This window comes from Chiloscyllium plagiosum, chromosome 3, assembly GCF_004010195.1.
Source record: "Chiloscyllium plagiosum isolate BGI_BamShark_2017 chromosome 3, ASM401019v2, whole genome shotgun sequence".
Classification (NCBI taxonomy): domain Eukaryota; kingdom Metazoa; phylum Chordata; class Chondrichthyes; order Orectolobiformes; family Hemiscylliidae; genus Chiloscyllium; species Chiloscyllium plagiosum.
Genome location: NC_057712.1, coordinates 33,512,339 through 33,565,466, shown reverse-complemented (window position 1 = coordinate 33,565,466; position 53,128 = coordinate 33,512,339). Strand labels below are relative to the sequence as shown.

The following is a 53,128-nucleotide window of genomic DNA, read 5'->3' as shown; positions in this document are numbered from 1 at the left end:
AAGGTGGACTGTTCCACATATCCTACGAAGCGGTAGGCATAGCTGGGGCCATGCGGGTGCCCATGGCTACTCCTTTGGTTTGGAGGAAGTGGGAGGATTGGAAAGAGAAGTTGTTCAGGGTGAGGACCAGTTCAGTCAGTCGAAGGAGGGTGTCAGTGGAAGGGTACTGGTTGGTACGGTGGGAAAGGAAGAAGCGGAGGGCTTTGGGGTGGTCTTTTGGCCCAATGTGGCAGTCTCTCAGCCCGGTGTCGTAGTCTATCAACTTGGCATAGCTGTCTCTCAGTGGCCCAGCATGGTGGTCTCTCGGCCCAGTGTGGCAGTCTCTCAGTGGTCCAGCATGGTGGTCTCTTGGCCCAATGTGGCAGTCTCTCAGTGGCCCAGCATGGTGGTCTCTTGGCCCAATGTGGCAGTCCCTTAGTGGCCGAGTGTGGCAGTCTCTCAGTAGCCCAGTGTGGTGGTCTCTTGGCCTGGCATGGCTGTCTGTCAGTGGCCCAACATGGTGGTCTCTCAGCCCGGTTGGTGGTCTTTTGGCCCAATGTGGCAGTCTCTCAGTGGCCCAGTGTGGTGGTCTCTTGGCCCAGCATGGCAGTCTCTCAGTGGCCCAACGTGGTGGTCTCTTGGCCCAATGTGGCAGTCCCTCAGTGGCCCAGCGTGGCAGTCTCTCAGTGGCCCAGTGTGGTGATGTCTTGACTTGGTGTAGCAGTTTCTCAGAGCGGTGTGGCAGTCTTTTGGATTGGTGTAGCAATCTCTCAGCCTACTGTGACAGTCTCTAAGTGGCCCAGCGTGGCAGTCTCTCGGCCCAGTTTGGCAGTCTCTCGGACTAGTGTGGCGGTCTTTTGACCTGGCATGGCAGTCTCTCTGCCTGGTGGGGTGGTCTCTTAGTGGCCCGGCATGGTAGTCTTTTGGCCCAGCATGGCAGTCTCTCGGACCTTGTGTGGCAGTCTCTTGGCCTGGCATGGCTGTCTGTCAGTGGCCCAACATGGTGGTCTCTCAGCCCAGTTGGTGGTCTTTTGGCCCTATGTGGCAGTCTCTCAGCCCAGTGTCGTAGTCTATCAACTTGGCATAGCTGTCTCTCAGTGGCCCAGCATGGTGGTCTCTTGGCCCAGTGTGGCAGTCTCTCAGTGGCCCAGCATGGTGGTCTCTCGGCTCACTGTGGCAGTCTCTCAGTGGCCCAGCATGGTGGTCTCTTGGCCCAGTGTGGCAGTCTCTCAGTGGCCCAGCATGGTGGTCTCTCGGCCCAGTGTGGCAGTCTCTCAGCCCAGTGTGGCAGTCTCTTGGCCCAGTGTGGCAGTCTCTCAGTGGCCCAGCATGGTGGTCTCTTGGCCCAGTGTGGCAGTCTCTCAGTGGCCCAGCATGGTGGTCTCTCGGCCCAGTGTGGCAGTCTCTCAGCCCAGTGTGGCAGTCTCTCGGCCCAGTGTGGCAGTCTCTCAGTGGTCCAGCATGGTGGTCTTTCAGCAGTATGCGGTGATCTCTCAGCTTAACATAGCCTCAGCATGGACTTCTGGACTTGTGCTAATTCCTTGAAGTGTGGTCCCGTCATGGCTAAGCACTTGAGAAAACCGTAATGTTTGAACTTTCAGCTTTATTTCTTTATTTTCTACTTAAGAAGGTGTCACTGTACTATGATCACTACAATGTTCAACTTTTAACTTTGTTCTTTCTTTTTACCTTGTTCTGAATATTCTGTACCGAGGTAATTGTACCTAAGATGGTGCCTTGTGTGACAACATTATAACTTTTGACTGTACTCCTGTACGTTTCTACTTGAGGATACCTGACAATAAAATCAAAATCAAATCAACTGTAATGCCATTTAACATCATGCTGGATTAGTTTTATCATTGTAACATTTGTGTGATAAATTGATCAGTGCAGGAACTAAAAATTAAATTAAACTCATTGGACCAGTGAATCAAGATTATCTCCAAAGCTGTCAGCAATTGAAGTATCAAATAACCTTCAGTTTTCAGCAGTTAATGAGCTTCTATAGGTCTCAATAAATTGTATCTGAACATTCTCTTTTCCATACATTTCACTTGCTATAGATATAGTTACCAGCATGATTAGCATTGTTAACAAATACTAGCAGATCTCCTGTAGTTTTGCTCCCAGGTAGCCTGGTTTCAGTAGCCTATTTCACAAAGATGGTGTTTAAATTATCTTGAGCCTGTAAACCCAAGGCTCAAGTACTCCTCTTGAGATCATGATATAAATAGGAAACTCCTTTTAATTATGGCTGCTTGTGAATACATCAGCTCATTGAGTTGTTAATTAATAACTATTTATACTGTTGTGAACAAGTTTTCTTCCTACTTTTGAAAAGTGAGACATTCCAAAGGTCATTAAGAGTTGGGCTGACTGCAAGATTTTTTTTATATCCATCAGTTCTCCTGAAAGACTGCTCACAGTAAGTTGTAGGATGCAAGTACACAAGGATTATAATGTCAAACTGAATGTACCACAATGGTATACATTTGGTGATGTTGATCCAAAACGAAGAAATGAATGTGAAATGAATGGGATGAGAAATCATGCACAATTTGACATAATTTAAGATGCATTTATATGTTGTGCTGAAAATAAACTGAATGTGAATTAGTAATACGAGTTAATGAAAAACAGAGTACATTTTAGAAGGTCCTGCCATTTTTGTTGAGTAATATTTCTCAGAGTCAGGAAAGGTTCCCCGAGATGGGAAAAAGCAAATGCAATTTGTTTATTCAAAAAAGGAACAGGCCCAAAACCAGTCAACTCCAGACCTGTTGTCTTTCACAGGGAAAATGTCAGAAGGCTTTATGAACAAAGTTAAAGCAGAGCACTTAGGTAATTAGGCAGAGTGAACATGACCTTCTGAAAGGGAAATTATGTTGAACTAATTGAAATTATTTGAGGAAATAACGTACTGTAGATAAAGGGGAACCAGTGGATGTATTGTATTTCCAGAAGTCATCTAATTAAAGGCTGTATCATATGGTTTTGTGGATAAAACGTTAATGTACAGTATAACACATTGGCACAGATGGAGGACTGGCTGCCTAACACGAAGCAGAGAATAGTCATAAAAATGGCCATTTTCTGTTTGGCAGGATATAATGAATGGTAACAGAGGGATCAGTGGTGGGCTCTTAAACTTTTACAATTTTCACAAATGTCCTGGATGAAAGGACTGCAAGCATAATTGCTAAATTTCATGATGAAATGAAGATAGATAGAAAAGTAAGTTTTGTGGAAGATATAAGGCAGTTACAAATGGATATAGATAGGTTAAGCGAGTGGGTAAAGATCTGACAAGTGGAGTATAAAGTGGCTAAATGTGAAATGTCCATTTTGGCAGGACAAAATGGTATACAACAAGTCCACACCGACCCGCTGAACAGCAACCCACCCAGACCCGTTCCCCTACATTTACCCATTCACCTAACAGTACAGGCAATTTAGCATGGCCAATTCACCCAACCTGCACATTTTTGGACTGTGGGAGGAAACCAGACCACCCAGAGGAAACTCACACAGACACAGGGAGAATGTGCAAACTCCACACAGATAATTGCCTGAGGCAGGAATTGAACACAGGTTTCTGGCGCTGTGAGGTATCAGTGCTAACCACTGTGCCACTGTGCCGCCCAAGCAAGTAATTAGGAAAGATAACTTAACATTTATTGCCTGGGAAATTGAATATAAAATTAGGGAGACTATGCTTCACTTATAACTTTCAGGTGGTGGGATGACAACTGAAGTACTGTGTACAGTTTTGGTCTCCTTATTTGAGAAAAGGTAGAAATACATTGAAAGCAGTTCAGAGATGTTTACTAATACCTGAGATGTGAGTGTTGTCTTACTAGGAAAGGCTGGATGGACTGGGCTCAACTGCAGGTTAGAGGAGTAAGAAATGAGTTGATTGAAAAATATAAGATCCTGAGGGGGCCTTAGCAAAATGGTTGTGAGAATCTATACCTAGGGTCACCAATTCAAAATATGGGGTCAACTATAAACCTAGAACCTTGTGACTCAGATCAAGATCAAGTCACAGCTGACATTTAGGACCAACAAAATGATATATTTTTCTTCACGCAGATGACATAGGGAAACTAACTTCTCAAAATGGCAATGGAATGCACCGGCACTATATTGTTTACTAATTAAAATGTCCTAAATCGGTTGAGACATGATTCAGAGAGGTGGCAGCAAGAAAGAATGCCGTGTGCAGCCTTTGGGAATTGCTCCTTAAAAACTGACTTCAGTGTTACTGGAATAATTTACAAAGCCCAGAGCAAGCATGATCCAGTTCTCTGGCAGAGAAAGATGGGTCAGTGCGGAAAGAAGTCAGAAAATCCTGTTTTGATTCCCTGATTGGAAAAAGGAATGCACATTTTCCTCCCAATTTACTGAGTAATCTTCCAAAAAGTGTATCATTCGGAACAGACTCGGCACGGATTCCTCAGAGTGAGCAGCTTAGAGAGTCGTGCAGAAGCCATGTCCATATGTTAAGTTGCTGTATTCCATTAAGTAAAGAGTTTAAATGTTTTAGAACCTTTTTGAACAGCCATGGAGCTTTGGCATGTTGGGGAATAGAGGGGGTAAAGCAATAGAACTGAACATTAAGTGCTTCCAGGGATGGAGGGGGATGTGGTGGATAGGTTAGAGATGGAGGGGTATATAGTGGATAAAGAGACAGAATTGTTGAACTAATTGTGTCAGAGAATAGAGTGGGATGGGGTAAGGTGGAGCATGTAAGTGTGTTAGGGGATAAAGTGGGTAAAGGAGTAGGGTGGATGGGGTGAGTATGTAAGTGGATAGGGTGCAGCATTGTGCAAGAAGCTAAGGTGACTGGGTGAGGAAAGTGAGTAAGGGTGGATGGTTGATATGGTTTTAGGATGGCAGAGTGAGATGGGTCAGGATTCCCTCTCGTGCTTGGAGGTCCCCTCACAGTGATTTCCGGTTTTGGATCACTGCTGTACAGGGACCTTGGAGATCTGTGCAGTGGGGGAAAAAAAGAGGGAATATTGGTGAGAATAAAGTTGGATTGGGAGGGCAGTGAGAGCGGGGTAGGGGCTGGTCAAGTAAGGGGTTGGGGTGGATCTAGCGGTAAATGGGATAAGGAGCTAGTCAGGGTAGATTCGGTGTTGCATGGTGCTGAGTTACACGAGGATTTTTCTGTCTCTAATATATCCTGCACCACTATGCACGCAAGTAAATCAGAACTGACTGGATTTCTAACTGAAGAGTAGGAGTCTTTCTTTCAGGGAGTCCAGGGAGCAAGAGACTTGCTGACCAGAAGATCACCTTTCCTAAACAGTTCCCATCGAATCTACCCAGACAGCGCGAGATCTGCACTTTCGTCATTTCACAGGAGGATTCATGACATAAGGAATGAATGGTTGATGCTGGGCCAGAGGTGTTTGTACTTTGCAAAGCACACTTTTATCAGCGTTCGCTGAACTAGCTGGTAATTTGGTGTCTTGTATTTCCATTCAAAGAGCAAGAATCAGATTTGAAACTTGACATTTTTATAGCACTACAAATGCTTTCTCCACAACACTCTCCAATCAAGGAAATGCTTTTTAAAAACACTGCAGCCACTGTTAAAATGTCGGTAGTTTGAGTTGTATAATCCCACTAATGATTAACTGGCAAATAAAACAAAAAAAGAGTCATGTAACTCAGAAAGTATAACTCCATGAACTACGTGATTCAAGTATGGATTGCTATTCCCACCTGATTTGTTTTAAAAAAGAAAATACTTTCTTAGTTGTTGGTTTCAATGAAAAGGAAGGGTGGTTCACAGAATGAAACAGGTTTTTGCATAATCTTTGGCCCGGCGTCAGCAAGCGAGTTGACACACACACACACACACCTTGACATACAGTACATGTTAGAACTGGTTTCCACGCCCTGTACTCCGGTGCCGTACCCTGCTTACGTACTTACTAAACTGTTCAGTTTGCAGGCCGTCACTGAAAACATTTGAACCAGCGAAGATTGCAGTGGCTGTTTCAACACTGAGGAGAGAATTAGTTATCTTATAAGTAAAACTGTCAATCAGGCCGTGCTCCCGAGCTACTGGACCGAGTAAGTAGACATTTCAGCTTCTCTTTTGAGCCTGTCTTCTGGTCAACTGCTCAGAGGCCAGCACCGATTTATTACTGACCATTCCTGGGACCAAACAATTCATGCTCTGTCAAAGCAATGTAAGGGATTGAAACGCTGTTTTAAGAACCAAGGATCTAACAATGGGAACACCAGTACAAGTGGAGACATCCATGACAATGCAGCCAAGACGAAAGCAAACTCAACTCCAACTTCTGTGGAAGTGTGGAGCAAAACATTTCTCGGGTCCCTGTACATCTGCTCTGTTTAACAATACAACATTATTACAGGCAACTTGTTCGACAAACGTCGTTTGGTAACAATGGTTTTAATGTAAGGGCTTTGAACAGCGTAACCACACTTAGAGCGACATCACTAGAGCATGGGCAGCGTTATTTCATTGTGTAGTTTTTGCTAAATCTGGATCAATTTTCTCAAAAAAAAACACAGCACTTTTGTTTTTCCCCAGTTCAACCCATGGAGTTCTTCTGTGGCCACTTATATTGCAGTGATCAGTCGGAAGCTATTAGTTGGTGCACTCATTGCCCGATATGTATTCAACTCGAAGAGTTCTCTCACTGAAACTCCCAACATGTTTTGAATGGGCACTGAAACCGCAAATAGCAGTCCCTGTTTGTGTACATCTGAGAGCAGCCAAGCTTGTTACAATAGATGGCAAAAGAGAATTTGCAAATATTCAGGAATGTCAGGCAGCATCTGGGGAAAAAGCAGCATTAATTTTCGGGTTCCTGATTATTCATCAGATCTCTCGAATTTCAACCTGATATGTGAACTCTGTTTCTCTCTCTCCATAGATGCAGTCTGACCAGTTAAGTAGTTCCAGGATATTTTTGTTTTTATTTCAGATTTCAGAAATCTGCAGTATTTTCTTTATTGTTCATGAGAGGCATTTATTGACCATCCCTAATTGCCAGAAGGTGCTTAAGAGTTGAGCACATTGTTGTGGATCTGGAGTCAATGTAGACCAGACCAGGTTAATGATGGCAAATTTCCTTTCTAAAGGAAGCTAATGAACCACGTGGATTTTTACAACAATCAATGGTTGTTACGTGGATATTATTTGACTACTTTTTATTCCCCATATTTATTGTATTCAAATGTCACCATCTGCCATTGGTTTTTGTGTTAATGGTCCGTGTTAATGGTCGTGCTAACTATCTTTTTTGTCATCAATATTGAGGTGAAGCAAGACAAGGAAAAATTTTTAAATTATCTTTTAACAGCAAAACTTGTAAGATGCTTAAACTGTTTGTGGTCTGGTTTGAATTCCTGGTTGTTCAGAATTGTAATACTTGCTTTTCTTCCTCCAGCAGGTACAACATCAACCCTGGATAACATTTCATATTCCATTTTAACAACATGAACTTATCTTCCCACATCTCTTCGCTGGGCGAAGAATTCAGATCTGAGGATTATGTTGAACCTCACTACAAGGAATGGTACCGTGTAGCTATTGATACATTAGCAGATGAAGGGATTCCTGCCTATGAACAATTTCTAGCAAAGGAAGGACTGAGTGAGTTCCTGGCTGAGGAAGAGATCTGTTTAATCAAGGACAATGTTCAAAAATTAGCCCCATCCATTGCAACCTATTATCTGGATGACAGTAAGGATGGTTCATCCTCTGGCACCTACTGGCCTGTTCAATCTGATACGGATGCTCCAGATTTAGACTTGGGATGGCCTTATGTTATTAAAGGCTTGGAGACACAAACCAAAATCGACCTATACTTTCATCCGCCTCGCGATAACTCGCCTACAATCAAGGAGATTGTCAGGAAGTTAATAAAAAATGGAAAACAGGTATTGCAATAATTCGCTAGTAAATTAAATGTGGTGCCAAATTACGGCTTGCACTTTTTTTTTGGAAAGTAAGAGCTAATTGATGTGAACAATGGTGAAGATAAGGTAAGGAACCAACTTTGTCCGAAAGCATTCCAAGCTGAGCAGAAAGAGAGTCATTATGCCATTTGGACATAACCACTGTCAAAATCATGGCAATGAAACAAAGAATTGTGGACAGTGGAGGTCTGAAGCAAACACAGAAATTGTTGGAGAAACTCAGCAGGTCTGGCAGCATCTGTGGAGAGAGAAACAGTGACCCTTCAGAAGTTCTAAAGAAGGTTCACTGGACTTGAAATGTTGACTCTCGTTTTCACTCCAAAGACGCTGCCAACCTGCTGAAGTTCTTCAGCAATTTCTGTTCTTGTTTGTTTCAAAACTAGGGCATTTTGATTGAATAAATCAGGAGATTTCTAATTAGGGGTCACAGATTTCAGATCATTGACAAAAGGAAATTTATTTAGGCAGAGAGTTGATGATCTGAAATCACTACTTGATAAGGTTTTGGAAGCAGTTTCCATAGTAACTTTCAAAAGAGAATTGGGAATATTGTATATATGATGAGAGAAAAAAAAATGTGCAGGCAAGGGAAGGATTTGTGGAGTTTTAACAAAGAGCTGGAGCAGGATCAATGGATTGATTAGTCAGCTCCTCATTGTCTCTATGATTCTGACCCAAAATCAATCCAAAGAAATAGAAACAAAATTGCACAGTCTTTAGGATTTACAATATTTACAATTGGTTCCATGTGGAATTTCTTTTACAGTTAAAATTAAGTCCCCAGCATGAAAATTGAAAGATGCAGGAAACTGAAAATGCAAGGGCTCATTTGAACACACCCATTTTTGTTAGGAAATGGCAGCTGGCTGATTGTGGGGATCTTTCAGGCTATTGTTGTAACTCGTAGACTATCCACAGCAGAGGAAGTACTGGGCAAGCAGACAGGGAGGGTTTGGTGGTGGGGTTGGAGTTTGCTAGTGAGGAAATATGTTTGCAAGGCTGTTTGAGGAGTGGACTTTCCACATGGGTTATGGAAGAATAGTTCCTCCACAGTAGGTCCCACTAAGTGTAATTTTAATTCACAGACCTTGGGTTCGGCTGGCTTCCCAGTAGTTTTACCTGGCGGGACAACAGGGTGATTACCTCACTTAGGGTCAGACTAAAATTCCAGCAGGATTCTGTGTGCTTCTTGAGCCCTCCTGACTTACATTCATTCTTAAGGCTAGTCTTGAGCTTCAAATGTTCTCAATGAGTAATGTCTTGATATTAATAGCAGCTCCAATTTAACTATTAACCTCCCTCTTCCCCGACAACTAGAGGTAGGGAATAATTAATTACCTTGCTGGTTATGAGCCATAGCTACGTGATTTTCTTAATGAATTCAATATAAAATTAAAGTAACCCTATTACTTTTTATTTTATTTATACCTTGATATCGTTCCCTTAAAGGAATGTGGAGATACACAGTTTAACATAGCAATCAGAAAAATCTCTTCTGCTCCTGTTATAGTGTCAGTCATGATCATGAGGAGGAGGTCTTCAGAGAATATCAAGATCTGTGAATAAACAATGTGACTGCAGTGTGGCAAAATGAATCACTGGCCTTAGTGGTATTATCACTGGACTGTTAATCCAGAGATCCAGATAATATTCCGGGGATCTGGGTTTGAATCCTGCCAGGGCAGGTGATGGAATTTGAATTCCATAAGATATCTGGAATTAAGAATCTAATGATGACAATGTCAGTTGTCAGAAAAAACCCATCTGGCTCACTAATGTCCTTTAGGGAAAGAAACTGGCATCTTTACCTGGTCTGGCCTACATGTGACTCCAGACCTACAGCAATGTGGTTGACTCTAAACTGCCCTATGGGCAGTTAGGGATAGACAGCAACACCTGTGAATGAAAAGAGAAAAAAAAGTTTCTTCCTCAAACATTGCATTCCTCAACTACCCATTACCACCATTATCCCAGAAGGTTCTGTCACTGGACTGTAATCTAGAACCCCAGGCTAATGCTGTCGGGACATAGGATCAAATCCCATCCTGGCAACTGGTCAAATTTCAATTCAGTGAATAATTTCTGAGTTTCCCACATGTCTCAGTAATGATAACTATGAAATCATCAGGACTGTTTTGTGAAAACTCATTTAGTTCACTTATATCCTTGAGGGAAGGAAATCCACCATCTTTACCTGGTCTGACCTACATGTGACTCCTGAACCCAGTAATGTGATGATTTTTACCTTTTCTTGAGGACACTTGGAAATTGGCAGCAAATACTGCTTAGTTAGTCATGCCTACATTTCATGAATTGGAATAATGCCCAACTACCTGAAAAGTCTCCTACATCTAAGGTATGCCCCATTGTCACAGCCAACCTGTCCCATCAAGCACACACAGACACAAAACCTGTCAACCTATTACTCTATCTTAATCTTCCTTTGAACCAACATGTAATAGCAGCTTGTGCCACCTTGCCATCTGCCTTCCTCACAATGCCTGTGTCACCTATCAATTCCTTTCAAAAATACAGAAATTCCAATGAGCAATAAGAAAGAGAAAGAGAAACACACACATCAGATGTGGTCAAAAGAAGCATCATAGGTACATATTGAGACAGAGGGAACACAACTATTAGTATTTGTATAACAACTTCAGTATAATGAGATGCCCAGATAATATCCTTTCACTTTCCATGGATGATGATAATGGAAAACGTTATTGAATAAATTGCCCAACCTTAAAGAGTTGGAAGCCTGTGTTCCTGAAGACAAAGTCCAGATTTTTGTTAGGAGGGAAAGTAATGTAGTTGTCACTGATGGAAGTAGGGCTGATTGTCTCCAGAAGAGGCCCTAATCCCCTCTAACACCCATGAATCTCAATAGGAGCTGTGAGTGGAAATGACAGTAAATTGAAATCCCACAGTTCCCCTGACTGGGAGGTAGAGACGTACACCTCGATTGGTGCAAATAAGAGGTGATATTGCTCCATTATTGCATTACTGGCCAAATTCATGTTGTATTTTTAAGTTACTGAATGCAGACCTTTAGCATTATTATCATTTATTTCCCTCATACTGTAATCTAGATCTAGGTTAAAATACCTCAGAACCTGGTGTTTTCTTGCCACAAATGCCACCAGAGGGGATTTAAAGCATTTGACTATCAGCACCATAGGATCTTTTAGATATTATACATCGCCTGTTTTTCTTTTTGGATAATCACATGATGATGATGATGCCTTTTTTGCCTGGATATGTAAATATAACCATCACAGAGGCCAGGCGTGACTGTGGTTACCGTTGTGGTTGTCTTTCAAGGTATGTGAGCTTGTTGCCTCTCGCAAATTACCGTTGAGAAAGTGGTGGTGAGCCACTTTCTTGAACTATGTGATGTAGGTATACCACAGTGCTTTCCAGCATGGTGCTCCAGGTTTTGACTCAGTGACAGTGATGTAACATTGATAGGATGGTGGTAGCTTGAAGAGGAGCTGCAGACAATGCTCCACCCATGAAGGTGATGTATGTGTTCTCCTTGGTGGTAGAGCTCAGGGTTTGGAAGATGTTCTGAAAGGAACATTGGTGAGTTGCTGCAGTGCATTTTGTAAGTGGCACACATTGCCATTGTTTATGAGTGATGGAGGCAGTTTGAAGTAGTGAATGGATTATTGACCAAGCGGGCTACCTTGCCATGGATGGTGTCAAACTGCTCAAGTCTTATTGGAGTTGCATTCATCCAGACAAATGGTGAGTATTCCAACATCCTCTTGACTTGTCCCTTGTAGATGATGGACTGGATTTGGGGAGTTACTCACAGCAGGACCCCAAGCCTCTGACCTGCTTTGTAGCTGCAGTATTTAAGTGGCTGGGCATGAGGATTGAAAATAGTTAGTCCTTGAAAAGAAAGTACAGTCAGTTCTGCTATAACATGTGTTTCTTCAATGTGAATTGGCTTTTATGCATATGGAATTTTGGATAAGTTCTTTCATGTATTTTAAAAGAATGTATTGTTCCCAAAGTGATACAATGGCAAGTCAGCTCCAAGGGCTAATTGACTTAACATTGTTCGTTGAAAATTTCAAACAGGTCATTGCGATTGTTATGGACATCTTTACTGATGTGGATATCTTCAAGGAGGTGCTGGAGGCTGCTGCCAGAGGAGTTCCAGTCTACATAGTGCTCGATGACTCCAATTTCAAACACTTTACCATGATGTGTGAGAAACAAGGAGTTCAGCTTCAGAGGCTCATGGTAAGGTTTTTTTTGCTTTTCAGACCCCTGGGCTTTTCTCATCTGAACTGAGTATACACTGGGGTAGAAGTCTGTATTCCCTATCTTTGGCTGCAAATGTGATAAAAGTAGGTGCAAAGCGTGCTTAAAGTAGGACACACAAAGCTGACAAAAAATGTGGGAATTGGGTCCTCTGCTAAATAATCTGTGCAAACTATGGGTCAAACTTTGCACTTCCCACGGGCTGTTTGCCTGATGCCTGAATAAATTTTGTGACAACTGCTGCCTTATCAGCAGGGGCAAATCCAGGGAGTGTGGACTAGCAGGAGAAGGCAATTTTAATGGCTGTGATGAGAGAGAGACTGACCCAATGTTCGGCTACTCATTTCGGTGTGGAGCAGGTTAGTGATTTGGGAAGTGATTTACATATATCATGCATTGTAGTCTTAGAACTCTGCAAAGTGAACAAAAAGATGTTTGGATTTAGATGATGAATGATCCGGGCTACTTTGCTTAGCTGGTGCTAAGCTGCTTGACATTTTTTTCCACCAGATTCTTGACTTGGGTTTTATAAGGACCAAGAGGTTATTCATTTAGCACAGAAACGCAGTCCTACTTTTGGTATCCATGATAGATATTTGGATAGCCCAATTGGGGTTGAGTCAACTACGTAGCTCAGTAATGGCAGTGGTAAGGACATTGAATATAAATAGAAGTTGGTTTTGCACCCTTGTTGGAGAGGTTCATTTCCTGGCACTAGAAGCACACATGTTACTTTCCAGTTATCAGCTGAAGCCTAAAGATTGTTCAAGTCTTGCTACATATGGAGTGATGTCCTGTGGCTGAGATAACTGGCCTTCACCATTCACAATTATCTTCTTTTGTGTCAAGTATTAATTCTAACCAGTGAGAGTATTCCCCCAATTCTCAAAGACTTAGTTTTAGTAAAACTCCTCAGTGCTTCAGTTGATTAAAGTCTGCCTTGATGTTAAGAGCAGTCCTACTACCTCATTTCTTGAGAATTCATCTTTTGTGAGCAAGTTTGAACCCCAAGGTTTTAGGGAGGTCTGGAGATTGAGTGGTGTTAAACAAATTAAATGTAAGTGAGCAGCATATAAGAAAGTAACTGTTACTTTATCTGTCAACTACACCCTCCATTAGTTCAGATAATTAAGCATCGACTGATGAACAGAAATTGAATTTTTCCTGCTTTTTGTAAACAGTTTATGTCTGGGAATTTTTGCATATTGTCTGGTCACTGTTGGGCAGTGTTGTACCAGCACTGGAACTGTTTGGCAGCTCATTCCAGGTTAAAAGCCTGCAGCCCAAAAGCTGAGGCTGATTGGATTTGCAATGTTCAATATACCTTGGTGAACCTTGACGTTACGTAGAATGAGTCAAATTAGCTGAAATCTGACATCTTTGATTGTGGGGACTGCTGGGGAGGCCAAGAAAGAATATTCCGTTATGCTTCTGTCTAACGATGTTTGCAAATGCTTCATCTTCATCTTGTGAATTCCATCAGTAAGGAGGGCATATTTAGAGAGCCAAAGCAAAAACAGAAATTGCTGGAGAAACTCAGTAGATACGGCAGCAGATGTGTGAGGGAAAAGGCAGCGTTAACATACTAGACTTGAAATGTTAACTCTGAATTCTTCCCACAGATGCTAATGGGCCTGCTGAGTTTCTCCAACAACTTCTGTTTTTGTTTCAGATCTCCAGCATCTGCACATCTTTGTTTTACTTGTAATATTTAGAGAGCCTTCTCCTCCCATTTGCTTTTTAACAGTTATTGATTCATGACTGGAGTTGACATGGCTATAGAGCTTTGATCTGATCCATTGATTGTGGAATCAGTGAGCTCTGATTATAATGTGCTGTCTTTTCTTATTAACATGCATGTAGTTCCATATGTCATGTTTTATTCTGCTCAGACGAGCCATGGAAGTGCAGGGAAGGGATATAGATTGAATAATAGTTGTGGAAAAAGCAGACTAGACTCCAAACTTCAATTTGACTTTCAGTGTTTTTGTTAGGTTTTAAATGACAGCATTTATTCAGAATAGAAACAACACTTTCAAGCACCTTTATCATGGATAAGTGAGCAAATTTGTTCCACTGCTCAAATACAATGCATCATATATAGAGAGCAACTGAACAACACCTTCTCTACTGATTGAAATTTGGATTAGTCTGCTAAATATACCTTTCTTCAAATTAAAAGGTGGGGATAATAAGAGCAATCTTAAGTTATGTCTAATCCATTAAATCACAGACTCTGCTCAATTAATCTATGTAAAACACAGCACGACTATTCTAGGAAGATATATAGCAGCAAATCATATGATTTCTGTTTCAAATACTGCAGCTTAGGAGATGGCATTACAAGTAATGAAATTGGTATCAGCCATGGAGAAATTATATCATCAGGGTAATGAACACTGGGCATTTGCTTTCGCCCGGAGTTAATGTTAGCATTTTGTCTGCTGGTTGGTTGGCCGAGGTTTAAGCAGTTTTTAAAGTGTTTTTCCTTTATTTTTTCATGGGATGTGAGCATGGTTGGCAAAGCCAGCATTTGATGCTCATCTCTAATTCCACATGAACCAAGGGGCTTACTAGACCATTTCAGAGTTAGCCACAATGCTATGAATCTGAGGCAGGCTCGACCAGGTAAGGACATTCCATAAAGGACATTGATGAACCTGTTGAGTTTTGGTGACATTCTGGTGATTTCATGGTGGTTACTGCTGCTTGTTCAAGATTTGTTCAAGCATTATTTGATTAATTGAACATAAATGCCCCAACCACTATGGGCATTTGGACTTGAATTTCTGAATTGCTAATGCACTGACATAATCACAATGTTATTGTATATGCAAAAGAAATTCAAATCTAACGTGCACCACTGATGCTGAGCGGTAGGATTATACCACATCCAGATAAAATGGCAAACCACCAACTTATTCTCCAAACTGGTGGGCACATTATGAAGGCTTATTTTCAGTCAGTGATGATGGGCAATATCAACATGGGCGCTATCTCTGCGGAGATGGGTAGTGATCCTTCATTATCCTCCTGGTGGGTGTCTGTACCATTGGAAAATTGGCAAGATGGTGGGAAGACATTGGCTCCCATTTCTTTATCAAAGGGCTAGGACAATTTAGCTCCATGTTGCTAACTGGCAGAGGTCCTCTTAGCAGCTCTGTGTGATAGCATCCCAAATGTAAGTTGCTGCTTTGTAACTGTAATCTACTGGTGATCTTTAGCTTCTATCTTAATCTCTGGAAAGATCATTTTGTTTGCTGAGAATGATCATCTGTACCCTTACTGGTGTGTTGCTGAAAGATGTTCAGGTAACGTTGCCTTTGTGGCTGGAGGGTGAGGGGAAGCAGCAAGAAAAACAGCAAAAAGGACACAGGAACAGTGACCCCAGGAGGGAGGAGGATGGTGCTGGATGATAGTCCAGGAATATGTAATCCAACGTAACTTTACTTGTGCAAGATGTGAGGTGCCTTTGGTTTGCTGAACGAATTATGGGCAAATTCCTGAGCGATGTGCATGATGGGGAGATCTGTGGCAGAATCAGAGAAGGTGTCTGATGAGGCCCATCTCATCATCAGGAGCATCTTGGGCTATCTCTTCTGTTTGTGACAAGTGACTTGAAAGTTTCTTGCTCTGCAGCAAGGACTTGCCAGTTAAAGCAGATTATTGCTTATTGAATGTTTTGTTAATGGCCCAATTCACGTCCTTGATATTCACCTTTCTATCTTACCAAACAAGTTCTGCATCAAGGAAACTTGACATGGAAGTCAGAGCAGATGCTGACAGAATCAGATTGCCACTTGCTCCAAACGACTTCCATGTTGCACTGAATCAAAGTGCATGATACACAGGAATTAGCTGGTACACAACTCTCATCCACGGGCATTGGCATTTGGCATTTGTCAACTCCTCATGACCATTGTGGCATCTCTCTAATACACTGGCAGTGCGCTCTGGAAGTACAGTCTTCCACTAGCTTCAAACGGAAAGAACATTGTACACGCACCCAGGTACTGTAGAGGAATCAGAGCCACTCTAAAGCATTCCCCTGTCTACGTGTTGCACCACCCTACCACAGACATTTCTGGACAACTCAATGACATCAAGACTTAAGTCGACCAAAGCTGCAAAAGAATGGGGACGTTGTGGAAAGGCATCGGTAGCACATGTAGCACTGGATAGGCTGCCTTCCTCTTGCTTCTAGGTGATGCAGCAGGTTCTGAGCACTGATCTCCATCACTGAGCTTTGTCTGTGATGACAAAATGAAGCTTGATGCTGTAACAATGACATTCCAGGCTACACAGAGAGCTGAACAACCAGATGTAAGATCAAATCAGTCACACTTACACTCAAGTGCAAAGTGTTTTCACTCCTGCCGCCAACGTCCCTTACATGAGTCTTCTTCCTCTCTCTTATTATCTGTCAGTGTTGTCCCAGGTTTTGAAGTTAGGGATTGAAGGACTCTGCTTGAGACTGCAGCTACGGCCTGTAGATTTGGTTTGGCAGCTGCAGGATTAAATAATTTTGCCAGAATCAAAGTGTGGGAGGCAGGGTGATGGTGGAGGACCCCAGCCACCTTGTCTCCATGTAAGGAAGGGCACACAAAATGTGCATGGTGTTCCCCATCCTTCTGTTGCCATGCATCCTGTTGCCTGAGGACCAATGGGTGAGGCAATGGAGTGCAGGTTTGTGCACCTCTCCAGCAGTCCCTGAGGGTGCTGAACCTGGCTTTCCATGGATGCAACCACTAACCTGTCCATGGAGGAGCTAGACAGTCATATGACTCTCAATGTGTTCCTGCCACTTCTGGGCTATGGCAGGGTGGAGTCATTGCCTCCCGCAGACCTGTCTGCTGCTTCTGTTCCTCCCAGTGAACGTGGAGAAATTCCCTGATTGCCCTCTCCTGCCTGGTCAGTCCTCCAATTGTCAGCAGCCTGAGGTGGTTCTTCCTCAGTTAGCTGCAGAGTGAAATGCTGAGCAGATTGTGCTCCTGAACTTTCCAAACGCGACATTCCCACGAGGTGTCTGTGTCCGAGGGGAGGAGGAGATGGGTACGGGAGACCTCAGCACTGTCATCCTCATGAGTCAAGGAGGTGGCCATTTCGCCACAGAGCTGGTGGACATCCTAGAGGTAGCTGCAAGACTAAACAGAGAGAAGGCATGGTGGCCAGTGTTTGGAAGTGGTGTGCAATGAATGACTTTGACTTTGACAGGGGGTATATATGAGAGTTGCAGTGGAATGAAAACTGGTACTTACTGAGTTAATGAGGCATGGATATCCTAGCATTCCCATTAGTCCTTTGAGGATAGGATTCTCTCCTTGTATCATGTGCGTGCACGTGCTGCGGGGGTTGGGGGGGTAGGTGAAATGGATGTGGGCAGCACAGTTGTTAATGCTAGTGCAGATGGGGAAAGGTGCTGAGGTGTCCTGGGCTAATGAGTAGGCAGCACAGAGGATGTGCAGGGTTAGTGCTGTGGGAGACTTGGGGGTGGTGGGGGAGAAATGAGAGGAAGTAAGGGAAGATGTTGTAGGCAGCAGTGAGATTGAATACTGGTGGGAGGTGATGCTGTAGTAGAGAGAGAGAGAGAGCGAGACTGAGTATTAGGTGATAGAGAGAAGATTGTGGCATTTACCCTGGCACAATGGAGAAGGTCACTGACTTTCTTGAAGCACTGCTCGGCATTCCTCTGGACTGTGGTGACCACATTGACAAGACTGCCAGGATGTAGTGGCATGGCCCCTTCTGCTGGAACTCTGGGAAAAGGTCCATCATGTCCACCAGGACCTTCAGGTCAAAGTCGGAGATTCAGGGCACCATTTTTCCCTTCTCCAATACCTTTTTGAATGAATGTCTGTTATCCAGCAGGGTAACTTCAGAAATGCAGGTGCTTGTGTACAGTGGCACTAGAGCCAGTGGAGATGCAGGCCTTTCTGAGGCTTTCCATTGAGTGGATGGTCGTTTCAGGAATGATTTATGGTAAAATTGGACTGGAATCCGATGTCATGGATGCCATAGGGAATGGGTACATAGTTAAAGCCGCTCGTTTGCCAAGATACAGTGAGAAACTGGATGGCATGATGGCTCAGTGGTTAGCACTGCTGCCTCATAGGGACCTGGGTTCGATGCCAGCCTTGGGTGACTGTCTGTGTGGAGTTTGCACATTCTCCCCGTATCTGCGTGGGTTTCCTCCGGGTGCTTCGGTTTCCTCCCACAGTCCAAAAATGTGCAGGTCAGGTGAATTGCCCATACTACATTGCCCATAGTTTTCTGGGTTGTGTAGGTGCGTTAGTCAAGGGTAAATGTAGAGTAGTAGTGTAGGGGAATGGGTCTGGGTGGATTATTCTTGGGAAGGTCAGTGTGGACTCATTGGGTCAAATGGCCTGTTTCCACACTGTAGGTATTCTATGAAAATATGTTGGACCTCATAACAGAAGTCCTTCCAAAATACTCAATGCAACTCAGATAGAATCAATAAGATTCAGCCCTGTCACTGAACTAATTGACCAGCATCATTAATGTCAACAGTCCTGACTCATTAAATGAGGAAGATTAGCCTTTCCATTCATTGTTCATGACTCTTGTCAGAAATCTTGACAAAGTAAATCTGCATTGAGAGCTACATCTGCATATAAAATGTCACTGAGTGACCTAGATGTGTCTTCTTCTGTCTGGATAGTTTGAAACAAGATGTGCAGCAAAGTCCTCAGCAGGCAATTCCCATGTGTGGTTGGCTGCTCCATCTTTTGCAATAATGAGGGCCTGGTAACTTGCCTCACCAAAGCAAGGAAAAAGGCAGCAGGAGCAAGAAAAGGATAAGGAGCTTGAAGAGGAGGAAATAGAACAGATCCAGGGACTACCAATGCCCCTAGTTGGTAGAACTGTCAGAGAGCTCTGTAATATCAATCTCATCTTTAATCAGGACCAGTCACACAATCATTACAAAAACAATGCAACTTGCTTCCTTCAGTCCAATCCTATGATTCTTCTCCTGTATTCACTAAAACATAAACAGTGACACAAAATTCAGAAAACAGATCAAATTTATCAAACAACGGAACGCTCGGTGGCTCAGTGGTTAGCACTGCTGCCTCACAGTGCCAGGGACCAGGTTTTGATTCCGCCCATGAGTGACTGTTTGTGTGGAGTTTGCACATTCTCCTCATGTCTGCGTGGGTTCCGCTGGGTGCTCCGGTTTCCTCCCTCATTCCAAAGTTGTGCAGGTTAGATGGACTGGTAATGCTAAGTTGCCAATAGTGTCCAGGGATGTGTAAGCAAGGTGAATTAGCCATGAGGAAGGCAAGGTTACAGGGATAGGCTAGGGGTAGTGGGACTTGGTGGGAAGCTGTTTGCAGGGTCAGTATGGACTCAATGGGCTGAATGGCCTACTTTCACACAGTAGGGAATCGATGATGAACTATATTCCATCATGATTGAACAATCACTCACACATAAGCCCTAGAGTCCTTTCTTCTATGTTTGTACCCTTGTGGTTCCTGCAATGTTTTTCCCCAATAACTCAAGGTGAGCAGTGAAAAGCTGCTGAGCTGTGGTGGGTACCTTCCATTGAGGCTGTGGTGGGTAATGCCGAGCACCTTGGAGACTAAGCTATAGACTGGTGGACCATGGCATTCTGTACCAGCTGGCTGTTTGGCACTAGCAGGGACACTGGGGGTGTGGGCATCCTGAGAGAGAAAGCTGATTCCTGTCTTACGGAGGCCCAGGCCACTCTCCTCACCTTACAACAGTAAGGTGTCAATGTGATGTTTCAGAGAGGCTGCCAGCACTGACCCCGACAGCCAAGCTGGCAGCTGCCTGAGTTTCAATGATAGTGATGTGGGCTCCACTGCAATGTGAGCAGAACTAACTATTTGGTCCATGCTGGGTGGATGCGTCCTTTGCTCAGTGCAAAGACTCGATAAGTCGGAGCAGGATTCCTCCATGTTGTGTAATAAAGTATGCAAGCTCACAAGCACACTTTTCTAATGACTGCCCATCAGCATTCTTTTTGTAAGCCCATGGTTTGTAGTATGTGAACATATCCGCGAGTGAGCTGACCCCCACCTTATTGCCCCAGCTGCATGACCACTTGTGGCCAGCAACTCTCCTCTGTTGCCCTCGAGTCTGGGCATCCTGAAGAGCTGATGGGAGTCGACTCCTGTTCTTACTGTTCTTACTGTTCCTATTTTTAACTGAATAAACTTCAGCTGAGAGAGAAAGTTAAAATTGTTGGGAGTGAACAAATGGAAAAATAATATTTTGAGCCATTGATTTGTTTTGTGTTTTCATTTAATTGCTTTTTTGAAATTGCTAAGTTTGACAATATGATTCAGACAGTGGATGGAAGTCATTTTTGATTAGTTTTTGTTCACTCAGTGACCTATTTGAGCCAATGAGTATGATTAACTTAGAACATGTTTATTTAATGCAATGATGACTTTCTGTCCTATAGATAAGAAGTGGCATTGAGATTTAACAATGTGATGCTACCATGTCGAGTTGGTGGGATATTTTAATTAGAGTTATAATCTTGTCTGTTTCCAGATGGATTTCTAATTGACTGTATTAGAACAGCAGCTGCTATAATGTTTGCACTTGAACTCAAAATTGCACAGAATATATTACACAGGGACAAAGAACTTTTGTTCCACCAGCAGCATTTTAATGTTGATACAAGACAGAAACTTTGACAGAATTTCTGGGCTCTTTAAATGTGGAAAGTATATAGTAGGGGAACAAATTCCTCATTTGTACTCCGTTATCAATAACAAAAACTCCTCACCCAGGAAGAGCAGATATAAAATGTTTTTTTCTGTTGTCTTGGCAGTATGTCTTAACTCAAAGGGATGCTGTTCTCTTATAATTGCCATTCTTAAAACTTCCCATTTCTTCTCAATCAATGAATCAATTTTATTGTCCTTCAAACATGTGCTCCGTGGCTTCTAGCTTAACTGCCATTCCTACCACTTTGTATTAAAAAATGGCATTCACAGGATGGCTGGGCTGGCATTTATTCTTCATTGCCCTTGAGAAGATGGTAGTGAAACATGAGACCATGATGCAGAATCAGATTGGGTGGAAATATGTGGATAACAGGGGAAAGAAGTCATGAATGTGAGTCCTCTAGAGGCCACTAAAGAGTTGCCTCACTGTAGGGTACAGTATAGATCAGGAAATAATGGAGTTGTAAGAGGGACGTTACAATTGTCATGGGTAGTTTTAATCTTCACATTAACTGGACAAATCAAATGGGTTTGGGTAATTTAGAACTAAGATTGAAGCATCAGGGATTGCTTCATCTCTGATGTTTCAATCTTATGGTGGCATGGGGGCTCAGTGGTTAGCACTGCTGCCTCACAGCACCAGGGACCCAGGTTCGATTCCAGCCTTGGGTGACTGTCTGTGTGGAGTTTGCATATTCTCCCCGTGTCTGTGTGGGTTTCCTCCGGGTGCTCCGGTTTCCTCCCACAGTCTAAAGATGTGCAGGTTAGGTAAATTGGCTTTCCTAAATAGCCCATAGTGTTCAGAGATGTATAGATTAGGTGCATTAGTCAAGGGAAAATGTAAAAAGTACTAAGGTAGGGGAATGGGTCTGGGTGGGTCGGGGGGGGCTTGTTGGGCCTAATGGCTTGTTTCCAGTCTCTAGTGATTATATTCTATGCTTAACCTGAGAACTGACTACTTTAGATCTAGTAATGTATGGTGAGGTAGGATTAATCAAAGATCTTATAGTTAAGGATCCATTAGGGGTTAGCTGTCACTGCATGATAGAGTTTCAGATTCAGTTTGAGGGAGAGCAACTTGGGTCTTAGACCTAGTGTCCTGAACTTAAAAAATAATGGAGCAATGACAGAGATATGAAGAAAGAACTGGTTAAAGCAAGCTGGGTATATTGACTAAGGGGAAGGTCAGTGAATGAGCATGTGCAAACATTTGATATGTTATAATGCTCAGTAAAAATTATTTTGGGCAAGTGAGAAAGCTTGGAAGAAGGATGAACCATCCATAGTAAACAAAGGTTGTTAAGGAGAGTACTTAATTAAAGACTAAGGATTCAAAGTGACAAAAACCAATGGTATGTCAAAGATGGGAGATTTTTAGGAATCAGCATTGAATGAATTAAAAAAGAAATGAACAAAGAGGGAGAAAAGTAGTTATAAAAATAAGTTGGTTAGAAATATAAAAACAGTCCAAGCAGGAGCTTCTACAGGTATAATTGGGATGTTTAAACATGTAACTGGGAAATTAATAACCAGGACTAGGGAAATGGCTGATAATTTAAACAAAGAATTTTCATTGTTCTTCATGATGGAAGATATTAGAACATTGCAAAAATAACAGAGAAGCAAAGTGCTAATGGAACGAAAAATCTTCGAACAGTCTGTATCAGGAGGGACAAAGTATTTGACAAACTAATGCGACTAAAGGGAAACAAGATGGCCTGCATTCAAGAGTTTTATACAAAGTGACTGCAGTGGTACTGGAGGCATTGGACAAATATTCTAGCGTTCCCTGAATTCCAGAGTGATATAAACCACTACTATGATTCCCCTGTTCTAGAGGGAGGGAGACCGAAAGCAGGAAATTGTGCTTGACTAATCTTCTGGAATTTTTTGAAGATGTAACTATGAAGGTGGAGAAGGGAGAGCCAGTGGACATAGTGTACCTGGACTTTCAGAAAGCCTTTGATAAAGTCCCACATAGGAGATTAGTGAGCAAAATTAGGGCACATGGTATGGGGTCAAAATACTGACTTGGATTGAAAATTGGCTGACTGACAGGAAGCAAAGAGTAGTGATAAACAGGTCCCTTTTGGAATGGCAGGTGGCGACCAATGGGGTACCACAAGGCTCGGTGCCGGGACCACAGCTGTTTACAGTATACATTAATGATATAGATGAAGGTATTAAAATTAATATTAGCGAATTTGCTGATGACACAAAGCTGGGTGGCAGGGTGAAATGTGAGGAGAATGTTAGGAGAATACAGGGTGACTTGAACAGTTAGGTGAGTGGACAGATGCATGGCAGATGCAACTTAATGTGGATAAATGTGTGGTTATCCACTTTGGTGGCAAGAACAGGAAGGCAGTTTACTATTTAAATTGAGTCAAGTTAGGTAAATGGGAAGTACAACGAGATCTAGGTGTTGTTATACATCAGTCAATGAAAGCAAGCATGCAGGTACAGCAGGCAGTGAAGAATACTAATGGCATGCTGGCCTTCATAACAAGAGAAATTGAGTATAGGAGCAAAGAAGTCCTTCTGCAGCTGTACAAGGTCCTGGTGAGACTGCACCTGGAGTATTGTGTGCAGTTCTGGCTTCCAAATTTGAGGAAGGACATTCTAGCTATTGAGGGAGTGCAGCGTAGGTTCACGAGGTCAATTCCTGGAATGGCGGGAGTATAATATGAAGAAAGATTGGAGCAACTGGGCTTGTATACATTTAAGTTTAGAAGGATGAGAGGGGATCTGATCGAGATGCATAAGATTATTAAAGGTTTGGACATTCTGGAGGCAGGTAGCATGTTTCCGCTGATGGGTGAGTCCAGAACCAGTTTAAAAATAAGGAGTAATCAATTTAGAACAGAGTTGAGGAAAAACATCTTCACCCAGAAAGTGGTGGATATATAGAATGCTCTGCCCCAGAAGGCAGTGGAGGCCAAGTCTCTGGATACTTTCAAGAAAGAGATAGATAGAGTTCTTAAAGATAGTGGAATCAAGGGTTATGGGGATAAGGCAGGAACAGTATACTGATTATGGATGATCAGCCATGATCATAATGAATGGTGGTGGTGGCTTGAAGGGTCGAATGGCCTACTCCTGCATCTATTATGTATTGAAACTATAAGCCACTTAGCCTAATGCATGCCATTAGGAAAATGCTACAACCCATTTATAAGGGAGAAATAGCGGGGAGAATAGAAATATGATTGATATGGTTCTGTGAGAGGAAAATTATGTTTGACAAATTCATTAGACTTTGGAGAATATAACAAGCAGAGCTGATAAAGGGGGCTAGTAGATGTACTGTATTTGGATTTCCAGCAGGTATTTAGCAAGATGCCACATAAAAGGTTATTGCATATAATTTGTAAATAATGAAGTGCCACAAAAATCAGTCCCATGGCCTCAATTATTTACTACTGTATTAATGACTTTCAGGAAAGGGCAGACTGTAATTTACGCAAGAAAAACAGAAGTTGCTGGAAAAACTGAGCAGGTCAAGAGAAATCAGAGTTAATGTTTCAGGTTCCAATGATCCTTTCCCAGTTCCGAAGATGTTGCTGCAAGACCTGTTGAGTTTTTCCAGCAATTTCTTTTTTTTTGTTTCTGATTTCCAGCATCTGCGGTTCTTTTGGGTTTTTTTTGTAATGTATGCCAGTTTGTTGATAATACAAAAATAGGAGGGGTTGTTGCATGAATGATAAAAGCACACAGTATCTGCAAGGAGATAAAGGTAAGTTCAGTGAGAGAAAAAGAAATTGGGAGATGGATCCTTAATGTAAACAAGTGAGAGTTGTCATATATACAGAGAGATATTCCAAAAAATGTGTGACACACAGGCAATTTGGGTGTTCTTGTGCACAAGAAGCAAAAGGTTAGCTTGTAGATGTAGCAAGTAATTAAGAAGGCAAATGGATTTTGGCCTTTATTGGTAGTGGTTTGGAGTTTAAATATAGTGACGTATTGTTACAAATTGTACAAGTTAAGTTGCATCTGGTGTACTGTGTGAAGTTCTGGTCCCCATATTAGAGAAAGAATATTCAAAAGCAATTCACTAGGCTAATTTCTGGGTTAAAGGGATTGACTTATGAAGAATAGTCATCCAGGTTAAATCTTCATTCATTTGAATTTAGAAGAATGAGGAGTGATATTATTGAAATATAAAAGATTCTGAGGGGCCATGACTGGTAGACGATGATTAGATTAGATTACACTACAGTGTGGAAACAGGCCCTTCGGCCCAACAAGTCCACACCGACCCGCCGAAGCGAAACCCACCCATACCACTACATTTACCCCTTACCTAACACTACGGGCAATTTAGCATGGCCAATTACACAGTCAGTCGCCTGAGGCGGGAATTGAACCTGGGTCTCAGGCGCTGTGAGGCAGCAGTGCTAACCACTGTGCCACCGTGCCGCCCACCGTGCCGCCCACGATGAGCAGATGTTTCTACGAGTGAGGGAATCTCAAACTAGGGGACAGCTACTGAATAAGGGGACACTCTTTAGACATGAGATGCAAAGGGATTTCTTCACTCAGATGGTGGTGAATGTCTGGAATGTGGCAATATTTAAAGAAAAGGCAGATGGACATTTGAAATATCAGTGAATTGAGGGCTATGAAAACCTGGCATGACAGAGTTCAGGCTGGGGGCCCACTCCCACTCCTATTTATTAAATTTTTTATGTTCTTACAAAACTGTAGCAGATTTTCAATCTGCTCCACAAAGATTTGAATTATATTTTTTCTTTGACATTTAGTTCACCAAAAAAAAATCCAGTACTTAGAGTTGGTTCTTGGGACAAATGGGCCATCAAAAAAGTGAGTATAAGGTAAATATCATGAAGTTCTGCTTAAAACAAAACATGAATCAGAGATGGCCTGTAGTAAGTCAGCTTCAGTCCAGTACGTACACATTTTGCAGGCATACTCAGACAGTGATATACCACTGAAACAAAAATATAAGGTTTGATTTTACGGGGCATGGGTGTCACTGGCTAGGCCAGCATTTATTGCCCATCCCTAATTGATCAGAGGGCACTTAAGAGTCAAGCATAATGTTGTGCTCTGGAGTCACATGTAGGCCAGACCAGGTAAGGACAGCAGATTTCCTTCCCTAAAGGATATTAGTAGACCAGATGGATTTTATAGCGATTGACAGTGGTTATATGGCCATGAATAGACCTTGAATTCCAGAATTTTTAAAAATTGAATTCAAATTCACCCATCTGCCATGAGATTTGAACCCAGATCCCAAAACATAACCAGGGTTTCTGGAATAACAGTCTGGTAATAATATCACTAGGCCAATACCCCTTCCCCCGCCACCCCGCCCCACCCCGTCCCCAGGCCCTAGACAAGAGATGATTAATTGCTCAGAATACCAACTTAAACTGTAAATTGAAAAAAATAGAGTGGGATCAAAAAATGCTCAATGGAATTCGATGAGATGAAAGTCTTGGCAAAAGCAGCTGAAGCTCTAAATGGCTGTAGGCTCCATGCTGAAGAAAAATAGAGAGGTATAGATTTACCAGCAATGTCAACATTCAATACTGGATTAATAGGAACAGGAGTAGCCCTTTCAGTCACACAGTTAGATCAATATGGATTTTTATCTTAACATCATCTATCTTCCTTGGTTCCACTTCTCTTAATACACTTGTGTAATGAAAGCATATCATCTTAGTTTTGAAATTTTCAATTGAACTGCACCCTGCAAGCCTCCAGTCTGCTGGCCATCCCTGCTCCCCACGAGCCTCCAGTCTGCTGGCCATCCCTGCTTCCCATGAGCCTCCAGTGTACTGGCCATCCCTGCTCCCCATGAGCCTCCAGTCTGCTGGCCATCCCTGCTTCCCATGAGTCTCCAGTCTGCTGGCCATCCCTGTTTCCCATGAGCCTCCAGTCTGCTGGCCATCCCTGCTTCCCATGAGCCTCCAGTCTGCTGGCCATCCCTGCTTCCCATGAGCCTCCAGGCTGTTGGCCATCCCTGCTCCGCTCGAGACCTGCTGGCTATTCCGCTCTGCTCCAGATTTCCAGCTACTGTACCTCAGGAGAGAACACCAAGCAATGAAAAAGGGGAGAAAGAGAGAAAAAAAACTGGAAGTAAACAAAAGGAATGGAGCAACTCCAGTTGGAGCATCCCACTCTACCGCTATCTTGACCAGAAGAACTGAATTTTCATGGAATCAGGTTATTCTGGCAAATCATAGGTTGCCCAGCAGACACTGCTGGTAAAACAGATTTGCAGTAAATTTACTTCAGTATTCTCCTCTATAGCACACTTCCTGTCATACAGGAAATAATACAACCCTTTTCTTGTGGATCACCATTGACTAACAACTAACTCTATCCATGTCTACAGTAACCTAATTATATAATCAGATGAGCTCTGCACCTAAGCAGAATACCTAAACAGAAGCTATTTGTCTGCTTCTTTGCCAGCAATGTGAATTTTAAATTAAGTCAGCAGAACATTGCTTGAAGCTGCTCTATGGAGTAAGTCCATTGCAAAGTACCACAACACTGTTGATCCTTCATCAAAGCGCATCAAACAAACATATGAGCCATGATTACAATTTCTGACTTCTGTCTGCCTCTCGAGTTTGCTAGAACTTGAATAAGCTCATTTTACTCTGCAACAAGCGATTAGCCCATTTACACGATTTGATATTGGTTTGTACAATAAATATTAACTGGAACAGTGGCCCAGAGGTCCTGAGCTGAAATTCAATTATGTCTGCTTTTGAAACTCGATTTGACGTGCTGCTAATGTGTGGGCTGAGAATAATTAGGGAACATGCCAGGTTGCCACAAAAACCCAAGGTTCTACAAGGTTGTGAGTTTACTCATTCTGCCTCTATCCAGTCTCACAAAATGTGGTTGATTCCTAGTGAGCCAATCAGGACATATGTCACAGAACATAAGGATTCAAAGCAGGTATAGGCTATTCAGTCCATCATACATTTTCTACCCCGTAACAGTATCATGCCTGAACTCTCAACTCAACTCCATATCTTTGCACACTCTCCCATATCCTGTGATTGGTTTAGTATGCACAAATCTACTGATTTCAGTCTTGAATATATTCAACAATTGAATCCAGATGTAAAAGTAAAATAAAATAAAATTGGCCTTTGGCAACAATCCAGAAATAATATCGTTCTTAATTTATGTAGTCTCGCACAGAAGTAGGCTATTCAGCCCATTATACAAATGTCAGCTCTATGAAAGAGTTATCCTGAATTCCTTTCTCATTCCCCATAGCTTGACATTTTGTTCCTTTTAAAAGTATATATAAATCCTCTTTCAAAAGTTATCATATGCTGTGTTAAAATCTCCTCACACTCTGATTCCTTTGCTTCCCTGAAATCTGTGTCCCCTGGTGACAACTCTTTATGTCAATGCACTTCACTTTGTCAAAATCCTTCATGATTTTCAGTAAATCGCCCCTTACCTGCCCTGCTCTGAGGAGAAGCAAATTACTACAGATGCTGGAATCAATACTGCAAACAAAAAATGCTGGAAATCACAGTGGAACAGGCAGCATCTGTGGAGAAAGAGCAAGCTAGCGTTTCGAGTCTTAGATGAAGCTTCTGAGCTGCTCTAAGGAGTCAACCCCAACTTCCTAAGTCCCTCCACATAACTGAAGTCCTTCGTTCTTGGTCCTATTCAAGTAAGTCTCTTCTATACCGTCTCTAAGGCATTGAAACCCAAAGGGAAACAATAATCCAGCTGGAAATTAACCAGGCATAAAAGTTTAACATTCCTTTCTTTTGCATTCTATGTCTCTGTTTATAAAGCCAAGGGTCTTTTTTTTTAAAAAATATAGCTTTTTACCTTATTCTGCCACCTTTAATGTTTTGTGTCTATATACCTCTGGCCTGTTTCTGAAAGTTCCCTTGAAAATTGTACCATTTTGCATACATCTCTCTCATAATTCTCATTGTTGAAATGAATTACTTCACAGTTCTGTATTCTATTCATTTGCTACTTTCCTGCTCATTTAACTGATTTGTCCACGCCCTGCTGAATTGCCAGGCTGTTTACTACACTTCTGAATTGTCTACAAACTTTAAAATCATGCCCTATAAATCCAAGATATAACTAACATTTATCAAAAGGAGAAATGATCTTAATATCAAGTTCATTGATGGCACCAAGTTAGGTAGCACAGTATGTAGTGGAATTGGCAAACAGAAGAGAATAATTTAAAAAGATTAATAGAATATTAACTTCTAATGAAATGTAGGTGGAATGCAAAGAGTTTTGAATAATACTTTAGTTGTACATAGCTTTTGCTAAGTTTCCTTTGGAATACAGTGTTCAGTTCTGCCATAGGTCAAGGAAGGAACTGTGCAGATTCACCAGAATGATTTTGGGCTTGAGAGGGTTAAATTCTGTGGACAGTTTGCCAAGGTAAGACTTGAATTTAGAAAATTGAGGTGTGATCTATTTGGGGTGTTTCAAATGATTAAAAGATATAGTGGGTTGGGTAGAGAGACGCTGTTTCCTGTCGGAGAGGCTAGAACACAGGCTCTCTACGACAGAGAAAATCAGAGCTGGGTCAGCTGAGGGTGATGTCAGCATTCACTTCTACACTATGAAAGGTGGTGGAATCTTTTTTATTCATGAGCTGTGCGCGCTGCTGGTTGGGCCAGCATTATTGGCTGTGCCCAGCTGCCCTTGAGAAAGTAGTGGCTGGAACATTTTTTTCTTGAAACAGCCATTAAGCTAAGGCTAGGCCAGAGTGGTGCTGGAAAAGCACAGCAGGTCAGGCAGCATCCGAGGAGCAGGAAAATCGACGTTTTGGGCAAAAGCCCTTCATCAGGAATAGAGGCAGGAAGCCTCCAGGATGGAGAGATAAATGATGGGGCTGGGGAGAAGGTAGCAAAGAGTACAATGGGTGGATGGGGTGGGGATGAAGGTGATAGGTCAGAGAGGAGGGTGGAGCGGATAGGTGGGAAGGGAGATTGGCAGGTAGGACAGCTCATGAGGAGAGTGCTGAGCTGGAAGGTAAGGTGGGAGGAAGGGAAATGAGGGCTAAGGCTAGCTCCGTTAAAAACTTCAAATGTGAAATTGGTAAATCTTTGTTAGCCAAGGGTATGAGTCACAATGGACAGATTGAACATCAGACATATCTTCAAACAAAGTGCAAATCCAATGAACCATAGCATAGAGCTAGGGGTGGCATGGTGCTCAGTGGTTAGCACTGCTGCCTCACAGCACCAGAGACCTGGGTTCGATTCCAGCCTCGGGTGACTGTATGTGTGCAGTTTGCACATTCTCCCCATGTCTGAGTGGGTTTCCTCTGAGTGCTCTGGTTTCCTCCCACAGTCCAAAGATATACAGGTAAGGTGAATTGGCCATGCTAAATTGCCCCATAGTGTTAGGTGCATTAGTCAGAGGGAAATGGGTCTGGATGGGTTACTCTTCGGAGTGTCGGTGTGAACTGGTTGGGCTGAAGGGCCTGTTTCCACTCTGTAGGGAATCTAATCTAAATATTAAAAGCAACAAGCTATAGGCAGAATGTTATACCAAGAGTGAATCAGACCAAATCTCTCTATCTTCATCGCATCCAATAGAGAATGATGATGAACATTAAAGCAACTAACAGAACAAGGATGCTTCTTGTGCATTACTTTCTCATCTACAGTAGATTGTTTTGAGAGTGAGCAAGAGACAGGGCTCAGATAGAATTGTCGTGTAAATAACTTGCATTGATCTCCCAAGGTTCTTGTCTTCATTGATGCCTGAATCTTACTCGTTCAGTCTACATGACACTGAGAAGCAGCTACGTTTACTAAACACAACAAAGACTATCTCAGAAACAGTGCTGAAACCTGACAAGCAGAACTGGCTGTTATGTAGACATAAGGTTTTTTTATATGCAGTTTACTGACATAGCCTCAGCAGTATCTCAGTGGGCAGCATCTTTACATTTGAGTCAGAAAGTTGTGCAATCTGAAGAGTGATTTTATAGAACGTAGCTGGTTCACAGAGTACAGTGCTGAAAATGTGTTGCTGGAAAAGCGCAGCAGGTCAGGCAGCATCCAGGGAACAGGAGAATCGATGTTTCGGGCATAAGCCCTTCTTCAGGAGTCCTGAAAAAGGGCTTATGCCCGAAACGTCGATTCTCCTGTTCCCTGGATGCTGCCTGACCTGCTGCACTTTTCCAGCAACACATTTTCAGCTCTGATCTCCAGCATCTGCAGACCTCACTTTCTCCACAGAGTACAGTAACCTCTGGCTGCAAATGGCTCCTCTTTGGAGCTGATGATCTTCTGGCACTGAGTGAGGTGTTCAGGAAATTATATTCCACTGGTAAAGTAGGGGTTCATTATAATTTTTTCAATTAATTCAAGGGATTTGGATATTGCTGACTGGGACAACATTTATTGTCTATCCCTAGCTGCTCTTGAGAATATGGTGGATAGCTGCCTTCTTAAGTCGCTGTAGTTCTATTGATGTAGGGGCACCTTCCCCAGTACCGTTAGGGAGGGATCTCCAGAATTTTGACCAAGTAACACTGAAGGAATGATGATATATTTTCAAATCAGGATGATGAGCAACTTGGAAGGAAACTTGCAGATAGTAATGTGCCCATGTACCTGCTATCCTCATCCTGCTAGATGGTAGTGGTCATGGGTTTGGAAGGTGCTGTCTTAAGAAACCTTAATGGAATTTCTGTAGTGTATTTTGTAGATGTTGGAGGGAGTGAATGTTGGTAATATGGTGCCAAATCATTCTGTATGGATGCTTCAGAGCTCAGTACAGCAACTGCTCTGCCTAGGACTGTAATAAACTACAGAGAGTAGTGAACACAGCCCAATCCATCATGCAAGTCAATGTTCCATCCATTGACTCCATCAACACTTCTCGCTGCCTCAGAATGGCAGCCAACATCATTAAAGATCCCTTCCACCCCAATTATAATCTTCTTCAACCGCTTCCATTTTGTATCACAAGATACAAATGCTTAAACACACGTACAACAGATTTGAGAATAGCTCCTTCCTGCTGTTATCAGACTTCTGAAGGACCTCTCAAATTTAATGTTGAACTTGCTCTTTATGATCTCCTGTGCAGCTGTAACATTGTGTTCTTCGCTCTGTTTTATTAGCCTTATGCAGATATATGATATGATAGCCTGTACTACACGCAAAACAAATTTCTTACTGTACCTAGGTACATATGGCAATAATCCAAATCAAATTAGTGAAGTGGGCTGCTTTGTCCTGGTGCTGTCAAGCTTCTTATCATGGATTTGGAAGGTGCTGTCAAAGAAGCCTCAGTGAATTTCTGCTGTGGTTCTTGCCCGTTGAGTCACTGGCATGGATGTCTAAGTTGGGCTTCACTATGCTGGATGACAGTGAGCTTTTTCAGTGCAGTTGGGGCTCTGTTCACTGAGGCAAATGGAGACTAATCCCAAAGTTTGTGAGAAGATTTGTAGCTCGGGTGCTCGTTGTTGTCGTTCTGTTCGCCGAGCTGGGAATTTGTGTTGCAGACGTTTCGTCCCCTGTCTAGGTGACATCCTCAGTGCTTGGGAGCCTCCTGTGAAGCGCTTCTGGTTGTCAGTTCTAGCTGTCCATTGCAGTGGCCGGTATATTGGGTCCAGGTTGATGTATACAGGAAAGCCACACACACAGACCAAGTCCTGAACTACGAAAGCAACCACCGGAACACACACAAAAGAAATTGCATCAAGACACTATTCAAAAGGGGCACAACATACTGCAGTACACCAGAACTGCAAAAAGAGGAAGAAGAACACCTCTACAATGTATTCACCAAAAACGGATACCCCCGCAATTTCATCAACAGATGCCTAAGGGAAAGACAACGGAATGAGGACATGCCACAACCCAAAGGACTAACCACGTTACCATACATCAAGAACATTTCTGAACTGACAGCCAGACTACTACGACCACTAGGACTCATAACAGCACACAAACCAACAGCCACTCTCAGACAACAACTCACCAGGACAAAGGACCCTATACCCAGCATGAGCAAAACCAATGTAGTGTACAAAATCCCATGCAAGGACTGCACAAAACACTACATAGGACAAACAGGAAGACAGCTAATGATCCATATCCACGAACACCAACTAGCCACAAAACAACACGACCAGCTATCCTTAGTAGCCACACACACGGATGACAAGCAACATGATTTTGACTGGGACAACACTACTATTATAGGACAAGCCAAACAGAGAACAGCCAGGGAATTCCTAGAGGAATGGCACTCATCCACAGATTCAATCAATAAGCACATCGATCTGGACTCAATATACCGGCCACTTGCAGCGGACAGCTGGAACTGACAACCGGAAGCGGCAGAGACAAACTACTATAAATGCCGGAGGAAAGATCACAGAAGCGCTTCACAGGAGGCTCCCAAGCACTGAGGATGTCACCTAGACAGGGGACGAAACGTCTGCAACACAAATTCCCACCTCGGGAAACAGAACCCAACAACGGAGAGTAATCCCTCCTAGTTCTGACTTGTGTTTATAAATATTGGAAAGGCATTGGTGGGTAATGAAGTAAGTCACTTACTGCAAAATATTTGGCCAGATATGTTTCCAGTCAGGGCTGACTCTTAAGGATTTTACTGTGAGGAATTCAGCTATGAATATGCTAAAATAAAAACAGAAAGTGCAGGAGGCATTCAGTTCTGTAAAGAGAAAAACAGAGTTAACATTTCAATGTGGCTCTCCTTTGGTATCATCAGAGTTGGGATTATCCTATTGACTGTCAAAGGGAGACAGTTAGATTCTTGTTCTTTTTGGGATTGTCATTGCCTAATACTTATGAAATGAATGTTCCTTATCAGTCATCAGACATCACCTGGATATAGTCCCTGTCTTTCTGCATGTAGGTATAGACTGCATCAGATTTGAGGAGTTATGAATGGTATTTTGAGTTCTGGGCATCAACCGTTGGTAGCTGGTGGTTAAGGTACTTTGCTGACACCAAACTTGCTTTGTAATGTTTTCAAAATCAAATTCCCTTCAAATACATTGGCGAAAGTGAGGACTACAGATGCTGAAGATTAGAGTCGAGAGTGGAATGAGGCCTGATTCCTGATGAAGGGCTTTTGCCCGAAACATCGATTTTCCCGCTCCTCAGATGCTGCTTGACATGCTGTGTTTTTCCAGCACTGTACTCTCCACTGTTCAAACAAATGTCTGGGGCAGGTGGACGTAGAGTCATAGAGTTACACAGCACGGAAACAGACTCTTTGGTCCAACTCATTCGCACCAACCAGAAATCCTAAACTGATCTAGTTTCATTTGCCAGTATTTGGTCTATATCCCACTAAATCTTTCCTATTCATATACCCATCCAGGTGCCTTTTAAATGTTGTAATTGTACTAGCCTCTACCACTTCCTCTGGCAGTTCATTCCATACAAGCACTGCACTCTGTGTGGAAAAAGCTGCCCGTCAGGTCCCTTTTAAATCTTTCTCCTCTCACCTTGAACCTATGCCCTCTGTTTTTGGACTCTCCTACTCTGGGAAAAAGGCCTTGTCTATTGATCCTATCCATGTCCCTCATGATTTTATAAATCTCCATAAGGTCACCCCTCAGTCTCTGATGCTCTAGGGAAAACAGCCCCAGCCTATTCAGCCTGTCCCACTAGCTCAAATCCTTCAACCCTGGCAACATGCTTGTAAATCTTTTCTGAACCTCTTTAAGTTCAACAACATCTTTTCTATAACAAGGAAACCAGAATTGAATGCAGTATTCGAAAAGTGGCCTAATCAATGTCCTGTACAGCCACAACACCTGACATCCCAACTCCTACACTCAATGCACTGTCCAATTACCAAAAGCCTTCTTCACTACCCTGTCTCCCTGCGACTCCACTTTCAAGAAATTATGAATCTGCACTCCAAGGTCTCTTTGTTTTGCAACACTCCGCAGGAACCTACCATTAAGTGTATAAGTCCTGTCCTGGTTTGTCTTATCAAAATGCAACATCTCATATTTTTCTAAATTAACGCCCATCTGCCACTCCTCAGTCAATTGGCCTGTCTGATCAAGATCCCGTTGTACTCTGAGATCACCTTCTTCACTGTGCACCATACCTACAATTTGGTGTCACCTGCCAACTTACTAACTATATCTCCTATGTTCACATTCAAATCATTCATATAAATGACAAAAAGCGGTGGACCCAGCACTGATCCTTGTGGCACACCACTGGTCACAGGCCTCCAGTCTGAAAAGCAACCCTTCACCACCACCCTCTGTCTTCTACCTTCAAGCCAATTTTGTATCTAGTTGGCTAGCTCCCCCTAGATTCCATGTGATCTGACCTTGCTAATCAGTCTACCAATCAAACCTTGTTGACCATCTTGCTGAAATCCATATATATAATGTCTACCACTCTGCCTACCTCAATCTTCTTTGTCACCTCTTCAAAAAACTCACTCAAGTTAGTGAGACATGATTTTCCATGCACAAAGCCATGTTGACTATCCGTAATTAGTCCTTGCCTTTTCAAACGTATGTAAATTCTATCCCTCAGAATTGCCTCCAACAACTTACCCACCACTGACATTGAGCTTATCGCTCTATAGTTCCCTGGCTTTTCCTTACCACTTTTCTTAACTAATGGAACCACATTACCCACCCTCCAGTCTTTTGACATCTCACCTGTGGCTATTGATCATACAAGTATCTCAGCAAAGGATCCAGCAATCTCTTATCAGCTTCCCACAAAGTTCTGGCATACACCTGATCAGGTCCTGGGAATTTATTGACCTTTATGCATTTTAAGACTTCCAGCAAGTCCTCTTCTGTAATACAGACACTTTTCAAGACATCACTACTTATTTCTTCAAGTTCCCTAGCTTCCCTATCCTTCTGCTCAATAAACACTGATGTGAAGTATTCATTTAGTATCTCACCCATTTCGTGTTGTTCCACACAGAGGTTGTTGATCTTGTTGATCTTCAAGGAACCCTGTTCTCTGCCCAATTACTCTTTTTTTTATAGGATCTCTTTAGATTATCCTTAACTTTATTTGCTAAAGCTATCTCATGTCCCCTTTTTTGCCCTCCTGGTTTCCCTCTTAAGTATACTCCTACTGCCATTATACTCCTCCAGGGATTCACTTGATCCCAACTGTCTCCACCTGACATATTCTTCCTTCTTTTTCTTGACTAAACCATCAATTTCTCTCATCATCCAGTATTCCCTATACTTACCAGCCTTGTCCTTCAGACTAACAAGAACATATTGTCTCTAAACTCTTGTTATTTCATTTTTGAAGGCCTCCCAATTTCCAACTGTCCTTTCACTTGCAAATAGTCTCCCCCAGTCAACGTTTGAAAGTTTCAGCCAAATAACTGCAAAATTGGCCTTCCTGCAATTTAGAACTTTAATTTTTAGATGAGGTCTATCCTTTTTTATAACTATTTTGAAACTAATAGAATTATGATTACTGGTGCCAAAGTGCTTCCCTACTGACACCTCAGTCACATGTCCTGCCTTATCTCTCAAGAGAAGGTCAAGTCTTGCACCTTGTCTAGTTGGTAGATCCACATATTGAATGAGAAAGTTTTCTTGTACACACTTGACAAATTCATCTTCATCGAAGCCCTTAACACTATGGCAGCCCCAGTTAATGCTTAGACATTTTAAATCCCCGAGCATTACAACCCTATTATTCTTATAGATAACTGAGACCTCCTTATATATTTGCTTCTCAATTTCCCGCTGATTATTGGGGGGTCTATAGTAGAATCTCAAAAGATTCTCTTACTTCTCAATTCCACCCATATAACTTCCCTGGACTTTCTCCTAGGAATATCCTCCCCAAGTACAACTGTCATGTTACCCTTAGCCAAAAACACCACCCCCCTCCTCTCTTTCCTCCTCTTCTGTCATTCCTATAACATCTGTACCCAAGAACATTAAACTGCCAGTCTAGCACTCCCTGAGCCATGTTTCTGTATTAGCTATGATATCCCAGTCCCATGTTTCCAACCATGCCCTAAGTTCATCTGCCTTACTTGTCATCTTTCATTATAACTCTAAACATAAAGTTAAAGTTAAACCCAGAAGTAACATTTGAATAATTTGATTTACAAAGCCTAGAATGGAAATATTGCAGCTTTCAAAATTAAATTTCCCAAAATAATCAGCTAACAAATTACATGTGCCTCTGCATAGATTAGCTGAATGGCAGATGCTTCCTGAAGTCCACAGTCTGCCTGATTCTTACTTTGACTTCTACCTGAGAGCACCTGAGTCTGTGGTGGGTTTGCTGGGGCCCTATTTAAAGCTCTGTGGGACCGAACTATTGTCAGTACAACATTCCTTATATTCATCCACAGAAAAATAATCACCTCTGTTGCTTGATGGCCATGTGTTTTCTAAAACAGCCTTATTGTAGTAACTTGAACCAGCCAAAAAGCAACTATCACCGTGTTGAATGATAGACCAGCTTCGATGGGCTGGATGGTCTATTCTTCCAATTTCTTCTGTTGTAGACATTATGTTCAGAGATGCTATTACACCCTTCTGGATCAGGTGGGACTTGAACCCAGGCCCCCAATCCAGGGAAAGTGACACTGCCACAAGATACCATCCATCGTCCTTTCTAGATATTTAGATATTTTCTAAATGATCTGTTCAAAGATGTTATTACACACATCTGGAGTATGTTAGTCATTAACATTGTCTCCTGGCTCAGAGGTATGGACACTATCACTGCACCACAAGTGCCCCTCTATCATCTTTTATATGCGATGTTTAAGGACCTATCTAATTGTCAACAGTTGAAGATAAACCATTATGGAGCCTTAAGAAAGAGGCACCTGTCTTCCATAACAACATGTATGATAGTACTATGTATAAGTTATATTAACTGGTTAGACAGAATAACAACTGTAAGGAGCTAAATCTATCACGTCTGTCTCCATCAGCACCTAATGTAAGACTAAGTGTTTCTCCACCCAAACATTGAGAGACAAAATCAGGTAGAGTGGAACTAATGCAAATTCAATATTAACTCTTTCAGAACCATTACATTTGTAGTCATCAGCAACGTCCTCTGACTTTCTGATGATGGGAAGGTCAGTGAAGCAGTTAGAAATGATTGCTGTCCAACAGTCACAAGCATTGTTGTTTGTGCTAGGAATGCTGATCCCACCCAATGGGGAGTTTCCCACCTCCTACACCACCCCTAGTCCCATTCACTTTAGTTTTCCTAGGGTGATTTGGTATCATATTTGGTCACATGTTGTCTTGATGTCAGGGCTAACCTCTCTTACCTGGAATTCACCACTTCTTCCTCAAGCTTGGACCAAAGCTACCGTGAGCTCGGGACCCCTGCTGGTTATAAAGTCATGGAGACCTATAGTACAGAAAAAGGTTCTTCTGCCCATTGAGTTTGAGCCAGTCAAAACGCACCATCTAACTCTTCTAATCCCGTTTCCAGCACTTCACCATAACATTGCATGTCTTGGCATTACATGTATATGTCTAAATATGGCTTAAATGTTATGAAAATTATTGCCTCTACTACCCTTACAGATTATTACTATTCTTTGGGTGAAAGATAATTTCCTCACATCCACTTTAATCCTCCTGCCTCTTACCTTAAATCTATGCCCCCTAGTCATTGATCTCTTCAGCAAGGGCAAATGTTTCTTCCTGCCTACCTTGTCTGTGTCCCTCATAATTTAATCCATCCCTATCTTCTCTGCTCAAAGGAAAACAACCCCCAGACTATCAAATCTCTCTTTAAAACTCTTCAGCCCAGGCAACATCCTGGTATACATCCTCTGCATCCTCTTCAGTGCAATCAAATGGAGCATTTGTGAGCAGGCTATTACTGAATAAGTGCCACATGACAGTGCTGTCAATGACACCTTAATAATTTTGGTGATGATTGAGCGTAGTCTGACGGAGTGATAATTCAAGTCATGCCTGAACAATTTTCCACATTTTATACAGTGTTGTGGCTACCTTGGAAAAGCTTTATTAAAGGTAGCCACAACACTAAGGTACAGATGTACAGATCTTCAGTCCTTCAGTTGGAATGCTATCAAGATCAACAACCTTTGAAGTATTCAGTGCCTTCAACCATTTATTGATATCACAGGGAGTATGGCAATAAGGCTGAAGACTGGCATCTGTGAGATTTTCATCATAGAGGTGACAAGTGCAAGAGATTAAATGATGAGGAGCCTATGACAGACCTTTATGTTTTTATTCTTTCCCCATTTCCCCTTTCCCTGCCTCTGTTCTTCCTTAAACATCTGTCACACATCTAACGTCTTCCAACTCTGACGTAAGATAATTATCCTGAGATGTTGCAATGAATTTGAATCACAAAAACAGACATGGAGGCTGTTGGAGAGTTTTCGATCTGAATTCCAGCACTAATTTGTGTCTCACATACTCAGTTTCAGCTTTACAGCAGGCAAGCAACCAGGAGAAAAACTGACACCTTAACTATTTTAATGAGACTGTGGGTCTCCTTGTAATTCAATGTTTTGAGCTGTTCTGTAAATGGGTGAGTTCCCAAAACATTAGGGAAACCTGATGCCACAACCCAGTTGAGAATTGCTGGTCCAGGAGATAAGTGTCTTTCTACTCACCTGCCGGATCCACTGATTCTTTTCTCATAAAGTCCCCCAGTCGTACACCTCCCCCTGACCTTACCAATCATCCCCAGACATAATGCCACTGTTCCCAAGGCTTCTCATTCCAATCAAGTTCTCCACTGACAGTGCAAGCACATATACCTTGCAAGGTTAAGGGATTTGAGTAGTTTGCAGAGCGAGAGAAGGGTAAAACTACAGTGGGATTTGTAAACATGATTAAGAAATGTTAGAAATTGAGGCATTGCCAGGCCAGGAGCAATAGAGGTCTGTGGGCATTGGAAAAATGTGGAAGGAGAGGAGGATCTGAGACTTGATTGCAAGTAAGCTATGGGCAGCAGAGTTTTTAAATGAACTTAGATTTATGGAGAGTAGAAAATGGGACGAAGAAGCAAGAAGAGTTTTGGAAGAGTTAAATTTGTTTAGACTATGGCCAGATTGATAGTGAGGATACCAAAGGAAACATAAGGATATAGATCAGTTGGAAACTTGAGTGGAGAAGTGGCAGATGGAGTTTAATCAGGCCCAGTGTGAGGTGTTTCATTTGGGGAAGTCAGATGCAAGAGGAAAATATACAGTAAATGGCAGGACCCTCAGGAATGTTGATATACAGAGGCATGTTGGGGTTCAAGTCCACAGCTCTCTGAAAGTGGCAACACAAGTGTATAAGATGGTAAAGAAGGCATATGTTTATCAGTTGGGGCATTGGGTATAAAACTTAGCAAGTTTTGTTACAGCTGTATAAGACTTTAGTAAGGCCGCATTTGGATTTTTGTGTGCAGTTCAGGTTACACCACTATAAGAAAGAGGATGCAACAGAGTATGTTGTTTGAATTGGAGTGTATTAGCTGTAAGCAGAGTTTGGACAAACTTGGATTTTTTTTTGTTAGAGCATCCATGACTAAGGGGTGACCTGATAGAAGTATTTAAAATTGAGGGTCATGAATAAAATGGATAATTAGTCTTTCTCCCAGGGTGGAAATGTCAAATGTCATGGGCTTAATGGGGAAAGTTTAAAGGAGGTGTGTGAGGAAAGTTTTTTTCACACAGAAGGTGGAAGGTGCCTGGAGGACACTGCCAGGTGAAGTGGTAGAAGTGTAGATAATAGCAATATTTAAGAGGCACTTAGACACTGAACAAACAGAGAACAGAGGGATATGGATCATATACAGACAGATGGGATTAGTTTAGAAAGAGGCAATGGTATTGTCACTGGACTGTTAACTCAGAGTCTAAGGTAATGTTCTGGGGAACTAGGTTTGAATCCTGTGATAACAGATTGTAAAATTTGAATTCAGTAAAATTCTGGAATTATGAGTCAAATGATGACCATGAAACCGTTATTGATTGTTGGAAAAAAAAGCATCTAGTTCACTAATGTGGGGAAGGGAACTGCCAGTTTTACCTGGTCTGGCCTACATGTGACTCCAGACCCAAAGCAATTTGGTTGATTCATAACAGCTCTCTGGGCAGTCAGGGATGGGCAATAAATTCTAGACTTGCCAGTGACACCATCATATCATGAATGACATAGTACAGACATTGTGGGCTGAAGGGCGTGATCCAGTGCTGTACTGTTCTATGTTCTGTGTAATCAGGGAATGGTAATGCTGGCATTAAGAGAAGTGCTTGCTTACTGCTATCATTTACTCATTGAATCAATGTTATATGTTGAGGTTTCATGAAAAGATAAATTTGTCATTTCATGTTGTAGCCACTATATGTTCTTTATTACTGGTTTGAAACAACTGCTAATTCCAACCAATCTTCTTTGACAGAACATCAGAATTCGGACAGTCAAGGGATTAGATTACCTTTGCAGATCGGGGAGCAAGTTCCATGGGAAGATGACAGAGAAATTTCTTCTGGTTGACTGTAAGACAGCGGTATATGGAACGTACAGGTAACTTTCTGCATATTTATACATACAAAGAAATAATTGCGTGTGAGATTAAAACTAGGGACCATAAGTAGAGGATGGTCAATTTTTTTTGTTATTATTTCATGGAGCGTGGGCTTTGTTGGTTAGGCCAGTGTTTATTACCCTTTCCCAGTTATCCTAGAGAAGGTGATGGTGCGCTGCGTTCTTGATCAGCTGTAGTTGTTGAGGTTCTGAGACACCCACAGTGAAGCCTAGGAGGGATTTCCCGGAACTTGAACCAGTATAAGTGAAGGAATGATAATATAATTCCAAATCTGGGTTGTGAATGGCTTGGAGGGGAACTTGCAAGTGGTGGTGTTCCCGTTCATCTGACTTCCTTATCCATTAAGATGGTAAAACCGTGGATTTTGAAGGTGCAGTTATAGGACTCTTCATGAGTTACTATAGTACATTTTGTAGATGATACACACTGCTGCCACTCTGCGTTGGTGAAAGGAGTGAACGTTAAAGGTGGTGGGTTGGGTGCTAATCAAGTGGGCTGTTTTCTTGAATGGCGTTGAGCTTCTTTGTATTGGTTAGAGCTGCACCCATCTCAGCAATTGAAGAGTATTTCATGATACTACTGACTTGTAGTGTGGACAGTCAAGAGATGAATTAGTTACTGCAGCATTCCCAGCCTCTGAGTGGCTCTTGTATCCACAACAGATACAGGGTTACCTAGTTCTGTTTCTGGTCAATAGTAGCCCCCAGAATATTGACAGTAGCGACTTAATGATGCCAATACCATCAACATAAAACGTATAATTGTTAGATTCTGTCTTGTTGGAAATGGTCCGTTGCCTGGCGCTTGTGCAACCTTAGAGTAATAGCCACATTAGCAAAGCTTAATGCTGGTGAACTTGCCTAAGCAAGTATCTCATTCAAATAACCCAATCCTGACTTCTTGCAAAGATCGAGAAATAACTGGCCTTCAGTGAGATTGTTAATAATGTTTCAGAGTTCAGATATCCTGATGAAACAGCTTTGTTTATATAGTTCTTTTAATGTAGCAAAACATTACAGGAATATGATGAAACAAGTTGATAACCAAACTACAAAGAAAGATTTTAGGAAAGATTACCAAAAGCTGCTTCAAAGAGTTAGGAGCATCTTAATGGAGCGAAGGCAGGTGAAAAAGTGTTGGGTCAACAAGTTTTGGGGTGATTAAGATTACAGGCAGGAGGGCTTTGGGGATATGAATAGGAAGGGTTTGGAGGGATATGGGCCAGGTACTGGCAGGTGGGACTAGATTGGGTTGGGATATCTGGTCGGCATGGACAGGTTGGACCGAAGGGTCTGTTTCCGTGCTGTACATCTCTATGATTCTATGACTCTAGAGTTCATTGCACTATCAAGTCCAGAGGTAACAAAACCATGAATGAGGGATTCTGCAGGACTTTCTTGTCATTATTTAGATAGACAGGAATATAATCAGGAATAAAACATTGAATTCCAGGAAAAATGAACACAGAATTGTGAAGTGATGACATGTTCCAAGGACTTTAAGAAAGGAAGGGAGATCAATACTCTGATGGTAGTTTATGGTGATGGTGAGAACCTTGCTTTATTTTCAGGAGGTTGGTAAATTTGCTGATGGTAAATTGAATGGAGTGAGGGATGGCTTTTGAAGCGAGTGGACAATTATCAGCTAATGGGGCGGGGGGCGCGAGGCTGAGCAATCAGAACTTCAGCACCTTCAGGAGATCGATCACCTGCACTTGGAGAGCAAGAATATGCAACACATTCTCCACCTTACAGAATTTAGATTAAGGACAACCGTGTTACTGAACGCAAGGAGGAAACCTGATGACTCCTTTCTGTAGCATTCTTGAAGCTTTTCCTTTGAACATTCAATGACTTACCTTTCCGCAACTAATTAAATGAATTATTTATTTTCAGTTTCATGTGGTCCTTTGAGAAGATAAACCTTAGTATGGTCCAAGTGATCACTGGACATCTGGTTGAATCCTATGATGAAGAATTTCGGACACTCTATGCCCGATCTGATATCCCTGCTATATTTTCACCTGAAAGCTCCAGACTATTAGTGGATAGAAAACAACCATCCATGTGGCAGCATCACCAGAATACTAATATCTATCAGCATTCACTGGCTTCCTTCGCTTCATCCTCTAGCCAGTACCAGCCATTGAGTCGGCAGAATCCCAAGCGACATACTCTTGATACATTGTATCAAAAGTTGCATTCGAGACAAAACACTCATCTAAATGAGAGGAACAATACTGACAATAAATTTAATTCCCGGAATGCACATATTCGACCTCACATTGCAAATGGTCTGGATGCCACAAACAGAGTCAGTCGCCTACAGACGTATGAGAGAAATGATTATTGGAAGCGACATAGTTACGCTGGGGAGCAGCCGGAAACATCATCGTATCTCTTGATGAATAGACCAGCAAACCAAAGACCCTTGTTTCAAAGAAGTGACCAGAATCTGCTCGAGGAAAGCGAAAGTGTTACCTCTTCAACCCGAGGTGAATTCATGTCCACCACCATCAAAAACGCTCTCGATCGCCTAAAACATAAGAGAATAACACCGAACTTTGAAAGGAGCTCAAATATTCGGAATACGTATCATGGGCCTAAAACTCTGAACCTGCCTTCCACCTACAAGCTCCCAACTCTAGAAAACATGAAAAGGACGGGTTTGCGAAACTGGCGAATTGAAAGCTACTTAAATGATAAGGCTGGGCCAGCAGTGAATTCTAGCACTGAGTCATTTGATGGCACTGACCTGAATACAACGGACAGGTTTGAAAACCCAGCAGGCCCCAAGATGCATGAAAATTTAGAATTAATAAACAGAACAGAGATTAAAACCAACCCTAATTTGTCAAATTCCCGTCTGCGTTCTTCGTTGGTCTTCAAGACCTCTATGATGGGACAGGCTGATGTCTTCAGCCCTAATTCTGAATCAACGACTTCAACGATTAGCGCAAACTCAGGGTCAACAACTCCTCGGGAGCAGACATCGAGCAATCTCAAGTATTCATGGATGATTGCCGATAAACAGCGTTCATCAGATGAAGTGAAAACTCCGAGTGTGGCAGGTATACAGCAACTATCCAGTTATTCACGGTCATCTCAAAATGAAACTGAGGTGAATCAAAGACCTAATCAACACAATCAGAGCTTCCAAGCACATCAGACTGATCAAAACAAGGCGTCAGATTACACTGCTGGACAGGAATCTGGACACTACACGCTACCCAAGACAAAATTTCATTCCTCTTCTGCTAGGACTTTGTCAATCCACTCACTAACTGATACAAAGGGAAATGAATCTCCCAAGATTTGGCATTTTGGGAAGGGCAAAAAAAATCCTGAGCACCCAACAAATTTCCTTACAAGAAGTTCAGAGAAGATCAAATCTCTACTGAGCTTATCAAGCGATAAAAGAGATAATCAGCCGAGGAGTAGAGGGTCAGTTGCATCCTATAAAACAAATAGCAGTACTGACACTTTAACCTCTGAGAGTGATCAGCGAGAAAGGAGAAAAATAGCAAAATATGCACAGAATGAGCAAACGGAGAAGACACCAAGTACATCATCAAATTCTGTGAACACTCCAAAATTTGATCATGCCGACAAACAAGAGCCATTAAACACAGATGGCTATTTGCTTGCGAAGGGTGACACGAGGCTGGGAGATGCATCAGCTCCGAGATTTACCACAGAACAACTGGACATAGGCAACACGGAACATAAATCACGTGCCAGCCCCTCTTCTCTAGTGAGGAAATTAAAACCTGAGGAGTCTAAGAACAATATTTATACAACAACGACCACTCAACCTAAAGAGCACCGAGTTTACAGTCGTTTTGAGAAAGTTTACATGCCGCAAACCAGCAACTTGAAACTCGAAAGAACTGAGCCCACTTCTGTCCCAGCAAAGCCGGTTGATAGCAATAACACTTTTCTCAGTGAGCAGTCGCACCGTCAGTCAAGATTCCCCTCATACCAAGGGAATCACGTACGCCAAGCAACCCACCACAATGAAAATAAGTTTGAAAAATTTATGCACAGATTTGTCGGCTCATTCAAATCTAAAAAGTAAGAAGCCTTAAAATTACTTTTCAGTATAATAATATAACTGCAGTCCCCCGAACTTCCTCATGCTGCTATTTTAATGAGTGGTAACACATATTCTATGAGAGGTACATTGAAATAGTACTAAGAATGCACTGTTGCCATCATTACACCATATCCCATGTAATTTCAACATGAAGGCAAACGTGTAACTTTCAATGATGGTAAACATGAAATAGTGAAACGTGAATTATTTTGGTTGATTGCTTCAATGCTTTCAAATTTCTTTCAATAAACAACCTCAGAATTTAAAACGTTATGAACATACAAATTAGGAGCAGGTGTAGACCATTCAGCCCCTTGGGCCCGCCCTGTCTTTCTGTATGGTCCATGGCTAATCTGAGTGCTACCTGCAGTCTGCATTCCCAACAATCCCTGATAACCTTCTTCACCCCCACCCCTCACAAACACTTAACAAGAATCTATCTACCTGTGTTTTGTTGATATTCAGGGGCTTTGCTTTCACCATCTTTTCAGGAAGACTCATGCCCTTCTGAGAAAAAAAAAGTTTTGCTTCATCTCTGGTTTAAATGGGTAAGCCCTAATTTGTAAAAAGTGACGCCTAGTTCTATATTCTCCCATATGAAGAAACATCTTCTCCACGTCTAACCTGCCAAGATTCCTCAGGATAATGGTTGCATGAATTCATTTAAACACTGAATGTCTTTTTTACCTTCAAATATCTATGTTTTTTTTGTACCTTAGAATATAAATGAACATTAATGGAAAGTTGAGACTTGCAGAGAATGCTCTCAATTGCTGGTGTTTCTTGATAAGTCAAAAATGTTTATTTTCGGGATTGGACTATCACTGGAATGTTCAATGTGTACAACCACTGAAAATGTTTCAATCTATTATTGTATAAATATCTCAGACTTGTTACCTGTAAAATAGTGATCAATTCAAGACACAGAGAAAGTTGAAATGTTTTTATAATCAGTTCTATATTTTGTACGGTAGTAGTATTTTGAAAACTGGGGTTGATACATTAAACTTGGGAATTTTTTAATGAAAACTGCAATTGTCTTGGTATCATTTAATGATATTTTCCTTCCCAGACCTAAACTTTCGTGTTTCAGATTCCTTTAAGTTTCAGCTTTGCTATCCAGAGGTGTTGGTTAATCATGTAATACAGTCCCATATGTCTTAGCTACCCTCCCCTCACTGATTCACACTGAGATACAGTTTGAGGGTGATGATGTTTGCATATACTTTGGCAACATAACAATGCTTCATGTTTGAGTGAGTAATGGGAATATTGACTGTGGCTAGTGAATGGTTCAGATTAATACCGGTGGCATGGGTCTCGAATCCTGTCCCAGCTGAGGTAGACTTGGAGCATATCACCTCATCCTCCCGATGGTACCCATGGCATATTCCAGTAGTTCAGTGAATTATCATCAAAGATCTACCTTTGGTCAGAGATCTTGAAGAAGAAATGAGTGATTACATGATTCATTTTGGAAGGTCGAATTTGAATGCAGAGTACACGATTAAAGGCAGGATTCTTGGCAGTGTGGAGGAACAGAGTGATCTTGGGGTCCATGTCCATAGATCCCTCAAAGTTGCCACTCAAGTTGGTAGAGTTGTTAGGAAGGCATATGGTGTTTTGGCTTTCAATAGCAGGGAGATTGAGTTTAAGAGCTGAGAGGTTATGCTGCAGCTCTATAGAGCCCTGGTTAGACTACACTTGGAATATTGTATTCACTTCTGATTGTTCTTGTAATGAGGCAATGTGGAAGCTTTAGAGAAGGTGCAGAGGGGATTTGCCAGGATGCTATCTGGACTGGAGGGCGTGTCTTATGAAGTAAGGTTGAGGGAGCTAGAGTTTTTCTCATTGGAGCGAAGAAGGATGAGAGGTGTACAAGATGATGAGAGGCATAGATAGAGTGGATAGCTAGAGACATTTTCCCAGGGTGGAAATGGCTATCATGAGGAGCATTTTAAGGTGATTGGAGGAAGGTTTAGGGAGATGTCAGAGGTAGGTTCTTTACATAGAGAGTAGTGGGTGCTTGGAATGCACTGCCAGCGGTGGTAGTAGACTTACATAAATTAGGGACATTTAAGTACCTCTTGGATAGGCACATGGAAGATAGTACAATGAAGGATATGTAGGTTAGTTTGATCTGAAAGTAGGATAAAAGGTCAGCACAACATTGAGGGCTGAAGGGCCTGTATTGTTCTATGATCATGAGTGGATCTTGCTGCTACACCTAATCTTGTCTTCACCCAAAATCCTGCAAGGGAAGGTCAGGGTAGTGTTTGTTAATACTTTCTATTCAAGAACCCATTCCAGGCATAAAATCTAAAATATTGAAGGAAAATTCTCAAATTGTTGATGTTCTTGAGTAGGTTTACTTGAATACTTTGCTGTAAGCTCAACCAGTTTTCATAGTTAGCAAGGGCACAAATTGGACAAATCATCTGTCAAGAATTTCAAAGAAAGAAGCCTTTTTTTTGGCGAGATCTGCATTTTCAGTTGGTGTGACTGCTAGCACAAACCTCTATTCGATGAACAGACAGATATGGTCTATTCTGAGAACCCTACCATTACACAGTTGGCTTAAAGCAATTAATGGCAGATTTTCTTTCCATTGGACCTATGCTCTCCATAAAACACGTATTTATAGTTCACGCCATGTGTTGTACCATTTAGTTAAACAATTTAAGTTCCACTTTCCCTACAGGGAGCTGTCACTGGAGCTACCTCTACATCTTATTTGGAAAGGTGGTATTTTTTTCTCAAGATGTTATCAAAATCACTATGACCAAAAATAGATTATCTGGTCATTACCACATTGGGTCCAATGTGAATGCCATGTTCTCTGTGATACCCTAGTGATTGCACTTCAAAAGTACTTAACTGGCTTTGGGACACCCTGAGATTATGAAAGGTGCTATATAAATGTAAGATTTTCCCCTGAGTGTTTTTGGTGTGATTCAATGAGGGGGAAGTCCAGTGATTTGCATATGCTGCTGTACTACAAAATGGCAGCCACAGTCACTTCTAAATGCCACCACTGCACTGGGTCCTGCATGCATGGGATCAGATTTCCTGGCACTAAGATGAGAGGCTGGGGGGCAGGCAGGACTCAGGACAGATATGAGACCTCTTTTCTACTTCAGGGACTTATTACCATCAAGGGGAATGTCTGGAAAGACGCTGCCTGCTGGGTGGCAAATTGAGGCCAAAATTGTCCAATTAAAGATCACTTCTCAGTTTTGCTAGCATCATGATTAGTTCCAGGGCTTGCTTAGTTGCTAAATGGTTTCATTTAATTTCAACTCTGTTTCTAATGAATCAGGAACTGACTAAATTTTGTAAATAAACACTTGAGCAATCAGTTGGAATTATTTTTTTGACATATTTAACTGACTATGTTACAGGCATACAGTCTGGATCGGAGTGGGAATGAGAAAACAAACTTATTGTTGCTAAGGTCCTTTTGCAGTGCTATTCAGAAAAAAATATTGTGAATAAAGATTAAAAATGATTGCATCAAGTTGCTTAAATGAAGGCAGGAGCATAATGTCAGTATTTAAATTAGATTAGATTAGATTAGATTCCCTACGGTGTGGATCCAGGTCCTTTGGCCCAACAAGTCCACACCAACCCTCCGAAGAGTAACCCACCCAGACCTATTTCCCTCTGTCTAATGGGCAGTTTCGCATGGCCAGTTCACTTGACTTGTACATCTTTGGACAGTGGAAGGAAACCGGAGCACGCGAGGAAACCCCCACAGATACGGGGAGAATGCGCAAACTCCACACAGCCAGTCACCCAAGGCAGGAATTGAACCCAGGTTCCTGGCCCTGTGTTTGACAGTGCAGAATTTTGTATGGTTTGTTGTTTTGCATCCATCCTCGTGATTACAAAACTTACAACATTTTAAAGGCACAATTGCAGCATTTAAAAGACATTTGGATAGGTATACGAATAGAAAGCGTTTACAGAGAAATGAGCCAAATGCTGATAAATGGGATTAATTTGGGAAATCTGGTCAGCATGGATGAGTTGGACCGTAGGGTCTTTTTCCATACTATATAGCTTTATGACACTCTAACTGCTTTCGAGAACAACTGTCACCCTAAATTGCACAGTGTCTCAAGGTGGTTGTCCCTTATTTCTCCAGCACCTCTCAGCTCCTTTGAGACTATAAGAAATAAGAACAGGAATGGGTCATTTGGCCCCTCAAGCCTGTTTCACCATTCAATAAGATATGGCTGCTCTGACATTCCTCACATCTATTTTCCTGCCCTTTCCTCATAATCCTTGATTCTCCTGCTCATCTAGAATATATCTCAGCCTTCAGTGCACACAGGACTCTACCCCCATAGCTCTCTGTAGCAAGGAGTTCCAAAGACTTTCAACCCTTTGAGAGAAGAAATTTCCCTCATCTCAGTCTTAGTTTTACACTCCCCTATTCTGAGACCATGCCCTATGGTGCTAGACCCTCCCATGAAGGGAAACATTCTCTCAGCATTTACCCTTAACAATCCTATATGTTTCAATGAAATCACCATTCATTCTTTGAAAATCCAGTGAGTTCCCTTGACTGATGTTGACTGAACCTACTTTTGTTTAAGCCAAGTGTATCCTTTTTACAGACCTATAAAAATGTTACTGTCCATTTTATGTTTCTAGCTGGTCTGCATTCATATTCTATTCTCCCTTACATAGAATCATAGAATCCCTATAGTGTGGAAGCAGGGAGACAGGCCATTTGGCCCATCGAGTCTGCATCAGCCCTCCAAAGAGCTTCCCACCCAGACCCACCGCACACCCTATCCCTATAACCCTGCATTGCCCATGGCTAACCACCTAGCCTGCACCAGCACTGGACACTACGGGGCAATTTAGCATGGCCAATCCAGCTAACCTGCACATATTTGGACTGTGGGAGGAAACTGGAACACCTGGAGGAAACTCACGCTGTCACGGGGAGAATGTGCAAATTCCAAAAACTTTCTTTATCAGTTTCTTGGAACTCCTTGTTTGTATTTTATAAAGATCCCAGTTCTCAGAATTACTACTATTTCTAGCTATTTTATAGGCCTTTTAGTATGCTGCAATCCCGAACTCCGTTGTTAGCTGCATAACAGATGTAATAGATCTCACTGAAGCCTTTGAGGTATTTCATATCCCTGCTCCCAAACAGAAGGAGAAATTTCTATTTTTCCCTACCCTAGGAGTGTTGGTTGGGGGCAGTGTTGAGGGAACTTTATTTTCCATTCACTGCCTGTCTCAAAGAGCAGATTTTCTGTCAAATTAGAAGTTAAGTAATACTTGCCAGGCAATGGTGCTGAGGGAGATAGTGGGATGTGTTAAAATGCTAGATAGTGTTCTGCCTTAAATAAAGGGTAAATAAATGCAGTGTAAAGGGTTACTAGTGTAGCTATTAATTTCAGAGGCTGATCCCAATCAATAAAAGAGTGGCCTGTCCTCCACTTCTTCGGTCTGATTTTCCAGGATATCCCTTGTGTGACGGGTGTGGGAACTTGAGGGTCTTGATGAGAAAGAGATAGTTAATCCATCTGACCCAGAAATCTGTCCAAGATCCAGCAATGAAAGAGCGCTGTTGTGTCATCAAAGTTGTCATAAATGGTCCCTTACGATTTGAAGGAGATATTCTTGCAGGATGCTTCAGCAACAGTGTTACTAAATATCTTAATAAATTCAACTTATCATAAAAAAGGAGAGTAATACTCTACAGTACTGATGTTTTGCGGAGATGTTCTAACTGTATTTCTCTCTCAAACTGTCAGTTTCTTTGTTTCCAATTACCTTTGAAACTCTTCACTGAACCTAACCCCACCAGCCTTTTGGGCATTGCAATTCTGATTAAAATAATTCATTGCAAAGCAGAAACAAAGTTCTCACCATTCCCTGATTCTTATGAATATTTGAATGAATGATCTATTTATTGTCACTTGCATTTCACAGTGAATAGTGCGGTAAAATACAGTGAAAAGCTTCAACTTAAAATATAAGCCATAAGAATGAATTTAACCTGGAGCAGTGTTTTGTAGAGGAATATTTTCTCGGTCTGTAGATTGAAAGAGCAAAAATGGCCTTTGGGAGAGTGATATGCTCTTCTTGTTGGATGTGGGAGTTTAGGGAGAATTTATGGGTTACTGAGTATTATATTTGCAATAAATGCCTTTGGTTGCGAATCCTACCAGATCGAATGGATCGGTTGGAAGGACAGTTAGAGGCAATGAGGAATTTACAAGAGCAGGGGGATGTGATGGATGGCAGTTGGAGGAAAGGGGAAAAGTCACAGATGCAGTCAAATAGATGGGTTAACTCGAGGAAAAGTAAGAGAGGTAGGCGGTTTGTGCAGGAGTCTTCTGTGGCTATACGCATTTCAAACAAGTATGCTATTTTGGAAAATATAGGAGGTGATGGATTCTCAGGGGAACAGAGCATGAACGGTCAGGTTTCTGGTATTGAGACTGGCCCTAATGCAATGAGGGGTACATCGGGTTCCAAAAGTTTGATTGTGTTAGGCGACTCTCTAGTTCGAGGTATAGACAGACGGATCTGTGGCCAGCAGTGAAAAATAAGAATGGTGTGTTGCTTCCCTGGTGCCAGGATCAAGGATGTCTCAGAGACGGTGCAGAATGTTCTCAAGGGGGAGAGAGACCAGCAGGAGGTCATTGCACACATTGGAACCAATGACATAGGAATGGAAGAGGTTGAGATTCTGAAGGGAGATTACAGAGAGTTAGGCAGGAATTTAAAAAGGAGGTCCTTGAGAGTAGTAATATCTGGATTACTCCCAGTGCTACAAGCTAGTGACGGCAGGAATAGGAGGACAGAGTAGATGAATGCATGGCTGAAGAGCTGGTGTATGGGAGAAGGATTCACATTTTTGGATCATTGGAAGCTGTTTTGGGGTAATAGTGACCTGTACAAGAAGGACGGATTGCACCTGAATTGGAAGGGGACTAATATACTGGCAGGGAGGTTTGCTCAAGCTGCTCGGGAGGATTTATAGAGGGGGGGTGGGTGGACCCGGGGAGATAGTGAAGAAAGAGATCAATCTGAGACTGGTACAGTTGAGATCAAAGGTGAGTCAAACAGTCAGGGCAGGCAGGGACAAAGCAGAGAACAAGGTGGAACTGAAAAATTAAACTGTATTGCTTTCCATTCAAGAGGCCTAACAGGGAAGGCAGATGAACTCAGGGCTTGGTTAGGAACATGGGACTGGGATAGCAATTACAGAAGCATGGCTCAAGCTGAACAGGAATGGCAGCTTAACGTTCCAGGATACAAATGCTACATGAAGAATAGAAAGGGAGGCAAGAGAGGAGGGGGAGTGGAGTTTTTGATAAGGGATAGCATTACAACTGTACTGAGGTGGGATATTCCCGGAATTACACCCAGGGAAGTTATTTGGGTGGAACTGAAAAATAAGAAAGGGGTGATCACCTTGTTGGGATTGTATTATTAGACATCCTAATTTTTTTAGATTAGATTACATTACAGTGTGGAAACAGGCCCTTCGGC

General features: G+C 42.1%; 1 protein-coding gene across 4 annotated transcripts; it reads left to right on the top strand.

Annotated features, from left to right (window-relative positions):
* Positions 1-5,884: 5,884 nt before the first annotated feature.
* On the top strand, positions 5,885-46,630 carry fam83b (family with sequence similarity 83 member B). Of its 4 annotated transcripts, none has more exons than XM_043679363.1 (5): positions 5,885-6,069; positions 7,422-7,911; positions 12,037-12,201; positions 41,360-41,484; positions 43,402-46,630. In XM_043679363.1, the coding sequence occupies exons 2-5, from the start codon at positions 7,468-7,470 to the stop codon at positions 45,581-45,583; spliced, it is 2,916 nt and encodes a 971-aa protein (XP_043535298.1). In that variant the 5' UTR covers positions 5,885-6,069; positions 7,422-7,467; the 3' UTR covers positions 45,584-46,630. The 4 variants fall into 4 exon arrangements, with proteins under 4 accessions (XP_043535298.1, XP_043535290.1, XP_043535318.1 ...); XM_043679355.1 differs by having other exon boundaries at positions 7,419-7,911; XM_043679383.1 differs by lacking the exon at positions 5,885-6,069 and adding an exon at positions 6,405-6,420.
* Positions 46,631-53,128: the final 6,498 nt, after the last annotated feature.

Excerpts from the sequence above, each read along its gene's own strand:
- fam83b (XM_043679363.1), top strand. The coding sequence starts at position 7,468 with ATGAACTTATCTTCCCACATCTCTTCGCTGGGCGAAGAATTCAGATCT. Across the intron at positions 12,202-41,359 it reads TTCAGCTTCAGAGGCTCATG|AACATCAGAATTCGGACAGT; the intron begins GTAAGGTTTTTT and ends CTTCTTTGACAG. Across the intron at positions 41,485-43,401 it reads GCGGTATATGGAACGTACAG|TTTCATGTGGTCCTTTGAGA; the intron begins GTAACTTTCTGC and ends ATTTATTTTCAG.